Raw genomic sequence first — 58,697 nt, forward strand, 5'->3', positions numbered from 1 at the left:
TTTTTTTAAACTAAAAATATATGATTGCAATATCGTTTCATTTTTAGAAAGAGGAGGTTATCATCGCCTTTTGCTGCACTAGTTATTAAAAACACATTCAATGAATGAAACCTTTCTGCTCTGTCAGTTTTCATGAGTCTTTTAAAATTATCAGACAATCTGTTGAATGTATATATTTTTTTAACACTCATGTCAAAATCCATAAACATATGTCAGTTGCTTAGTTGTAGTGTTGTTTGAAATGCTGCATTAATGGAATAAAGATGAATCTTACTGTAGACTCAAGAGTTTGATGCCCACAGCTCCTGTTGCTTTCTCCTTTTCTCTGTCATCAAGTGAACCATCAGAATAGAAATGCTCAAGACTACACCTACAGAGCCACAACAGATCAGAGTCCTGCCTCAGAAGATGATGACAGGCACGTTCAGTCAGTCCTGCAGTAACCCTTGATATGCTGGGAGCTGAAGTAGTACTTCAGACCATTAATTTTATAAACGTTAAATAAAGGCTCAATCTTTACTTTTTTTTTTTTTTTTAATGGATAATTGTAGTGGCTGTTTGACTATGAGATTCAGCTGAAACAGAAAACAGAGCAGTAACTTTTTGGAAGGGATTAAAATCACTTTCAAAGGAAATTTTCATTTCACCGTACCTATTTTTCAGAGTGTGGATTTCATCAGAAACCATGCAAGTGCCACTCTTTTCTGAGTATATTGATTGTTAAAATAAATCTGCCATATAATCCTCAAGTCCTAAGATTTCAAACTCATCATCACATTACAACTGAAAGACTAAATCTAATTTCAATATACATAGCTATACATAAAATTTAATAAATAATGGAAAATGAGTTATTTCATAGGATGTTTGAGGCTGGAAGGACCCTGTGGAGGCCATCTGCTTCAACCCCCAGCTCAAGCAGGGACACCCAGAGCAGGATGCCCAGGACCACGTCCAGGTGGCTTTGGAAGATCTCCAAGGAGGGAGGCTCCACAGCCTCTCTGGGCAACCTGTGCCAGTGCTCTGTCACCTTCACAGTAAAGTGCTGCCTGGTGTTCAGAGGGAACCTCCTGTGTTCCAGTTTGTGCCCTACAGAAAAGAGCTTGGCTCCATCTTCACTGCACTCTCCCTTCAGGTACTAATATACATGATGAGATGCTTCCTGAGCCTCCTCTTCTCTAGGCTGAAACATCCCAGCTCTCTCAGCCTTTCCTCACAGGAGAGGCACTCCGGTCCCTTCGTCATCTTCACTGGTCCTTTACTGACTCTCTCCAGCATGCCCATGTCTCTCTTGCACATAGGAGCCCAGCACTGTGCCCACTGGTGTGTCCTCACCAGTGCTGGGTAGAGGGGAGGGCTCTCCTCCCTCCACCTGCCGGCAATACTTTGCCTAATGCAGCCCAGGTCACCCTTGGCCTTCCTTGCAGCAAGGCCACACTGCGGGCTCATGTTCAACTTGTTGTCCACCTCAGTCCCCAGGTCCTCTTCTGCCAGGCTGCTAAGTTTTAGCGATTTCAACCATGAGCAGTCTTTGCAACTATTGAACTGAAACACTTCACTTCAACAAGTGCAACAGGGCGCTTCTACATCTCTTGGAGAAACGAACGAGGTGTTCAGGGCAGCTTGCAGGTGCCTGGTCAGCTCATAGACCACATGTAACTGACAATGACAGCTGTACCTATAAACATGGAACAAACTGGCAAGTAGGGTCACTAAAAAAAGCTAACAGCGCCCATCTCTTGTATCGAATGGTTCGTTGAATTTAGTGAGAATAGGAAGGGAGAGGCCGAACCATGGGTGAGGTTGACGTGGCTAACTCCAAGACGCGGAAGGGTCTATAGATGGGTACCTAGGTCCGTGGATGGAGCTGCTCTGATGCTGCTGCCCCCGATCTCCCGTGGGACATGTAACCCCAGGCTGCCTCAAAATGGGCGAAACGGGCACGGGGAGGGCAGGAGGCAGCTGCAGCCGCCTCCACGGCCAGGCCGGGCAGCCCCACGGCAACCTCCCCCTCGCCACCACCTCCCGGCGCCCTCCCGGGGCCTCTCTCCCTCCTCCACCACCACACCGCCACGCCACACCGCCACCACCGGGCAGCCCCGGGGCACGGCCCCGAGCCGCTGCCGCGGCGGGGCAGCGGGGGCTGGCGGGCGGGGCGGGGCCGGGCCGCGGCTCATAACGGCGGCGGGGCGGGCGGCGGGCAGAGCGGCGGCGGCATGCCGGGCGGCGGGGGGACGGCGGCCGTGGCGGCGGCGGGGGGCTCCGGGCAGGGCAACGGGGAGACGGTGGCCATGGTGGCGGCGGCGGGCAACGGGCGGAGGGAGGGCCCCGCAGGGACGGGGGCGGCCGACGGCGAGCTGCGGGCCGCGGCAGTGCCCATGCTGCCCGCTATGGAGGTGGCCGAGGAGCCGGAGAAGGCAGCGGGAGGCAGGAGCAAGGACCCCAACACCTACAAAGTGCTGTCCCTGGTGAGTGGTGGCGGGAGGGCAGGGGGCCTGCGGGGCGCGGAGCGGTGGGGAAGTCTGCCTAGGAAGGCTTAAAAGCCTTGGGGAGCCGAAGGGACGGAGGAGGGAGTGAGAGCTGGCGGTGTGCTGCTCCAAGTGCTCCTGCAGCCGCTCTCAGCCCGAGTCCGGTGGACCTGCGTGCAAAGCCGCTGTTAGCAGGTAGGTCAGCTTCCAGTTTTAGCCACGCTGCTATATTATAATTATCCTTCCTGTAGGGCTGTGGAAATAAGACTGTCCAGACTGCCTGGTGTGATCGTTGCGAGGCTAAAGTCATTGTCAAGGTTAAACCGGGGCACTTGTGGAAGGAAGCTTCTCTGCAGCCGCAGCAGCCTTTATTTCTTTATATATATAAAACATACACCTGTAAGCAGCTCTCCTTCAGTGCGTTTACAGCATAAGGATTAAGGTGCCTTTCCAACTTTAGGGGTAGTGTTTATAAGCTGGTTACTGTGTCAAATGAACTGGCCTCCACACTGTAGCAACTATATACAGGTCATACTTCCTGACCTTTTAGTATTGTGGTTACTATTCCAAATGAGCTGGTCACCACACCATCGCAGCTACAGTTATGTCATACTTTCTGACATAACAGGCTGTACCTTGCATTTGCAAGCTTGTCAGAACCTTATCTTAAGAAAAATACCAAATTTCACTGAAGGTCCTATTATAGTTTCCATGCAGAGGTCTTTTTGGCAACTATGCTGATGAAAAGCCTTTTTAAATGAAAGTAAAGGGCTGTAGTTTGTTTCATAACTTTGCTCTCTTCTGGGAGGGACAGGCTGTTCCAATAAATGCCATGATGATGAAAACAGCCCATCATTTCCCAGTCCTCAAAACAGGTAGTGATAGTGAAAAATCATACGTTGTTCAAACCCAATGCAGTTGCTCTAGCCTTTTTAGACTCTCATACAACAAAATAATTAGATACAAACAGTCACTTCAAGACTGGAGTTGAGCACAAATTTAAACTTTGGGCATACTTAATGTACGCTTCTGAGTCAAGTCCTTATTTTCCAGACCAGTTGGCAAAACATTCATCCTGTGCTGACTAAAGTTTTCAAGTGATGTATACATCGTCTGTACAGAAATAATTTGAAAGCTCTAAATATAAACCACTATGAACCACGTAGTATTGTTTTCAGCTCCGTTGCAGGCACTGACAATTAAGAGTATTCAGAGAGAACTTGAAAAAACTTCCTAAATCTTGTAGGTTATATTGGCCTGAGCAAAACAAGAGTATATTTGGCTTAAACATCATGTTAGGAACTCAGAATGGTGGAAAACTGGAGTTGGAAATGCAGGTTCTTTTTGTTACCAGCCACTACATTTTACAATGTATTAATAGTGTCATTCCAGTGTAGAGGTAAGAAAGAAGTTAGCTTACCTGCTTGGTGTTCTGGGTCATGTAGTGGAAAACAATAAAAGTGATGTTGTTCAAAGTAGGCATAGATAGACTTCCTTTGCCTGCATTTACCTGAGTTGCATGCACCACTGCTGCTCCTGTTATTTGGGTATAGATGGTTTCAGGTAAGTGTCTGGGTAATGCTTTTTTTTCTTCCTCATTTTTTTTATTTAAAAACAACAACAACAAATCTTTCTGGAAAGCAGAGACTTGCTCATATTACCTTCTTCCTGTACGTGTGCCTGCCACCCACAGATGTCTGCAGGTTGGGAGCACGCCCTCTGTGTTACTGGCTTCTGCCCATGGGGTGACCATTCCGTGCTACAAAGGATCTGCAGGGTTCCCTTGCAGAAATGGTTGTGCCACACAGAGCCAACCTGTGGGCTCTGGTTCTGGTTCCAGAAGCCTCTTGATGCTACATGGTGGTGCTCAGCTATTGTTACCAGAGCGTACGATGGTTGAGGGAGGATGTGGGTAGTTGAGGATGTGGTATAGAATCACCTCCACTTTTAGCAGTTAGTGCTGTGGCAGGTGTAATTTTAGCTCAGCTGTAGGTTTTCACACGGCACTGGTCATTCTTCTGGCGCTGTGTGCAGAGAGGATCCCCTGGCTGGTGGGACACGCCTGCAGGATTTACTAACCCATCGTGCTTCCCTAAAGGCAACAGTGAAAATATCCAGCTTGAGCAGCCATGAGAGATGATGATCCTTTTATCCAGTTCTGAAATCTCCAAGCACACCTTTGTCTTGCCCATTTTCTGAGCTCTTTCATGCCTCAAAGCCTGACATGCTGTTCGTGGCCCCTCCAGGTATACCTGCTGCCTTTGTAGGACTGAGCAGCTTGCTGCCCACACGTGAGCAATGTAATTCTTCTTTAGGTTTAGTGTTTTCAATTCAAACTTGCCAGTGATTCTCAAGCATTGCATTTTGGTCTGGTTCACTCATTTCACTGAAATAATTTTTCCATTTGTTTAAAACAGCTGGAGTGTCATGGGGGGGTGGGAATATAACAAAACAGATGACTTTTCTTGTTGACAGCCTTAGGCTTTTCTTTGTCAGAGCTGGAAAACTCATTTTAATGACACTTTCATTAGAAAGTTTCTTTAGAGTTTTTTTTTTTACAGCTTGAGAATTCGTGTTTAGAAAAAATTATCGGAAAAATTCAGGTAAACTCTGGGCTGAGACCTTGAAAGTATGATTGTTTCTTTTAAAGATTCCCTGAAGCATTTCAGGGAGCATAAAGAGTAAAATAATTTTGGAAGTCTGGGATCACTTTTTCCTTTTACTTTTTTTTCAAAAATGTCAGCTCAGTTTTTAAAGATTAGTGTTTTAGGCATGTGCCAAACACAAAACAGAGTTCTGAAATTTTCTTCAGTTGCTTTCTGCAGTTCACTGGGAGGGTGGATAGAGCTTGTGTAATACCCTGTGAATTTAAACAGCTGTACGTGCCAAGTTAAGACAGTGTGACTCTTGGTATGTGCTCCCAGAAGCCACTCTGTTTTACAGCTGGGTACAGACCAATGCAGATGCCATGAGGACCAATACAGGATAAGTGATTGCACACCTGTAGGCATGGTTGCTTTTTATTTTGGATAGTTAGCGAGCTCCTTATCAGCTTCAGGGTTAGGCAAAATTATTGGGTGGGATAAAATGTTGTAAACATCTGCAGATGGAAGCCCATGAGGGATACCATGCTAGAGATGGGTGGTGTGGCACGGGAACAGGTTGCCCAGAGAAGCTGCAGATGCCCCATCCCTGGAGGTGTTCAAGGCCAGGCTGGATGGGGCTTTGAGCAACCTGGTCTGGTGGGAGGTGTCCCTGCCCATGCCAGGGGGTTGGAACTGGGTGGTCTTTAAGGTCCCTTCCAATCCAAACCATTCTGTGATTCTATGACATCCTTGGAAGTCCCTGTGCCATTCTCAGCTGGCTTTTTGTCAAGCAGTGAAAGTTAAGTGTGGTGGGCTATCTACAGACTGATAAATCAGGGGAAGTTTTTTCTTTCCCTGTACTCATCACCAGTTAGATCCCGTCTGGAATACTGTGCCCAGGTTTGACCCCTCCAGTACAGGAAAGATCAGTGAAACTGGAGTGAGTTCAGTAGAGGACCACGTAGGTGGTCAGGGCTGGAGCTCTTCTCCTGTGATGAGAGGCCAAGGGAGCTAGATGGATTCAGCCTAAGGAGGAGATGTCTTGGATGGGGATTAGGTTACACCCATAACAGCAGCCATCCCACAGTTCCAGGGATGTCATCAAGAAGATGAACCTAGGCTACGTGGTCATGAGACAATGGTCATAAATTGAGCAAAAGAGATTCTTACTGGGTGTAAGGGGGAACCATCCTAGTGAGGATAATTGTTTGAACAGGCTGCCCAGAGGTGCTGTGTAGGCTCTATCCTTGGAGGTTTTCAGGACTCAGCTGTTTGAAGCCCTGACCCTTCAAAAGGGCATTCTGTGTGCAGACTTTCAGCTCCTGCCGTGGGTGTGGTGGCTGGATGAACTCCTCTGCCTTCTGCAGTTGCTGCGATGGGGCCTTTGTTCAGAGGGGAGCGCTGCACAGAAAGCTCTTCCACACCCATGGATTTTTCCCTGTGTGTTTATTGTACAGGCTCAAGCATTAATGTAACTGATGAGAGGAAAGTCAGTGCCAGGAAAATGCTCGAGCCCTAACTTTGTGATTATTGACTTAACAAACTTTAGCACAGGTGTTTTGTGGGTTCCAGTTCCTTAGCAGTGGATCCAGCTGACTCGAGGGTACCGTACTTCATGCCTGAGTTTGGGAGGCGTGGGTTCCACATGAAGTGTTTTCTCTTTTTTGGCACTCAGCAAACTATTGCATTTCAGCCTTTTTGTACAGTCTTGCATTGGACTTTTCCTTACTCAAAAAGGAGAAAAAAAAGTGGCACTTGCTGAAATTACTTGCTCCTGTGAGAGTGTTGGACTAGGCTCAAAATGGGCCCAAGAAACTCCCTGTAGCTTAACAGTAATATTAATAATAATCGCTTAGCGAGCGATCACTTTATTATTTTTTATGGTGCCAAATGTCCTTTGGTGATATAAAAAGTAAAAATGACAGTGACAGGGTGGCCACAATATATGTAGCCTTTGAAGTGCTATTTGCTTAGAAAATATTAAGGTAGTTCTTGGCCAGTCTCCAATATGGTAATATTTAGTAGGAAACTCCATTTCAGTGTTTGGAAACAGGCTCTTTTACAGTAAATGTCTTGCCTGTGTTCCGTCAGTAGAGCAACCATTAGAGCTGGAGAGTTGTATATGTTTTGAATTCTGAAGATGCAATAAAAAATAATGTTTGTCAGAAGTTTTCTTATTGCATTTGCCGTTGATATTGTGTAAATGGATCTGATTACAAGTACATATTATACTTGTTAGCCATTAATATATAAACAATACATTAATTGTTGCCTGATTTAATCCATTTAAACAAAATGTCAGATTTTGGCCAAACTTAAGATCATAATCTTTTTAGTGGCGTTCTGCAGTCATCTCATTTTTCAAGGAAGGCTTTGCAAATAGTTCTCATTGTGCATGTGGAGTAGTAAACCCATAATTTCCTTACTTTTCTTCATGTGGCTACCTTTATGCTGGGTATTGAAGAGAGAAACCATCATCTCGCTCTCATCCTGTAAAAAGCTAAGAAATATTCAGCCATTCCAACTGTGAAGGCATTTTTTCCAGGGTTAACTTGTATTAATGCTTAACTTGTGCTTTGCTTCACAGTGCTTGCCAGTGTATCCTGTCCCAGATGACAGAAGCTGATACAAAATAAAAACACGATCCAAAGAAGCCCTTGCAGGAATTAAGGTTTAGTCTGTATTTAAACAACAAACAAAACCCTCCAAACCAAAAGTTTATATAAAAAATCTTCACTGGGGAGAACAGGGACTCCCTGTGTAGTAATTGTATTCGGGACTCATTTGAACTTTACTGCAGGCTAGGCTGATCCTTGCAGTGCCTCAGAGTTGCTGTCTGATCTGAGACAAGGTGACTTTGCGTCTGGCTAGGCCATAGCCAGGTGTGACTGCAGCTTTCATAGCATACTTGAGCTCATTTTGAGCTTGGCAGGTTACGCAGTGCTACCAGCATGGACAGAACGGGGTGGCGTTTAGGACAGGCCATGAGATACTATTATGTATCTGAGCTGGAGGCTGAAAACCATCTTGCAGGCTTCAGTCGCACCTCTGAGTGCAGCATGTGAGTGCTTCTGGTTTCGTTGGCTACAGCTGCAGCACAAAGCTGGGGATCGACCTAAGTGCATCCAGCTGTGGGATGTGCGTGCTTCTGTCAACATCCCTGGCTGTTTGTGTGGCTGAAAACATCCATGTTGTGCCTGGGAATTTTAGTTTAGACTATTTGCTGATGGATTAGACTGTAGTGTGCTAGGATCAGCCATTTGGTCTGCTCAGACCACACAAATGAGTGACGGGGGCTGTGATTAGGGCCATGTGTGCTCAGAGGTCCTGCTTGAGCATTTCTTTAATTTTGCAGTAATCGCCTACCTGTCAGGGACCAGCCAAGCGCATGTTGTGCTGGAGGAGAAAGTAAACCTGTAGGTAGGATGACAAGGCCAACGCAGGCAGTGGCCTTGCTGGTGAGGGACATGGTGAGCAAAGCAGACTTGGGAACACAAACCATATTTGGCCAGTAGTCTAGACTGCCAGATGAGTCTGTAGTGATGAAGCAGGTCCAAGGTCAGGGAATAAAGTCAAGTATGTGAGTTAGGGTCAGGGCCTGGATCAACAGGGTGCTTGGCCAAGATGGACAAGGCTGCAGGGTGGCCATAATCCAGCTGAGGCAGGGGGCAAAGGAAATACTGCCTAAATGCAGCTCCCAAAAGAAGTTTGGGAGAGACCCTGCTGAGGCTTCTGCTGGCTTTTTGTCAAATAGCTGTCTTTAGGGCTGGTTGGGATTTCCCAAACAGTGCTCTCAGCAGCTGCACCAATATCACAGAGCTGGACCCCAGCACAGGCAGCCAAACTCCTGGGAGCAGGGAGAGGGCTCTTGGTCCTGGCACCACCTCCTCTCAGATGCTAAAGCAATAAGGGACCAATTAAGAGTTTAAAGTTTAACCTTCTGTAGTCGTGGCTATTAACTTGAAATCGGAACAACTGTCTGTGTTGCTGTGTTAAAGCTCTTAGATTTCAGGTGAGGTCAAAGATAGAAAGTTATGCAAGGCTTCCTTCCAGCTTCAACTCTTCAACATTTTCCCTTGGTGTTCTTTCAGTGATATCAGTAGAATTACACAATGGCTGAATTGTTCTGTTTCGACTTACCGTGGAAGGTACACTTTTATTGATTTCAGCTGAAAGGAGGAATGGAGCACATTAAAGGTTCTGAAAACATGGAAGGCTTGCAGAGTTTCTCGCTGTGGAGCCATTATTATAGAAATTAATATACCAGTAAACATCACTGTGACCATACTCAGTGGAAACTGGCTAAATACTTGTGTTAAAGAATGCCGTAACAGAATTTGTCATTGTGGTGCATCACAGTGGTGTCCTAGTTGAATGAAACATTAGTACATGCTATTTTCAGAGAAGCTATTTTATAATGATCAGTATTGGAATTTTGAAAATAACACAGGAAATATATCAAAACAAAGTAAAAATATGCTTTCTGCACTGAAAAAAATAAACTTTTTTTCCTCACAGATGTTGCCCAGGTCAGTTACATAAGAAGTTTCCATAAGGGTTCTTATAAGGCAGGAGTGGATCTTGTTGTAAATGCAGTGTGGTGAAGGGCACATTCCAACAAGTAGAGTAAGTAAGGGCTTTTGGCTATTGCTTAACTCTTCAACACTGAGTGAATAAGATAGCTAAGGAGAAAAGAGAATTAATGGGAAAAGACATAATATTTCCAGAACTGGAAAAAACTCAGATGTACCTTTTTGCAGTTCTCCTGTGCAAAGGTTTATAGGCAAATTGATCTAAATAGATGCTTTTTAATATGCAGTAGTATTTGGGCATAAATTTGATTAAGATACATATTATTTTTGGATTATTCTTAGAATCATAAAATGTATAACTTTTGATTTTGTGTAAGCAGCTATAGCAATAACCAAAATCTGTTGTTTATCTTCCATGGTGCTCTTTCTGTTTGACAGGATACAATGGTCTAGTTCTCAAGTGCTCTTCTGGCCAAAATACAAAGTTTCCGTGTTGTGAAGTAACAAAGGTTTGATAGTTTGCCTTTTTTTTTTTTTGAAGGACTACATTCAAGGGATGCAGAGGTAAATAACGGCCTCTCTGTCAGCCTTTCACTTTGGAAAATGTCCAAAGGAGCCAGGGCTAAAGGTGTGCCTGTGACTGGGTATCAGTGAGCTTAGTGAAGGGTCATAGTGAATCACTCTGATACCTTATTTGTCCTGTCTTCTTCCTGTACCCCTTTGTGAATCTGTAATTTTTTTCCACTCCCTATGGTTTTACAGCATCTTACAGGATTTCTTCACTTGTTCTGTAATGTCATCGTGTCTTCCCGTTCAGCCTAAAGTTGCTGCCATGGCAGTAGCTCCAACATCTGCAGCAGAAAAAATGGAGGTGACTGTGGGCTTACTTGGTATGTTCGGTAGCATTATCAGTACTCAGTTGATGTAGCGCCCTCTGTACACTTTTCTTGTTACAAATCTTATGACAGTACTCTATATATAAAAGCAGCTTTAGATTTATTCTTGAAAATAGATTTTCGGAAGAGGAGGAGTATGAAGATGGCTCAAGGCCCTATTTTCTTCTCCACTTTTGCTTTTATTCATTGGTCAAGTGCAGCTTGCTTGGACTATAATTTTGAGGTGACAGTGCTGACAATTTCTTCTTTTTCTATGTAACCATGCTCTCATGTGTCACTATCAATAAAGTAGATGGCGGTCTCTGTCTACTGTGCTAAGTAAAATAATTGTTTTTGAAAGTATGGTACTATTTTTTTTAAGTATCAAGATCACTTTTCAATCCTGTTTATCCTTAAGTCTTTATTAAAAAAAAAAAAATCTACCTGCTGATTAAATAGCAGAGTCAGCTGCTTTCTGGTAATTTAATTTCTTTAAAGGTAAGTTAAATTTCCTGTTTTTTTTTAAACTAGCATGTGCTTGTAATTTTGTCTCCCTCTAAATTCTCACATGGCAAGTAAAATGCTTTAAAAACAAAAAACAGGGGTAAAATGCATGTACTTTGATACGAGCTTGTGTATTAATACTTTCCCAGAGAACATACTGTACCTATACAGTTGGATAAGCAACAAATAAGAAAAATATTTTAGAACTGAGCTGAAAGCTGCTGTTTTATTTTTGTCTTGTCAAAACTAGACACTTTAAGTACCTTCCAAAACTATTTGAGAGCTGTAGTATGATAATGTTTTCTGCTGATATTTCCCCCACCAAGTCAAGTCACAGCTCTTTGATAAGCTCCTTGAAGGCTTTTTATGATACCTTACAGTGGCGTGAACTGCCTTTAAAACTTTCCTGTCCGTTGAATGACCTTAGGCTGCAAAAGTACGTAATAACAGTCTGAGATCATTCCATAGAAACAGCATGGGTAGATCTTCTGCATGCCTGTTTGAGAAGAAAAACAGTTTTGTTTTTTTTTAAGAGTAAATTCTCTGTTTAGTTCTGAAGAGGTTTTGGGTGCAAACCCTAACTTTTGCCTCCACTGACTTCAGGATAATTCAGTCACTTTCAGTGTTTCAGGACAACCAGCATCTGCGAGCCTCTGCTGCTCCCCTTCCCCTGTGGGCTCCAGGCACAGAATGTGGATCAACAGAAGAAAGTCTTTAGAGAACATAAAAATATTTACTAACGTGGAAAAATGGAGATGAAGGAAGGAAGAAGGATGTGTGTGATGCACTTGTTTCAGTGTTGATTACTTCGTTTTGGCCACCTATTTAGCTACGTGGCTGTGCTGGTGTGGGTAAAATATCCGCTTCATTTCAGTTTAGTAGAAAGTCTTAAATATCCTCCTGTTTGTGAGTAAAGCTGAGTTGGTGAGGGCTATCCCTGTTTAAAAATAGCTTTTATAAGGATGAGCAAATGTTCTGCTGCCTCTGGCAAGTGTAGATAAGTATTTTTTTTAATCTGTACAATGTTTTCTGCACTTTTAACAGTGCTCTTTATAAAGACAGAAGGTGCCTCTGTTCTTACTTGAAATTCATTATATGTTACTATGTTCTTTACACTTTTGCAAATTAAATTATTTCTCAAAGATCTTTCAGTGCTAAAGTCCAGGTCTTCAGTCATTTATTTTAGGCGCACAAAATGGTGAAAAAAATAGTAAGCCCTTCACAGATCCCAGTGGTTTCGGAAAATTCCATGGGTTTTGTAATACTGGCATTACCAACCCGGTCTAGACGTGCTCACTTCATAGACAGACATGACACAACTGCTAGAGTCAGTCATGGAGGTTAGAATGAAAATCCACTATTTGCACAGCTTCTTTATTAATTACATAGTGGTTAGTTAATGGATGTGTCTTCAATCTTGGAGTGACATAGAATGCCAGCAATTAAAAAAAGGAAGATGGAAAGCAGCTGAGTACATGGTAGGCAAAGAGTAAGGAAGGTCAGTCAACACAGGAAGAAAGGTAATCCACAATGATTATTCCTTAAAAGAAATATCCATGTGTTCTTTGCCTTAGAAAATACAAAATAGAAGAGTGGAGGGAGTGTAGGAGTGATGGATGAGACTAGGGAAAAGTGAAGAGAAGTGGACCAAGGCAGAAGAACTTTGTTCTTTTACAAAGGACAGGTGACAGCAACTAAGGTGGGTGAGAGGTTTCCCTGTGTATCACTAAGACCTGCTGTGCAGCTGATCAGTCTCTTTGGTATCTGGTACCTGCAGCCTGCATGTGTGCTGGCTTTGTGGCCCTTCTACCAGCTCACTGAATCGCCTGGTGAAATTTGCTTTGACTTCAGCTCTACAGAGAAGAGTGTCGGAAACGATCTGCTCTCTAACCATGTTATCATATTGCCATTTGCTCAGCTCAAAATAAAAGGCTTCTGAAATGTTTTCGGGATTGCAGTCTTCCAGACACACAACCACCTATTCCCAACCACCATAATGTTTACAAGGCAAAGCTTTTATTGCGTCCTCCCACATAAAGGAAGCAGTGATGGGACAGAGATTCATCCCTAGATGACAATGTTTCTGATTCCAAAACAAACTTTCTCAGAAAATATTTTTAAAACAGGACATTTTCTTCTCTGCAGTTGTTAGTGTGTTGGTTTAGAAGCTTTTCCCAAATATTTGTATTAAAACCAAATCTGACATTTTGTCCTAACACTCTCTTAAGTTACAGAGCATAAAAAGTTCATGTGCTACTTTTGTCTGTAATGAGGTCTGGTTCTTTAATTTTATTTGCCTTCCTGTTATGTTTTGGATTCCCATACTCTTTCTTTATTGCACATTTTTCTTCTCAATTCTCGCTTTTTTGCGGGGTGGAGGGGATGGCGGGGAATGAGGGAGAGAACAGGAGAGGTGTGGTGGATGGCTGAGTCTGGTGCTTGCAGCATGATGCTCTGGGTTTCAAACAAGGTTCCTGATAGGAAACCTTAAGCAATATGTGCAGCTACTTGTCTCTATATAGCAACGATAATAAGTAAATAAAATAATAATAATAAAAAAAACTTTACACAGCACATTGCAGCATCCCAAACTTGAGCTCGTCATATGCAAAATAGTTCAGGTAATATTAGTAACCTATCTGCTGCAGTGAGGTCCCGTATAGCAAAGTAAATTAGTGCACCTTTGGGCTATAGTAGTGCAATGACTCTGTAGCTGGGCAGTCTTCTTTAAGAGATGTCTTCTGTTGTCATCTACAGAGCTGATGATCTTGGAGCATTTTCACTGACAAGGTGTCAACTATTAGTGTAACAACTCCTGCAGGACCTTTTACTGCTGTTGGCTGGGTTTAGTTGTTCCAGCAGAACATTTTTGTCATGTGTGGGGAATATCCAGATGACTAAAATCATTTAGGTTCAAGGTAAAGCTTTAGTTCAAAGCAAGTACGCAGTTTAGTGTATGAAGTTACAGTTGACTGTCCCAGAACATTGTCAAATGCTTTGGCTCTAAGCTACCATCCTTGTGAAGCCTCTTTATTAAGCTCTGAAGAAAAAAGAGCTTTAGAATTCTACAGTAAAATATTTTTAAGATTAAAATTTAAAGTAGTAGGGCTAGTGTTAAGAAAGCAAAGGCCAGAATATCCAATGTAATGATTCAATACAAGTTTTCAGCTCTTCTTTTATTATAGGTGGACACAGTATACCAGGTAAGGACCTGGACCATGTTTGTTTTTCTTGTTTATACAAAAAATTTGAGAACAGAACTGGTTTATAGTAGACACGCAGAGCACTGGCAGTGTGCTGTGATTTATGATGCACCATGGTTTCCAGAGTATTGCTTGCAGGAAACATGAGTTGAACTATTTCATCAAAAGCATTAGCATTTTCAAACCCAAAAGAGATTCATATGCCACAGTAAACATAATCCTTTCGTGCCTTTGCTAATTGAAATTAAGCATGTTCAGGAAAGTGTAAAACTGAAAATCTGAAACACAATACAAAAATAGGTCTTTGTAACACTTGGTCCCAAAATCTCAGGATTAGAGTTACACTCAGGATAGAGTGTTTTTTGTTTAAGGCCTGTTTGTGGTTACATATCAGAGGATATTCTACTCTTTGAGCTTGGTAGCACTGCACGTTAGGAGTAGAGAAATCAATACGTCATCAGCCTGAAATAAAATATTTTCAAGATGTCTTTTTATAACCAAATGAAGGAGTTTCTACATTCTGAATAATAATATATAAATAAAAAGAACAGTAACAAGTTTTGCTCTTTACAATGACTTTTCTGGGCTTTGAAGTCTAGCATCTGATGTGCTACCTACCTCACTGTGCACATACTTATGTACATGGTATTTCAGATGGAAGATTTCAAAGGTCCAGAACAATTTCCATGGAAGATAATACTTTTGATACTGACTTAAAAAAAAAAAATCTTCTTGTTACTGCACGTTATTTTGCTAGGGAAAAAAATGGAAGGGAAAAATAACAGTGTAGAGTTTTGCAGTTTATCATTCCTGACAACTGGATTATTGGATACTTGTTACTTTTCATCAGTTGTAGTGTATCTGGCAGGTGTGTTGATAACGCGAATGTTCTTATCCTCTTGTTATTTTCCTTCTGTCAATTCAAAGACAGATTTGAACTGAAAAAGTAATTATTTTCTCCTCTGGACATTATATGAAATAATTTAAGAAGACAGACTTGCCTGGTGCAGAATTCTAGGAAAGAGTTTGATCAGATCCAGGCAATAATTCCTGTGGTTTTTGTGTTTTTTTTTTTTTTTTTTAATGCTATATTCGTAGTCTTTAGTGAATAAAACTGTGTTATGAACTGTGTATTTGTTTTAAAAAAACAACAAAGTCTTTAGTTACTCAAGTGCTCATTGTCTTAAAAGGTACATTTGAGAAATGGGTGCATTTTAAAATGTGGTGAGTTAAAATGTGTTGAGGTAGTGGGCACAAACTGGAACACAGGAGGTTCAGTCTGAGCACCAGGCAGCACTTTTGTACCGTGTGGGTGACAGAGCACTGACACAGGTTGCCCAGAGAGGTTATGGAGTCTCCCTCTTTGGAGATCTTCAAAAGCCACCTGGATATGGTCCTGGTCAACAAGCTCTTTCTGGCCCTGCTTAAGCAGGGAGGCTTGGACCAGATGGCCTCCAGAGGTCCCTTCCAGCCCAACCATTCCTGATTCTGTGATTTTTGCTGCATCACACTCAAAAGGCTGATTGGATGCGGCTTTTGCTGATGGAGGAGTAGAAAAAATATAAAGACTTTGTGTAGGCATGTACGTGAAGTTTATTAAAGTCTGTCTGAAAATATTGAACTGTTGTTTAAAAGTGATTTTTCTCAGAAGATCCTCTTCCTGACCAGAAAGGTGATGTACATCCTTTGCTGTCTTTACCTCACCAAATACTTCTGAATAAGAAAGTCTTGTGCATTATTTTTCTTAAGGTAGTTTACAAAAAGTCCTAAAAGACAAAGCACTTTATTACATTTTACATTTGAACAGAATAGCAGTCTTGAGTGCATTGCTGGCTTTCCTAGATTCTCTTTAATTACTGTAGATGTAGTGATAATATATACACTATGCCTAAAGTTCATGGACCGAAATCCAATGCTTAATGAGGTTAGAAGCAATCTTGCCCTATATTTGAGTAGGCATTAGATCTTGTGTTAAAATACTGGGCATGAACAATATGGTGCTTGTTTGATAACTTTAATATATTGAGAATCCAAAATAAGCATGGTGATAGTTTCTGGTCAGTGTAAGACACTGTGGTCGGTCTAATGTGACATCCCACAGTTGCTTACCATAGTATAGACCAACACTGAGCTACATACTAGGAAGTGGGAAAAGGTTTTCCTGCCTAAGAAAATTATAGGTATCACTTAAGGGCCAAGGCTTTTGTTTGTAGTCTGTGGTCAATGGCATAACTCGCTTCACTTTCTTAGAACAGCCTGGGAGGAAGGAAGAAGTGGAAGAAATAAAGTTTTGTAGAAAATGTATACGTGTCTAAACATATCCTTCCCTTCCCTTCCCTTCCCTTCCCTTCCCTTCCCTTCCCTTCCCTTCCCTTCCCTTCCCTTCCCTTCCCTTCCCTTCCCTTCCCTTCCCTTCCCTTCCCTTCCCTTCCCTCCCTTCCCTTCCCTTCCCTTCCCTTCCCTTCCCTTCCCTTCCCTTCCCTTCCCTTCCCTTCCCTTCCCTTCCCATACTTACTTTAAGTTAAGAAATTAAATGCACAGGCCTAGTCTAGAGAACCTTCATGCATGGGTAATTAATTGCAAACAACATTACTGCTTCTGCAAGTGAAAACTGCGTGTGAGAGTGGTGAAATCAGCCTCCTAATCTGCATGTTTATCAATTTCAGTACAACTGTGTAGCATTATAGAGGAAATGAATGCTATCAGAACCATTCAGTGGTCACTTAAGATTGTTTTCTTTTGCTTTCTGTCCCACAGGTACTCTGTGTCTGCATGTTAACGACAATCCTAGGATGTATATTTGGCCTGAAGCCGAGCTGTTCAAAAGATGGTAATTGACATGCCTTTTATCAGTAATATTTCTAAGCAATTCCTTTTTTTCTTCTTCTGTAAATTACTTCTAATATTATCAGAATGTCACCCTTTCTTGTTACATGAAGAGGATTGGATGCATTGGTTGAAATAGCTTCACTTAGAGTGGCATGAAAATACTGGGAAACAAACCTCAGGTGTACTCAGTACCTGTGTACTTAACTGAAAGGTAAACTGATCCTGGCAGTCAGTGACTGGTCTGGCAGCTTCCTTGTATCTCAGCTGTCACTGTGGTGATGTCACGTGGCTGACTTTTCTCAGTTCACTATTTAAAAAAACAAAAAAACAACACACAACAATTTATATTCCATGTTGTCCTGGAACATTTATTTTTTCATCTTTTCCAGTCAACTATGAAAAAAAAGTTGTTTTTTTTTCCGGTTAGAATTCTAGTCTGAAAATGTTCCTTGTGGAATTCCCTTGGCTGTTTTCTGTCCTGAAAAATACAATTTTTTTTGCTGTTGAAATTTCTTCAGGTAGAAGGTTAAGAAACATATTTTAAGAAATTAAGCTTCACTTTGGGAACAACTTTATTCATGATGCAGATCTAGAGTAATTTCAAAGTTAATCTGTTTAACACACAGTCCTGCAATAATTTTTAGTGGAAGAAGGCTATGCCTTTCTCACATTAAAACTGAACAAAAAATAAACCAGCGAGCAGTACTCTCAAGTTCGTATCTCTGTGTCTGATTTGGAACAACTCTTCCTGTGTCTCAGGGTAGTACCTCAAACATAATAAAGTGCCATGTGGAGCTGGGCTTCTTCAATTCCTTGTGCTGAAGTGGCAGTGTCTTACATGAAAACAGTAATGCCAAGAAGGTATGAGCATAGGAGAGGTGTAGGTGCAGTCTGGATTCCAATTAACGTTTAATTAGTTACAGAAAGTGGAACATTGTCGGCCTCCAAAATGGAGATCTTGGAGGCTTTTGCAAAAGCATTTCACTGTTAGGGCGCGCTAACTGGAGACACGGGTTCGGATTTTCTCTGATGGAGATATTCCGTATGCTGAACGACTGTACCAACATCTTCTGGTGATGCAGAAAGGCAATTTCACTCACAACTAGAATTGTAATCCTTTGTTCCACTGCCTTCTGCCACAAATGAAATGCCACATTCCTACTAAAACAGAACCTTTTGTTCAACGTGATGAAAAATACTTTCCACTCAATAAGAGAAAATGAATGTATTTAGTTGGATCAAGACTCTTGGTTGTCTTCAGCTGCTGCTATTTTTGCAGCCACCTTGTAAGTTGTGGAATGACCAGCTGTGTCACTCCATATGCTGATCATACTTGTTCCCTTTGCATATTAATTGATAACACTATCCAATATTACAGTGAAAACCTGCAAAGGCCGTTGCTTTGAAAGGTCTTTTGGAAGCTGCCGTTGTGACAGAGATTGCGTCAAGCATGGAAACTGCTGCTTAGATTACCAGGAAGCGTGCATAGAACCAGGTAAGGATAGAAAAAATTACGGAGGCAAACTCTCATACTGCGTGACATGGGAGGGCCTTGCACTCACTGTGAGCTCTGCTGTGGTCAGATGGCTGTAATGCTGACTTTAAATGGGCCGCAAGGACAAGAGAGGGGAGGCTGAGCAGCACGGTGGCTGTGCTGCCGGTGGTCTCCCCCTCTTCCTGCCCGCTCTGTTGCAACTGCAGGCGGAGGTGCAGTGGTGAAAGCAGTCCTGGGGACCCCTGTGGAAACTTCAGGGCTGTGTGTAGCTGTTGTTACACACCAGCAAAGCTTGTAAAAGCCCTGTGCGGGGGAGAGGCTGTGAAGGACCGTGTTGCTGCACTCCCCCTTAAAAAGTGCAGGAAGAACCGTGACTGGAGGTCTCAGCTAGGTTTTTGTTTTCTGTGCTCGGGAGTGAGAGAACAGTGACATCCATTGTATTGTCCCTTGCATCAAATACACAGCTAGCATGTTCTGGGGCAGGCCGGGAACAGGAGTGGATTCTGCATGTTGTGTATTTCTGTCTGTCATCACCCACGTGAGAAAGGGGAAGGACAGAGCAGCTCTGTGAATGCACCCTCCCTACACAGTACCGTACTACTCAAGCCTTCTGCCCAGCTTGGGCATGACACAAGGGCAGTGTGCCAGCCTCTGGGACACGGCATGACAACAAACCAGACTGCAGTGGTGGAGAACAGTTGCAAAGTAAGAAGTTGTCATGAGTTACCAGGAAGCTGGAAGGCAGATGGGCAAGGGTGTGACAAATACTGTGGAGAAATTTTATGATGAAAGATGTTAAGTATGGGTAGTAACACTAAGGACAGAACTCGACTGTATTCTCTAATGTAGTTTTGTCTTAGTGCTTGATGCATGGTGCTCTTATCAGTTAACTATTTTTCTTCTTACCCATCTTTATAAGTATTTGTAAAAATTATGAACATAGTTTCAGAAATAAAAAAGATCAATGCTTACTTTTTAGAACCAAATGATTAAATTGAGCTCAGATGCCTTCTTCAGCTAACTATTTTTCAAAGGTCCTCAACATTGCATAAAGCTTTTTGCATATTATAGTATTTACATGGGATTTACCCTCCACTTTGTTTCATTATAGCAGTTTAAAGAATTCTTCACAAACAGGAGTGTATGTCTTACTACTCACTTACTATCATATGTGTTGAATGATGTTTTTTAATTCAGTAGTCTTAATGTCAGTGGAGAATGAACTTATGATTTCCAAATAATACCGCATAACCAGAACCATAACAGATTCTGCTCTCTCTCAGAACTGTTAAGATTACTGACATTGGTAGAGTTACTCAAGCTCAGTATTCCTGGAAGTGAGATTACGTACATATGTTTGTTAACCAGATGAGAATACTTTTAGAGTTTTCTAATCATTAGTCTTGTATGAAGATTGAATAATGATTGTCCTCTACTCAAGCTTCTGGATTTGGCTTCCACATCTCAATTAAAACCATCACTTAGGTATTCAGTTCGTAAATTCACTCAGTAAATCACTCAGGTTTATCCTCACTGACAGTGAAGGATCTGCTTGTGTTTACAACTGATAACAAAATTTGTATCTTGAAATGATAAGATGTATTGGGATATTCTGTTCAGAAAAATAAATATGATTCACTAAAAAAAATTGCTACTGAAAACAGCAATGAAGTTGAAGTCAGCAGGTCCTTCTGTCAGTTTACACAGTAGTCTTGTATGATAACGGAGTTATATCTGTGCGTAAGAGATGCTGAAAAAAGCTGTAATGCGTGATGGTGATTGGTAAAATTCATTGTGTCTTCAGTGCAAGTCAGAGTAAGTTACTGCTTTTCAACGTGTTCCAGGTATTCCAAATTCAGACTTAAATTGGGGGTTTTCTTGGTGCAGTTGTTGTGGAGCTTGTTTATAGTATGCCAGATTAAATCCACAAAAATTACCATATTTAAAGAGGTCTGTAAAAAGATTCATCCTGTTGACCTTTTATGATCTGTGGTATTTATAAGCATATGCTGAATAGTTGTCTTCAGTCGGCTGTGCATTTGAATTGTTTAGCCACGGCTGTTTCTGTCTTCCAAAGCTTGCACCATTATGCATGCATGAAATACCTCAGGACTGATTTTCTGTGAGTACGCATTTGAGACAAAGCTTACCATTCAGTTTGTTACTTCTGCACTTACACTGGTGTTAACCATTGTACTGTCCCCCTCTCTCATCTATTTGTAGCTCATATATGGACCTGTAATAAATTCAGGTGTGGAGAGAAGAGGCAACCAGAATATCATTGTTCCTGTGCAGATGATTGTGTGGAAAAAAAACGATTGCTGTGTCAATTATAATGCTGTTTGTAAAGGTAAGTGCCCTCGACAAATTCCTGCAGTCTCTCTTGTGTGTACCTGTGTTTATTTGAAAGGAGCAAGGATGTGGTATAATTTTAAAAACACCTAATGAAGTGAAAAACTTGCATTGATCAACAAAGGAATTTACTGTCTTGAAAAATAAATTGCACTCATTTGTTTTAAGGAGAGGCAAGCTGGGTTGAAGAAGAGTGTGAGGACATTACTGAACCTCAGTGTCCAAAAGGGTGAGGATATTGTATATTTGCATAGCTCTGTTCTTTGCTTACGTTTCATTTTTGAGATTATTTTCCCTTGTGTGCCTTCATGGGAGTTGCTTGCCTTTCTTACCCACAGCAGGAGTGGCTGCCAGCCAGACGAGCACACCTGTTTGGCCAGTATTTGGTCGCGCGTACTAACAGATCAGATTGCTCTAGCCCAGCAGCACTCACGTATCCCAGCACTTGCTTGACTTGCAAGACATGCCTGTTCCCTGCCATCTCTCACAGCTGTGTTTACGGTCGGGAGAGCTCTCCCTTGTGCCAGCCTCACTATTGTCCTACATATGCTCCAACACATGCTGTCACCTAGCAATCTCAGACTCCTGACTGCTTGTCTTCGTAGTCACTTCTAAAGACCTTTGTCCTTCTGTGCCTATTCCAACACCAGAGCTACAAAAAGTGGGCAGATCACTGTCCCAGTGTCATTGGGACTGGGACAGAATTGTTTGCAAAGTGAACTACTTTCTTTAGAAGGTGTAAAACATTGCACGTGGGATCCTTGTACTTCTGTGGGTGAGCTCTATGTCAGGCCTGCTCCTTCAAGCTGCATGTGCCCTGTCTGAGGAGTTGATCATCTAGTTTATGGCTGTGGCGCTTGGACTCAAGTAGTTCCCAGCCAGAAAATCAGCCTGCACTTCATGTAATGTTATTGCTGTGGGATCTTCAAATTAACATTAAAGCTTAAGTTGACTGCACACTGTACTTGAATGAATCAGGCATTAATAGAAGTGACTTAACCATTCTTGACTGAAAAGTGTTCCACTGGAAAAAAAACGTTTGAAAACATGCTGTGGGGTTGAGTTAAGTTACATTCTTGTCTGAAAAGTGTCAAACATCCCCCCCCCCCAAATTATTTTGCTGATTTTGAAATGGAATATTTTTAGTAAAGTAAAAACACTTCATTTTTTTCTTACATCATTACTTTTTTTACTTATGCTAAGATATGTAAATCATACTATATTTATTCGAGTTACAATATTGTCAAACAAGGCGTATTTCCTTTTGGAATATTTTTATACCAAATGAGCACTTTTCATTCTGATTTGGAACAATAACAAACACTGACACTTCAGAACCTGCTTCAAGACAGACATTGGAGCTTCCTTCTAGCATTGAGCCCAAGTCCCTCATAAACTTCCACATAGGAGGTTTGTAGCCAGCCAGTTCTTAAACCTTTTATTATTAATTCCTTTTCTGAGGAATTAATTCAGGGCTGTGTGCTAGGAACTGACTAGGATGCTGGTTTCCTGAATGCATGATTAGGGAGTGATACCCCAAAGAGCAGATAAACAAGAGTGTTGTCCAGAACCACTGTCAATAGTATAAATGTCAAATGGCAACTCCTGCTAGTTAACTTGGTTGTATTTTTTTTTTTGTTCCTGTTCAGTGCATGAAAGGAATGCATAGTTACTTGACTAAAATTGTTTTAATCCTGGCAAAACCATAAATGTTGCAATAAAACCCAGCCCAGGAAAGGGTGATGTGTGGTCAAAGTTGAATTGAATGGTATTTACTGAAGGCTCATCTCAGACTGTTAGCACACAGACTTCTCCCAGAACTGACAAGTCTGTAAACAATTCACTTCTTCCTGTGGCGGAGTAGGTAGGAGTGCAGGTGACTTTAGCTCAGTGCTCATTTTGAGGCCTCAGGATATTGATTCTGATTCTGTGCATATTAATACAACGTGTTGTTGTTAAAATTTTAGTTGCGACTGCTTATATGCGACAGAGGAGACAAAAACTGCAGTGTTCGATGATGTACTTAATCTGAGAAATCCCACTGATTTCAGTAAGATGGCTCAAATGCTTAAAATGAAGTACACATTAAATCTTTCCAATACTGGATTCTATGTTATGTAATAGGATTATAAGGGGCTATAAGATTTCAAGAGTCATCTAGTCCTTCCCACTGTCTCAGGAGTGAAATACTACTTTGAGATTTCAAACCTTCTTAAGCACTTTATCCTACTGCTTAACTAGATGTTTTTCCTGGTGTTTAGTGTCTTTTGCTGTAATTTAAGCCTATTAATACATGTGCTGTCTTCAGTGAGCTGGAAGAAATAGCTTTGCAGTTCTCTCCTATGTATTTGAAGGTTATTATTTATTTTCTCCTTAATAATTGTGTATTTGTGCTTCCTGTTGAGGCCTTACATACATTTAATGGAAAAGAACATTTTACTTCCTATGCTTTATGGCTGTGCGTAGGCAGCACTGTATGCCTGGGGGCAGTAGGCAGTAGGAAATTCTCTGTGTAGTATGTTTAGCTTTTTGAGGAGACTTTTTTCTTTTTCTTTTTCTTTTCCTTTTTTTTTTTTTTTTTTTTTTTTTAAATTGTGGTCTAACCAGCCTTCTGGGAAGCAGGTCAGCTTGGCAGCATGGTCCACAGTTCTGGTCTGTCGATCATCCAGGCTGGTGAACCTGCTAGACCACAGCAAGCTTGTGTTGCCTGCGTTATGTTTCCATAGAAGCCAGTTTATAGGAGTGGATAATTACCACTGCATTTCCTTCAGTTTGGAGTCAGGATGTGACTGTGGCATACATATTTATCCAAGAGCTGTGAAACAGCCTTGTCATACGGCTTGGACACAGCCAGCATGAATCACTGGCAGGGCCAAAGCTTGGGCCTCTGTACTCTCATGTCTGCTTGCTCATGATAACACATTTTTGACGGAGCAAAAGCTAAGCTACAAACAGAAAAAGTCACAGAAATCACTGATTTGTCTCAGAACTGAGCTCAGATCAGTTTGTCTTGTGAAATAGAGCTTTACTCAAAGGGGATTGCACTGGAGTTCTTCCAAAGAATGCAGTTTAACATGGGCTCTCAAGGTTCATTTCCCTGACTATGGGACAGGTCATTGACTTTTTGAGTTACGTATTTGGGAGTATACAAAGACCAAAAGTGCCGATATCTCTAGCTGTGGCAATGGTCTATCTTGCCAAATATAATTTATGTGCATGAGGTGATAGTAGATGGATTTGCAGACAACTAAAACATGTATTCAGTAGTTGGTTAACTCAAAAATGTTAAGCCAGGCACAACTGCATAAAGTCCCTTTCTAAGGAGTTATTTTAAATTTGTTTTTAGGTTAGACTTATAGGTAGGTAATATTGAACAGTCTTTGCCTCGAAGTTCGTATTTTATTGCAAGGAACTTTGCAGTGAAATTTTTTAGACCTCTGCATTGGAGAGAATCAATTTGTTTGAAAAAAGTTAAGTATTTGTAGAAGTTGCAGAAATCAAAATCTGTGGTGCAAAAAATATCTGTAATATGGGCAAAGGTAGTACATGAAGTTTCCCTGCTCTTTTCTGCTAAAGACTTCAATATTGGCCTGAAGGTCATTCATTTCTTGTTCCTCTCTTACTGTCTCTACTAAGCTTTCCAAAAGACGGTATTAAATATACCATATAGATGAAAACCAGGCCACAAACATCTCTGCTTTTGTGAGACCCCACCTGGAGTAGAGTTCAGCTCTGGGACCCCAACATAAGAAAGATATGGACCTGTTAGAATGAGTCCACAGGAGGCCTACAAGGATGATCTGAGGGCTGGAGCACCTCTCCTACGAAGACAGGCTGAGGGAGTTGGGGTTGTTCAGCCTGGAGAAGAGAAGGCTCCAAAGAGACCTCATTGCGGCCTTCCAGTACCCCCTATAGGGGGCCTACAGGGAAACTGGTGAGGGACTCTTTGTTGGCGAGTACAGTGACAAGACAAGGAGAAATGTCTTTAAACTAAAAGAGGGTAGGAACTGGATGGTCTTTAAGGTCCCTTCCAACCCAAATCATTCTGTGATTCTATGTTACAAATGCATCTTAATATTTTATTCTGTCTGGGGTAGGGTAGGCTATGTTCTGACTAATGAAGTCATTTTAGCTGAACTTCTTCCAAAAGCTTCCGACTGTTCATCCAAAAAAAAAGGATAGACATGTTCTGGTTGCCTGACTAATCTTCAGTTTAATGTGGTCACGTTTGTTTTAGACTAAAATAAGGCTTATGAATGTTTTACTTGTCAGGGTAAATTGTTGTTTGGATTTTTTCATGCAGTACCTCAATAAAGAAATTGTCAACACTTTATAAATAATATTTGGCTTCTGTCATCACTGTTTTATTTTGGGAAACTAAAGTCCAATAAAAATTTAAAAAGCCATTTTCATTTTACAATTTGTAAACAGAAAGGAAAAATGAGCTTCTAATTGGCATGTAAAATATATTAATTTCTTTTAGACAAACTTATTTTTTCAGTGGTTGTTGCTGCACTGCAGTGCTTTTGCAGCCTCGCATGTCCTCATTTATAGGTTCAACATAGGATATTTTTTCTTCAAGGAAGAAGTTACTGATGACTATTCCATCAGTGATGCAATGTTTTAAGAACTTACAGTTGGAGAGAAATTGTTTGAACAGGGCTGAAGTTGGGAAAACATAGGTCCTGTGGAGACTGGAAGGAGAGAATTTATTTTTGCTTGTTCCAGTGAAATCAGTTTCTGGATTTATCTGCCAAGTCCAGGCTGAAATATTATTATAGTGCTCCAGTTATAGGACCACATTTTTCAGTTTGGAGATTGGTAGTACTTCTGGTACAGAAGGAGTGGAGATTCAGTTCTTATTTGGTTAAACAATCTTTATAAGATGAAAGGAAAAAATATGTATTATAGTTGCTGATTAAGGAAAATCTAGTGCACAAGTTATGTTCAGAGTTTTGTGCAGAAGATAAGTTCTTCTAAATAAAGGAAAGCCATGGATTAGCATTGCCTTTTCTCTTTCCGTTTTCATACCTTGAGATGGAAAGGATTGGGTGAGGCTCCAGTGGAACTGATTTCAAGATAGAGTACCAAAAAACCCCAGGCAGATTATGTGAGCATCTTGGCTTATGTTTTATTGTGTGTGTTTGTGAAAATAGGCCTTGTCAGGATGTGTGTATGTGTGTGTATGCCTTACCTCTTCTAGCAGGATACTTATGCCAGCCTGCAAAGAAAGAGGACACAATGGCTGTCTTGCTTGCTGCTGTGCCAGCCTGCAAACCTTCCTGCTTCAGAGAACTAATTTCCTCAGCCTGGTTTACAGTCCCCTAAGGAACATCTTCAAGATTCTTGGGAAAGCTTTCTTGAAATAAGTGATAGGAATTTATTTCTCAGTCTCTCTTTTAATACTTGAATTTCTGTTTGTTTAGATTTACCAAATCTCCGGTGTTACTGTTTTCATTGGATGGCTTCAGAGCAGAATATTTGCAGACGTGGGGTAGACTCCTACCTGTTATTAGCAAATTACGTGAGTAGTTCCCTTGTCTAAGCAATATCATGCTGTTTTACCTCAAAAATCTGTGGGGTTTGTTTTTCTGTGTATGCTGCTATTACTACTCTTTTAAATCCTCACTGTTCTGTGGAAATTCATATTTTTGCACTGTAGAACAGCTGTGCAGACAGAACTGGAGGTGTGTGGGGGTGGAAGGGCAAGGAGAGGGAGGGTATGGAGGAATGGGCTGGCTAGGCTTTGGATTTTCAGAAATACCTTAAAAAAACAGTTAAGCAACAATTGCTGTATTTCAGAGATGGACACTTCCTGTTGTGTGCTTACTTTATTTATGTGGGGGGAATTAGAAGTAGGAATGCTTTTTGCTCTATATTGCATATTGTCTCATATTTAGATGGAATGGCTTTGGAGAAAACAGAAAGTGAGATAGAAAGCACTTCATTCTACTTGAAAAAGAAGGTAGAGAAGGAAGATGATATGGAAGGGCTGGTATGTAGCATAGAAATGTGATGAATCTGAGAAAACCTTCATATAACAAACATTTTCAGAAGAAATGAGAACTTCATTTCTCATATGTATGTTTTTTTCTCTGGATTTGGTCGTGCCACTACTTTGTAGTGTCTAAGTAACTTTAGTTACTTTTCCTGTCTCCATTTTCCTGTGGTCTGTAAAGAACCGATGACATTTCGTGTCTGAAAAATATGCCAATCTTGCTGTCATTCATAAATTACTACCTGGTATGACTGGTTTCAGTTTGACTAAAAATAAATCAGTAAAAATACTTGTTTTTTTGTACAGTGGTTGTTACAACTTGATCTGTTCCAGAGGATAACAATTCACAGATGTATTTGAGGTTTTAGCTTTTTTTTTTTTTTTTTAATTGAGGCTTTGAAACAATTTCATAAGCTGCAGTTATTGAAATTTTCAACATCTTGAGCATTGAGAAGAGAGGTTGGCTATTACAAATGTTTATAGCTCTGGCTGAGATACAAGATAGTGGTGTCACAAAGCATCTGTAGGACTTCCAGGCTGCGATGTCCACTGCCGCATGCAAAGTTTCTGCATTCTTTAGTGTGGATACGCTGCAGTGCAACGTTTTGTGGTGACTTCTGTAATAAACTTGTATTTCTGTTTCCACTGAATCCATGATAAATTTTGACCACTAAGAAATTGAGTTGCCTCAACCAAATCCTTCAGTATCTTTATCAAAGGCAATTCACCTCTTCAGAATCATTGAGGTTTTTAGTGGTCAAAACTTAACTTTTTGAAGATTTTAAAGCCAGAATGTCTAATAATGTTTTAGAATAAAATAAAGAACAATCTGGGGAAAAAATATTATTCTGTATCATCATTCTCCATTACTCTGGAGAGACTAAACTAGTAAGTGTCCAGAAAGACTTACAATTTATGAATGACAGGATTTATGAAACCATGAACAGTTATTCACATTACCTAATGTGACTACTTACTATTTTCTTAAATTAGGACATTGCTAAATCTCTGGATTTTATTCTTTAAAACACTTGATGGCAAGTGCAGCATTCTATTATATTCCTCATTTATTTCCTGATACTGACATATGAGAGAAAATAATGGTAATATTTTTAATTCTGTCACTAGGGTATAACTCTGATGTCTCCATGGAGATTTTTGTTAGAGTAAACGCCTATGAGGCAATATCACAATTTCACTTTTAGCAACTTTTATTATACACACACACAGAGTTATGTGTTGAAGGTGGGGAATTCAGAATGGTGCTGAGGCTTCTAAGGGAACCTAGATAGAGCCATTATGTGTATTATGGGGTTTGGAGAAGACATGTTCACATTCTTCTAGACTGTGATATAATAATTTTAAAATAAATCCTCCTTTTGTCTTCAGTTGTCTTTAACTAAGACAACAAACCAAAAATAGGAATGATACCCCCTACAATTTTGGACAAAATATGTTTTAAGTGTATCTTTCTCTAAAACAAAACAAAAACAACCAAACAAAACCCAACCCACACAACAGCAAAAAAACCCCTACTATTTAGGAAAATAGCCTCAACAACAGATTTGGAAATGGTTGAAATGCATCAAGTGTGTTGCCATACCAAAAAGGGTGGAACCGATGATTTGTTACTTAAGAGCATAAAACTGGAGAGAATGCCCATGTAATTTGAGAGGTTTTTTTTGGCTGGCTTGGCTTCTTCTTAATTAGCTGAAATGGGTTATTTCAACTGAGACCTAACCCAAAGCCCCAGCCAATGAGTTCTAAGTGCCTTGGCATGACACTTCTGTTGTTAAACCTTTCATTCTATTTTATTTATATATGTATATAGGTAACCCAGAAGGCCAGTGAAGATTGGTTTTCTTTCTATAGGGATCTTTAGGATCTGTTGAAAAGTTTTTGGTTATCACGTTGTATTTTTAATGTTGATAATGAAGGCGCTTTTTTTTTTTTTTTTTTTTTTTTTTTCTGAAAATCAGGTCCTGCACATTTGCCTTTGGAAGTCTAACTTGAGTAAACTTTGCTTAAGTGTTTTGGCCTGGCTAGTGACTTCATACTAACAAATACTACTATGCACAAATTTTCTCCTTAAGAACCTTTTTTTTTTTTGTCAAGATAAAGAAAACTTTGAGATTCATTCTATAATAAGAGCTTATTTTTATTAATATACTTTATGTGTATGCGTGTGTATATATATAAAGAAGAGAGAGTGCCAAAAAAAGTGATTCGATGGGTGATTGAGAAAGCCAGGGCACCACTGTCGTGGCAGCTGTGCTGTCTCACCTCTGAGAGCTCCCATGGTGAAGTAGCTAGTTGGTCTCAAGCTGCTCATTTTACATACTGCTCACCAGGGCAACTTTGGAGGGTGTGATTTCTTTTATTATCCATTTTTACCTATGCATGTGCCTAAGGACTGTAGGTCTTGCTCGTATGACTATTGGAGTCAGTCATTATGAATATCAAAATTTTGTATTCCTAACATTCAGTCAGCTTGTAAATGAATGTGGGAAGAAAAATGAGGTATTAACACCAGAAGTCTGAAAAATGAAAACTTTTTAGAAGCATGATTTAGAAAAAAAATAATAAAAAGTATGTCTGCATAATAGAAACTTGCAGAAATTTTGTCTGTAAATTTGCTGTTTTTCCTTCTAGAGAAATGTGGAACATACACTTCCAGTATGAGACCAGTGTATCCTTCAAAAACCTTTCCCAATCATTACTCCGTTGTCACAGTAAGAATTCATGTATATTATGTTTGCACTACCGAAGAGACTGTTCATTATCAAGTTGTCTCCAAGGCAACAGTGTTTTTTTCTTTTTTTTTTTCCTTCCTGTGTGGATTACTAAAACTACAGGATTTTCCCTCCAGAATATGGAAATGTATTTATTATGCTCGTTGCATAATTTAGATTGTCATTGTATAACACTATAGTTAACTGCTCAGATCTGATCTCTTTAAGTAATCCAGTTCTTCTGAGACCAGTTGCAGGAATTCCCATATAAATGTAAATCATGCCACTTTACAAAACCTCATTTGTAAAACCTCATTCCAATAAACTGCAGATCTATCTGTTCTTAAAGTCAGGAGTGAGAGCAGCCTGACTTTAAATTGTCAGCCTTGTTCCGCTTCTTCAAGGCATCTTGGCATAGCCCAAAGACATACATGAAATGAAAGGAAAGATCTGAGTATCATATTAGTGTCGGCTCCATGGTTGACTGTACCCAAACCTGGATAGAATTATCCCAAACCTGACCTTGTGAATATCTTCACCTCCTGTGTATAAAGGAAAAAGAAAAAAGGAGGTTGTCAGCACTGAATACAGGGCTGGAATCCCGCAGAGCCTTCTTAATTTCATGATGTGAGAAGTAAAATTGAATTAAATACTTGACGGTCTGCATCTTCTTTCTTATCTTCCCAGTTTTTCAGGACTGGCTTTTGGTAAATCAGCAGGAGTGCAGGAATGAGATTTTTAATTGTGTAATCCTGCCAAGTATCCGTGTTTCAATATACAGCTAGAGGTGTTAACCGTGCTCTATGGCCACTTTAGAGTATCTCTAAACACCATGTAGAGCTTTGTCTCAGCTCCCCATTCTTGTGAAAATTAGCAGGCAGTTGTGTTCATGAAAGCCCCAATGGTGTTATTATCCCCTTTAATCTAAAAAGAAGTCAGTCTGTGTGAAAGAAGAGCACTCAGACTGTTAAAGCTACCTAGCAGCTGGTGACTCGGAACTTCTTTAACTGTTTATAGAATGGTTTTCCCCAGCTGGAGCTTTCATCCATTGATATACAATTCTCCTTTGAAATGCTTTTAATTATTTTTTTTAATCTCACTGCAAAGCATTTAAAAATTGTAAGGTAGGTTTTGGTAGCAATAACAGGTGATGCTGTTAAATTTGCAATTTGAGGTACTGGTGTAGTCTTGAGCTTGGAGTAGGGTCACATACAGATTATTCATTGAACATGTTTGTCTAACAAACATATATTTGTGTAGCCAGAAGGTTCATAACATTGCAACAAGGTGTCCTCTCAATTACAGGGACTGTATCCTGAATCTCATGGTATAATTGATAACAAGATGTATGACCTCAAAAGAAATGCATCCTTCACCCTTAGAAGTGAAGAGAAGTTTAATCCACAGTGGTACCAAGGACAGCCTGTAAGTATTATTGCACAGCTGAGAGCATTACAGCAGTATTTTGTCATATTATTTAACATCACTTGACTGCGTAGTGATGTTAAAAAAGTTACAGAGGGTACTTCTAAGTCAACCAAGGAGCGTTACTTACTCATCATGATTCAAAATTGCTATACTAGAGCTGCAGAATTAGGAACAAAGCAGTGTAATATATTTTGATGAACTTAAATGAAATTTTCCGTAAAGAGAAAACTAGCTCAAAATAACTAGTAAAGATAGCAGATTTTCTTCTGTTCTCAATATCACGTGAGCTTGCAGTTAACTTCTCTAAGGAAATTTTCAGACCAATTACAGTAATAAGCAGTAGTAAAGGTTTGCATTCTGCCCAAATTACTACTGAGTCTAAAGATACGGTTTTAAAAGAAAAGCTCTTAGTTTAATCATACTGCTATGGCAAATGTGCTGAGACTGCCATCAAAACGAACTGGCATGGGAAAGTTTGGGTGAGAGCTGACGTGAAGAACAGTGAAGGAGCAGGTGCAACCTTTTAGTAATGTGTGGAGGACTGATATTTGAGGAGGAAAGAACACAAATGTAGGCTTTGCAGGCCACAGAGAAGAAAGTGGTGCAGGAGTCTGGCAGGAAACCACGCTGAAAACAGAAAAATCTGTAAATCATGGGATCTGCCTTAAAATCAGAAACATTGACCTAACTGTTGCTCCTATATTTCAGAGTATGCAGGAACATTCCTGCTCTTTCTTGCTTACTCCGTTGTTCTTGAGAAATTTCTGCTTCGTAGTACTCAGCTGTGGTTCTGCTATTGCATTATTGCTCCTAGCTGCGGAAGCTGGTAGATCCTGCTTCTGTCCTGGCTCCCCGCAGTGTAGCAGTGGAAGGGGTATGGGTGTTTGCAATAAGGAATCAGGCTGGATGGTATATCGGGACTGCAGATAGCAGAGAGATGCAAAATTGACTGTCCTGAGTGCTCTGCTTAACGTTTTTAGTTTTTGATCTTTCTGAAAGGTGCAGAGATGGTGGGAGTGGTTCACAACTGGGTGAACTCCACTAATGACAATGATTATTCTTGTCCTGCAGATCTGGCTAACAGCTATGTACCAAGGTCTGAAAGCTGCTACGTTCTTCTGGCCTGGATCAGATGTAGCAATTGATGGGACCTTTCCAAATCTGTATGAAAAATACAATAGGTGTGTGAAATCTTGTGTCTTGGATGAATATTTTACATTAACTATTGTGATGGGACAGATCCCAGAGAAAGTATAAAACCTTTTATGCGTTTCTAAATAGTTCTATACCATATGAAAGAAAAGTAGGATCAAATTAACTTCCTTTCACTGCAGTGTAGATTCTTTGTCTAATGGTTTTGCCACTCTTCAGCAAACGTTTTACAGGAAATATGTGGAAAAAACAGCTTTAAGAGCACCCAGCTTTGACGCTTTAGTGCTTTTCCATTTATATTTATACAAGTCATCTATGGGTGTGTTTAGAGTCATTCAATCCAAATCTCTCACAAGGTGAATGTATCAGGTCTTGACATAGTATTATCCCTGAAAACTAACATCTTACTCTTAAATCATTACTTGTAAATTGTTCCAGTGTCAAATTATTTTCATTGTAAATTTTCATAATATTTCACATTAAGGCAGTGATATTTTAGTCAGTCATTGGTCTTCATTGCATTTAAGCATTTTTTGTCTAATGAAAATGCCACATAAATGTATTTATCACTATTTATTTAATAATTTCAAATCTCTTACAAGAAACAAGGCTTTTCATTTCTGTCTTCCTTGAATCAGTCTGTCTCCCTACACCTTAATATAGAATGGAAATCCTGATTCTTGACTTACTATCTATGCTGTTCTTTAGGGATTCATACATGTTCAGTTAAACTTGTGATAGGTAGCTGAATTACTAACTTTGTGGATGCCTCAAAATGTTACAGGTCAACATGCTTATTGTTGGTCTGCTTCAGATTGATGAGGATCTCCTTTGTGACATAGTATGAGAATTTGTATTCAAACTGTATAAACATAAACCCCCAAACCAAGACATTTTCAAAACTTAATACAGGAAAGAAAACCTACACATGCATTTGTACCTTAAAATCAATTATTCTGTTTGTAAAATAAACACAAGAAATACTGAGAACTGTATTATAATTTCATTGCAGTCAATGGGGAGAATATTGATGTAAGCTTTAGAATAAGGACATCAACTCCTCAAGAATCACAGAAAATTAGCACAGAGAAACTTGTATTCTGTTAAATATCCATTAATAGCATTCAGTTGAATTCAAATTTCTCTGCTAATAAACACTGATTTTGTAATATGTGTGACTAAAGTTTTGTAGCTCTTGGAAATATTTAGTTGATCTAGTATTGTTTTGATACAGCTCAGTCCCTTTTGAAGAAAGGGTGGTAACTATTCTTCGCTGGCTGCAGTTACCTGAAGATGAAAGGTAGGTATACAATTGCAAGCATGAGTTCTTGTTCCAGTGGTATTGCAATGAAATGTTTTGTAAATATGATTTCTATTTTAAACTATATTATATATTACTCTAGAAATGTTAAAATACTATTAGATGCAAGCTTGTTTTTATGACTGAAAACTATTTTTACTGTTATGTTTCTCTATTTCCCTCTAATGTGCCCTGCTTCTGAATTATAGAGTTGTTTCCAATATTCCGTATCCATTGTTGAAATATAATCTCTTCAAACTGTCTCAACGTATATGTAAAATATTACATTTTTGGTACTGTTTGATATAGACCACACTTTTACACTCTGTATTTAGAAGAACCAGATTCCTCAGGCCATAAGTTTGGACCAGTAAGCAGTGGAGTAAGTAATTTATTTTTTTTCTTCTTTTAATTTGAACTTTAGCTCTGATTCTATAATAAACCTTTTATAAATCGCATTAGATGAACCAAGACTGTGTTCAGTATACTTATTAGAAAAAGATTTTTTTAATAGACAGCGTGTCCATAATTAACATCAATACAAAGCATGCAGTAAACAGCCTATTCAGTAACTCTAATTTTTATTTTGCTTCAGTAACTTTAAAATTGCCATCTCTTGTATGTTGTTTTACCTGACCCATACAAACTTTTTATGCTGATTTTAGAACAAAACAAAAACAGCAAAAACACACCACCAAAACTTTGTACAGTTTCATCTTGTCAAGAACATAGATTTTACCCATGATAGTCCAAATTTTGGTGGATAAGCATTCATGTTATGATTTTCATTCATTTTCCCCAGTCCCTGTGCAAAGTTCAGATGAATATTGGTCTTATCTCCCTGCAGTTAGATTTTATGTCTTCTTGGAAAGAGAGTGATAAAAGGGAAGCTCACCCTATCACACAGTTGTATAAGCCATTGTATAAGTTTTTGGGACTGGTCGGTGTTGTTGTTTACAAGAGCACTAAGTAGCTTTATATTTTTACAGGTAGAAGTGAAACATGCAAAGGAAAAAGCTCTCAGGAACTTTAAAAAAATCCTCCTGTCTTGACTGGTCAGAAAGTTTGAGCATCAGCTAGGTATTTAACCGCAGTGGTGACAACAAGAAAAAGCTCTTGCTTTTTCAAAGGTGCTTTCAAGGACAGTTTGCTCCAGGGCCACTCACAATGGTAATTTGGAGGAAGATTGCCGCAGGCTTGGCTTCCTTTGTTCTCTTGAGTCCTCTGGTGTTTTGCCACCAGCACTCTTGCCCTAAGGCATTCCATATTGTCCTCGGTTATGCTCCTGGTAAAGTGACAAACATCCTCAATATCATACTTTAAAACCAGTCTTACTGTCTGTAATCTGATTTGTTCAAATGTTTTAAACTGAGAAAACACATAAAAATGTGTAGTTCTGTCTTAGTACAGGTTGTGGCACAGAAAAAAAGTAGGACCAAGAGCTGTATAGTGTAGATACATCCAGTCTTCTGTAGATGGAGGTAGCTCTGAGCTATGCAGGTGCTAGCCAGTCTCCAGGCTCTCTTTTCATTTAGCCTTAGAGGTGCACCTCTTGAGTCTGTTCTCAGTAGATGCAAAAAATATGTATCTGAAGGGTGCAGAACTGAGAGAAGTGGGAATAAAGGAAAAGCAGGTTTAATGTGGTATTGAGAATGTTGTATTCTCCTGTCCTCACAGTTCCTCCTCTCATGTGAACTCTGTGTGCTCCCTGTTGTGCGTTTGGGGGTTGCTGCACAGTTGGTTAGTTCCCCTGTGTCCTTTACCTATGCCTGGACTGCATCTAACCTTGAATGGTCTATAAGAAGAAATCCTTATTTATTACTAGCACGTACTGTTGCAGTTTAAACTTATTCACTCTCTCTAGCAGTATTTTTTAATTTATTTTTAATTAAAGTGATCAGTAGGCACTTTACATGCCTGCTTTTGTCCTTGCAGGTCATTTTGGCACTACAGAGAGTGGACAACATAGTTGGGATGCTGATGGATGGTCTCAAACAGATGAACTTGCATAAGTGCCTGAACATTATTTTTATATCAGATCATGGTAAATTTGATTTTGTAAAATGTATCAAAATTTTGAAGGGCTGTTTTTATAAAGTAATATTCTGAGTTTATACTTGCATGTTTGTGGCAATGTTAAGGAACCTGCTAATATATATAAACTTCTGTATTATGGGCATGGCATAAGAGATAATCAGTGTGGGTGAGAATTAGACTATGAGTGTGGGGAAAAGAAGTGGAGAACATCGAGAAGGATTAAATCATTTTCATATTTTATTCCAAATTTCTCCTGTAATCATTACCAAATGATAAAAGAAATCAAAAGGAGAATTGAAAAAAAAAAAATCATTTTATTCTTTTAACTACACTACACAACAAGTCTATGAATTGCTGAATTGAAAACCAAAGCCACATCTTCCTTTCAGTTATTAATTCTCTTATCCATTACTAAAAGGCTGTAAATGTGAAACTTCGGTTTATTTCTTTAATAGCTTTTCTATATTTTTATAATTATTTCTGTAATAAGTGAAAAGTTGTATCTTTTACCAATCTTTTTTTTTTTTTCTTTTTTTCTGCTTTTGGAAGGTATTGGGCTAAGTGAATCTTTGGTCTGACCATGTCTTGGTGTTGCTGATAAAAAGACCTGAGAAATTGTATTTCTGATTTTTACAATTAACTTATGTGTCTCATCAGCAAGGATACTCCACACTGATACTCACATATTTAAATAAATTTTATTTTCTTGTGCAGGAATGGAAGCAGGGAGCTGCAGGAAAACAGCATATCTGAGCACCTACCTGGATAATGTTCAAGATTTCATATTAGTACCTGGTCCTGCAGCTCGCCTTCGACCTAATAATGTTCCAGATGAGTATTTCTCTTGTATGTAGTTGCTAAACTAATTTCTGTTACTTTGTTGTACCGTTTTGTGCTTTCTGAGTACAAACTTAGGATATACATATTCCGGGTCAGCTAGGGACAAGCTGGGTAATAATTAAGGGGAAATACTGAGTGGTACACCCATGCTTTTAAAGACCATTCGCCTTTGCAGGTCTGAAAGTGTACATAAATTCTACAAATTGCTTATGTGGGATGCCTCAGAGTGACAACACACAAATGCTTTGCTTTGTGAAGGGCAGTCCTTTGAATGTATCTTCAGTACTCAAGATAGACCCCAAAATCTCCCCTCATGTCTCACATTATTTCCTGATTTACCAGTTTATATAGAGAGTTGCTGTATTTCAGACTTAAAGAAATGTAAAAATTTTACCATCTTTTACATATCATTTTGAGTATTATATTTCATTGTTATTTAAAATAAAAGTTTTTTCTCCTAATGGTATGACAACAAACCAGTTGAGTGAACTGCAAATAATCATAAAAGAAGTTTATCAACCTGAGTAAAGATCAATGAATGCTTACAGATCTTAAATTTCAATTTATTAAGCAGTCTCATTGCAGCAGAACACTTAATGCTGGCAGTTTTTAATTTATTTTAATGTTGAATACAAGTGCTTCCTTCACACTTAATTGCTTTTTCTGTCTAGATAATTGTTTTCCAAGCCCATTAAAACTTGTATGCCTCAACCCCACTGACTTTAAGTTTTGTTTACTTGGTGCTATTCTAAACAATTTTAATGTTTCCTTTGGAAAGTGTGGGTTCCAGGTTCTCTTTGGACAAACACGTTCAGGGAGAAGAAAAGCAGAGTATCTCCTGTTTTTGTCACATGCACTATTTTCATGAAATATTGTATCTGTCTTTGTAGCACTGAGTATATCTGTGCAGGAATTATTAATGGTTCCCTTGCAAGCGTAATCCTTTATGTACTTCAGTCAGGCACTGAATATCAGACTCAGGGCAGAGTAACTGTGTGAAATGTAATGGGCCTGTGTTATACAAAACGTCAAGTTAAATGATGTGATGTCCCCTTTTGGCTTGAGTCTAAGAATCTGAATCTTGGCTCGCTTGTTCTTGGCTTTTCTTTCTAAGGACGCTTGCCAGATAAAGCTGCCGTCCTGATTGTTCTATTTGTTTCTTTTTTCCTTAGAGTTTTATTAGTAAGTAGGAAAAATCCAGCTTCATTAGCACAGCATTTAGCTGCCTCTTTTGTGAAAGCGTACTTCTCAGATTATTTTTCTAACTGTAGCTAAAGTACTTGAAAAATTTAAAGCTGTCATTAAGCAAGGAAGGAGTGTCTCTGAACTAAAAGTTCATAGAAACAATAACTTGACAGCTTAGTGAATGTTTTGCTCCGCAGAGCTTTCATTCTGGAAAAATGATTTCTGTGTCAGAAATATTTTGAAGTTAAATATATTACATAATGGGAATGCTTTCATTTTATATCTGATCTTTTTTAACTTAGGTGACTAATTCTTACATATGATTCTTCCAGTTAACTATGAAGGCATTGTCAGAAACCTCACAGTAAGTGTCATCTTACCTGTTCTAGCTTAACTTCTGCTTGGTATTTTATAGCATCAGCTATTTTCTAAGCTACTGAAATGCATCTAGACTTTGAATCAGTGGCCTTCCATATGCTGTAAAGTTAACAACAAAAAAAAAGTAGTTCCTTGTAGGGAAAGGGAAGGGAAGGTCAAAGTTCGGTAAGGTGTCATTTGACTGTCTCTGGTTGTGCATTAACTAAGGTTTTGTTTTCATTTCTTTTCACTACCTCTTACATAATGCTGTATCATGTTGCTCTTCAAACTGGAGAACTTGTGTATCTGGACCATGCTGACTGAGGGCCAAATCAGTGTAAAGCTTAGCTCCATTTCCTGGACAAGCATAAGATTAGCTTGCTCACACCCTTTTGATAAACAGCTTTGAGCTGGGATAGTGATACATTTTTGTCAATTCCAACTTAAGGAATTTGCTTTTCTGCTCTATACTTCTAGACTTCTGTTCACATCCCTGCACCACTGAAAAATCTGTTTGTTCCTGTGTGACCAATCTAAAAAAGCCTAGAGTGTCTGTGACTTCCAGTATTACAGAAATGTACAATTATTGCGCTGGATAGTCTCCTACCACTTGAAAATATCATAATGTTCATGTCTCTGTAGTTTTTATGAATTATAGGCAATACAGTTTGGTTCTGTACAACTGTAGCCCATAAGGAAAAAAATAAGAAGAGTAAATGGTTTCTATAATCTCATATAAATATTCTTTTAATAATTATTGAATGCAAAACCAGTTAGTTTTTGCTTTAAGTATTAATATTTATGTGCCAGACCATATGACTCCAAACTTAAAGGAGTCCCATTGTCCTTAATAGAAGCTGTTGCAGATGCTTTGTAAGTGAAGTGCTTTGTAAGAACTGTGCATGAAATAAAGACAATTGTGATGAAATTTACAATTTATATTTTAATTTGAAATATTTCAGTGCAGAGAACCAAATCAACCTTTCAAAGCTTATATGAAACACCTTCTACCCAAGCGTTTCCATTATGCCAACAATGACCGGATTGAACCATTGCACTTTTATTTAAACTCCCAGTGGCAACTTGCTAGGTAAGTTGCAGTTTTCAGTACTTGGTTATACAGCAAAGAATTCATAGTTTTCTCATAGCCTTTGTCTTCCAGATGCTTAGAGTCCAATGATAGCTATTGGAGCCTGGAATTTTTGTTCTTGTTCTTGAATTTCTTGTTGCAAGGGATACAGAAACCATGCTCTTCTCTGCAGTTTGTGCAGACCTGAGAAGGCTCAATTCTAAACTCACAGCTATGGATACTCCCTTGTTGAATATGCAGGTAGCAGCAGGCTTTGTGACACAAATGTTAGAAACTAAGGTCTCCTTTTTCTCAAGCACATCGTGCCATACTTTAGGAATTTCTGAAGTGAGTCATGAATGTTAAGCATATGTATAACTGTTGTTGAATCAGTCTTGTGAGTGATCCACATTGAATTTACAGAACATGCTGTTGTTAGTAATTAGCTTACATGTTCTGACCAATGAAATTACAACCCCCAGAATAAGGGCACCTGCTGTAATAATGTAATTTTGAACACCTCTGTGATATTCCAGGGCTTTCATCACCAAAGAGGTTTTCAGCTCATGTATTCAATAAGTCCTGTTCTGTAAAACTGAAAACGTGCAGGTTTTGCAAATCAGGTTTGGGTTACTGAAAATGAATGCATTTAAGTGATGTATGTGGACCTGACATATGTTGGAGATTTGTTTTTACTAGACTGTAAGATGCCCAGCTGAATGCTCTGAATTACATTACAATGTTTATTAAAAAAATCTTATGAAAATACTTATATAGTATACTGTAAAGTTCTGTTTCTTAAATGCCAGTGAAGTGATAATCTCTTACCCTAAGAACAAATATTTTGTTCATGTGTCTTCTGATACTTGACTTTAAATAGACACTTGAGAATTCCAGAGGAATAAGATTTATGGAGAAAACTATCGTTCTAATTTAAAGGCATTCTTCTCCAGAGCTTGAAGAATTTCTATTCCCTATGGATAAGCCTCTGAAATCTTTAAATAGACAAGTAAACAACGCACCATGGAATGTATTCTAAGCTGATATGGTTTGTAAAGTATGAGTTATATAAATTGTGATTTTTTTTTTTTTAATAGGAAACCATTTGAGATTAAAAGTTGCACAGGTGGATTCCATGGCTCTGATAATCGCTTCCCCAGTATGCAGGTGAGACTTGAAAACTTATGTTAGCTCTTACTTTTAGCACCTTCAGTTTACGAATGTTGTGGCTGCTAGGTGTTGGGATTATTATTATTTTACGACCTATGGTCATCTGCAATTAAAGAAATCAAACGTTTCTTTGATTACTATTATGATGTGCTGGGTAACCCGCACAAGGTGGGATTCTATTGTTGTAAGTGTCGGGCAAAAATGCAACAGGACTTGCCCCAGAGATTTGACTGTGCTGGTGAGAATATAAAGATGTTCCAAGTTTTATTGTTTTAACATTAAATGCAGGAAAAGAGAAAACTTATCTTTCCAAATCCTCAAATATAGGAATCATAGAGCACGAGATTTCAGATTGGATGGGACCTCAGGAGGTCTCTAGTCCTATCTCCAACTCAAAGCAGAGTCAGCTGTGAGATCAGACCAGATTACTCAGGACTTTATGCAACTGCATCTTGAAAACTGCCAAGGACAGAGAATGCACAACCTCTCTGGGCAGCTCCTTGGCCTCATGGTTTAAAAAAATAAATAAAAGGAAGAGGGTGGGGGGTTACTGTTGTCTCCCTGCCTCCTACCACGTACCACTGGAGAGCATGGTGCTGCCAGTATCCCTTAGCCAGTCAGTTCCTCTGGTCTCTAAGGCTGGTCCATTCTCCATTTTCCACAGTAACTACCACCAGAAGTAACAGTCTTAAACTACAGTAAAGAAGAATGGATTTGATTATTAGAAAACTCCTTTTAAATCATTATAGAGTAGAATAGTTTGACCTGGAAGTCTATGGAGGTCCTACCACAGGAATACTCTAAGAACTGTTCAGACACACATCTTGCAGAAATAATTATATTATTTTTGATTCAGTTTATTGCATAAGTTGACCAAGTGGTCTCCCAACTCTATAATTCTGTTTTTTCATGATAGCCTAGGTAACACTGTTCTGAGGTAGCCCTGCTGTTAAGCATGTCAGTCATGTTTAAATTGAGGACAGAGTCCCTAACATCTTCTCTTTAATAAGGAATGGAAAGGAAATATAGGGTATTAAACTTGAGAAACATGAAATCATATTCTCATTCAGCTCCCTCTGATTTGGGCAAGTCACTTAACCTATTCTCTGCTTTGGTCTCTATCAACAAAATGAAAGGCGATAGTCTTTATTTCAAAAAAGTTATTTTCAGGATAAAATCTACTAACAGTTGTGAGTTAAACAGTGTTGTAAAAAGACCTATGTAGTCCCTGTAAAACATAGATTTTACTCTTAAAAGACTTATTTTACATTATGATAAATAGAAATATTTAGTGTTGACATCAACTTATTTTGTTAACTGTTAATCAAACCTGTATTAATTGTGTATCAGTTTATCCTTCCAGGCTTACTTTTCTTCCCTGATTTGACAACAGAAAATCTGTTGATTTTTCTATACCTAACCATGGGTTAAACCAACAGGGCCATGTGATGCCAAATGACAGCGTACTGTAGTCTCTCTGCTACAGTTCAACTGCATAAATTTTCTTAAGCAGTTTAACAATAAAGTCAAACTTCTTGCCAGACTTGGGATTGTCAGTTTATAGCATCCCTAATTGGTCTTTCTCATCCTGTTGTAGCTTACATCATACCAGCATAGATTTCATACTGTGTAATTGCCCAGGTCAACAGAAAGGAGGTAGCATATTCCTGCCTCATGTAGTTGCGATTAGGCCTCTTGAGTACATTGTTAGGCCACAGATTTTGGTAGCAACAATTGCAGAATAACAGCTTGCATTATGCTAACATCTTAAAAAAGAAGTTAGAATTTTTAGCCTCTATTTTTGCCACACAGCTATGAAATGAGACAATTGCATTGTTTGCAAAGAGCTTTGAGATCTGCAGAATGCAAAGCATCCATTGCTCATTCAGTATATTTACATGGCAGATGTGCACAAGCTACTTTACTTAAAAACAAACAAACAAACAAACAACCCTACCTGAATATCTCAGGGTAAGTTTAAAAACAATTGTCTTGACAACAGTTGAATTCAAGCATTTGCTGCCTATGCTACCTTGCTCTTAGTCCTGCAGTGAACCCTGCTCTATCCTAGCGTAAGCTTTGCGTGGCTGCAGAGCTAAGTAGGTCTGGGAACTGAACCAGATGAAAAAGAGCCAATAGAAAAAAAATGTTTTGAACTGACCGAGTTTCTGGTTCAGGTTTGCTGTATGGCTATACAATTGCTTGTGCCAGCACAGCTCAGGAAGTGGTGCAAGAAGAAGAATAAACAGCTGCAAATATGAGGTAGAAGTCTAGGATCTCACAATTCCTTCATCTATTTAGAACATCGTTTCTAACAGATGTTTTTACAGACTTAAATTAAAAGTTTCCAAATTGTCTGCAGGTGTCCTGGTTTCGGCTAGAGTAGAGTTAATGGTGTTTAGCTGCCTGCTGGCTTAAACCACAACAGGGCATGAACAGCAATGGTTATTTTGGCTCAACATTTTCATTAAATCACTTAAATCATTTAGGAGAATGAGCTTAACTTCTTGAAAAGCAGAGGAGAGCAAAGAACTTCATAAATGGATGAAGGAATCTTTTTAAAGGCAACGAGACAGAATTGGTTTTCCTATGACTCCTTTGCTATTTTTTAAAATTATTCCTATATCTTTTCAAATATCTGATTACATGCATTTTACTGGAATTCTTTTTAAAGAAAAGGATGTTTTAACTTGATCCATACTATGTTGCTAAAGTAAAGATAAGTTTTTGGAAGAAAATGCTGATGTGAAGATATTTTCAGTTTCAAACTGTCTGAAAGAGAATTCCACTTTTCTCTGTGAACCCTAGGCTATCTTCATTGGTTTTGGACCAGGATTCAAGTTTCAAACTCAGGTTGATCCATTTGAAAACATTGAAGTATATAATTTAATGTGTGGTAAGTACAATCAATGGGGGTCTCCTTTGTTCATTAAAAACGTAATAGCTTTTGGGTGTCAGAAATCTTCTTTTAATAATGAACTTTTAAAAGCCCTTAGAAAACTGTCCTTAAGATTTCATGCTGATTTTCATTAATTAAAAGCTGTTTGTTTTTCTGAGAAAGATTCAGCTTCTAAATGACTGAGAACTATTCAGGCTGTGCAAGTTAGGCTGCTTATATCTATATTTTCCACTAGTCCCTGTGCGTGCCACTGGCTCACCAGTACTAAAACTGCCTACTTTACAATCTCCCTCTCGTCAAGAAGGCACCCTCCCTTTCTCTCTCCTATTTAATTAGAAGCTTAATTCAATATTAATCCCTCAGGTGACCTTACTCAGGCAGTGTAGTAATAGCAATCACAGTAACGGTTATGAGGATATGGGTTCAGCTGCCACGCAGCTCATTTCCAGAAAGCCTGAGTCATGTCCCCCCTGCCCCATCCAATTTTTCATGCACTTGAGCAATTTCTTGTGAGGTCTGTCATGTGTGTTCTTATTTGTTGTTTTCCTTTCCTATGTTTTCAATTTTAATTATCTGATTTAGATGTTTTTAATTCAGTTAATTGAATTTGAGATTTTCTTTTTGAAATTGACATACCTTCCTGAGTCATGTAACAAACTTTCCCCCTGATTCACCCATGTCTGTGTCACTTGTTCAATGTATGTATTGTATCTTTTAATACTTGAATTTGGATGTTTCCCTGTCCATTCTCATTGTTTAATATCACAGCTATTTCAAATGCACCTTTTTTTGTCTTTTAATGGTCTGCAGCTATATTGTTAGCTTGCAGTTCCATGGCTTTGGAGTCTTGCTCTAAACTTCAGTCTCTTCATTTGCATAGCTGCAGTACTCAGGTTCCCCGTTTCTTATACCTCCATGGTCTTCAGTGCACCAGAGAAGTGGGTTTTATTTCAGAAAATCAGACCTGGCTGCCCTCCTGTTTTTCCCCTTTCAAATACAATGTGACCGTTATTTCCTGCTCTTGTGTCCGTTCTCCTTCGTTCTGTATTTCATGGTTTCTCCCAATGCCCACTGCTAGTTTTTCTGCTTTCACAGTTAATTTATTCCCTTTGAGGTCTTCACCTGTTTTCCATTATCTCCTGCCTCCTTCTCTTTCTTGCCAGGATCCATGCTTGCTCTAACACATGCTTCTGTGAGAGACAATATGTTGCCAAAGGGTTTGATCCAGAAAGCACTTAACGGGAACACTGCACATGCTTGAGATCAGTGGCAATATTCAGGTATACCATATTTAAACCACATGTTTAAATTCTTTGCTGGAATAGGAAACAGAGGCCATTAGGAAGTGTGTATTGCATACCTTTGTGTGTTTTGATGTCTTGTCATGTAGTGGTTGATTTCCTTGAACCTGCTTATACTCCCCCATTCCGTTCTGTATATGCCTCAGGGGAGGGGTAGAGTCCTTACTGGCATCTCATGGAAGCAAGTTCAGTGACAGATGAGACATCTTGTGTGTATTCACTGAGATACAGATTTCTTCTATCCTGTACAGAAAGAGTTAGAAGCCAGCAACTTAACTTTCAGGTAGAAAATGATGAAATGAGACAACTTCCTAAACCTTTTCCTTGCTAAGGGCTTTAGGTGTGGTTCTGGATGGCAGAAAGGCATCTTCTTTCCCTTGTCATTTGGGTTCCTAGGGTGTACCTTCTTCAAAGGGCAGCTAGAGAAAGAACGGTTCCAATTTATGCAGCACATCAGAGCTCAAATCATGAACACCAGATATGCGCAACTGATTGTGTTGTCTGAATGAGGGAATTTCATCTCATGTTTTCCAAAGCGTTCGAACTGCTAGAGTTGGGGGTTTCTCAGATATTGTGAGTTCCTGGATGCTCCAATTAAAATGATAAGAAGATAAGAGTGTAATTTAGCTGTTGAACTGGGGATGTGAGTTCCAGGATTGATTCTGTGGTGTGGTTTATTATTATTATTGTTGTTTTATTATTATTATTATTTATATATTGTTTTGTTTGAGATGTTCATTGGAGCAGGGACTGCTTTAGAAACCTTGATTTATTCTTCCCAAAGCAAAGCAGCTTATTCTGGAGGGAATGAGGTCATAACATGAATGGCACAGTGCAGGGAGAAATGTATTCAATTTCCACATGTAGGAAGGAAAGTTGAGCTCTGAACTCCTGTGCTCTAGGTGAGTGATCTAACTCCCGAGCTTTTGGATACAAGGCTGTCTCGTCACCTGCTGTACTTTGAAAACATACTAAACCTATGAAATAATATGAAGTAGATGGAGGAACAACAAATCTACAAATCCTAGTGAGGATTAAACATGAAATGGGGCTTGGTCTTTTCAGCTTTGCAAAATTGCCTGATGCATCTCTGAGCATTGGTGTTAGGCAGCTTTTAGTTGCTTGAGTTTCTTTAACTGCAGAGGTGGTTTTGGAATACAGATGTTTTTTATGGTTAGAACTCTGCTTTGGTTGGAATTTTGAAGCTTAACATTTTAGAGTTCAGTGCTAAGCAGAACCCATGTTCTATGCTGGTTCTTCTACAGTTTTACACTTTAACGATGTTTAACTGAAGTGTATGTACTTAATTTCCAGATAATTAAAAAAAAAAACAAACAAAAAAACCCACCACCACCACCAAAAAAAAACCCAAAACTTAAATGTGTAGCCACATGTTATGTGTTTGAGATTTCCATTCTGTCTTCTACTGCATGTTTAGATGCTGCAAGTTCACTTCCCTTTGGAAGTAATCCTCTGTCATTTTTTGTGCTTGTTCTGTCCTTGCAAGCAGACTAATACTGTCCTGAACCCTAGCTGAGAATATATGTGCTTCCTTTTAAAGGGGTCATTACTTTCCCTTTCAGTTGTTCTGAATAGCAAGCAGTGCAGGATTATTGACTCACCCATACTTTTAATCACCCATAACTGTAATCACAATACAAGCAGCAGTGTGTTACAGTCTTTTTTTTTTTTTTTTTTTCATCCTGTTATTTGAATTCTTTTGTAGACTTGCTTGATGTGAAACCAGCCCCAAACAACGGAACCCATGGACAGCTAAATCATCTTTTAAGGAATCCCGTTTACATCCCTCAGCATCCCAAAGAAACAATCCATCCTTCTGAATGCTCTGTTGTGGGACAAAGAACCTTTCCAGTGAGCCTTGGCTGTTCCTGCAGGACAGTGGTATGTGCTGAAATGGTTGAAGTTGTGGAGGCAGATGTCTGTGTTGTATTCAGAGCGAGACTCTGGATTATGTATTTACCCTGTAGTTTTTCAGCTTGGGTTTTTTATCTGTTTTTTGGTCTAGTCTCAGATCAAAATGAAATCTTGCCTGGGGCTAGTGGGTACTAGCCTGTATTTGCATGTTCATTTTTGCAGTTTTCTTATGTAAAGACACATTCAGCTATGAAGAGCCTGGAAAACACTGCAGAAGCAAGCTTTGATGGGGAAAGCATTCAGTTCTTGCTTCACTAAATTGTGTTGAAACTTTCTTTCTGTGACTATGTTGTGTCCTTGGGCTGTGTATTTCATTTTGCCTGTGGCAAAAGCATGTTTCTGAATATTCTCCATGGCTCCTTTCCCGTAGATGTCAGTGAGTTCTGTACAGGGATAACTTGCAAGACAGAAGTGTTAACTTTTGTTATTTTAAGCGTAGCAGTACCTCATAATTTGCTTTGTGGAACACATAGGAGAATCTCAGTGTTTTTGCTTTATACTTACAGGGTTTGCCAGTAAGGGATTTTCAACAGCGTTTAAATCTCACTGAAACAGAAGGTAAGAACTTTAGCTAGTAGAATAGAATGATAACAAAAATGTAAGAATGATTAAAAACATGAAATATTTGATGTCTAAAGTTCTGAGCAAATCTCAAATATGTGGGATAAAAATTCTTTGAACTACTCTGGGGTTATAGTGATGTTGTGTATATATTTGGGATTCAGATGCAGTCCTGCTGAACCATTTGTTCTTAAATAAATGCTTATTCTTGTATGTGTGTCTCTATGGCACATGTATTATTATCTGAATTTTCCAGCACTGAAGTAATGATCACTCCAGAAGGTAAAGCAAAGGTGTTGTATAGGGAAGTATTTGACAAGAAAGTGATGCCAGCACACTTATAATGAAGCATGGAGTATTCATGTGATCTGGTTGTTACATGGGGTTAAGTCATTGCTTATTGTGATTCTGCTGTGTTTCAAAACTATGAACACACATGCCATGTTTGAGCTGCAGTTTGCAAGGTGGTAAATGTGCTCATGACTCATAAAACAAAATAGACTAGTTTGAGCATGAAGCAAGTAAGACAATAAGTAAATAATGAAAATCAAGTTGAAACGGAATATACTAATGCTTTAAAAAGTGAAATCAAGATGATTAGGTTGTCAGAAGGAGAAATAAGCTGATAGAGACCTTTGCCATGTGTTTGCTAATTAAACCTTGTTTCTTAAGCAAATAAACTCTGTATTTGGTGGCGCCCCACTGTACCTCACTATTAACTACTGGCTTTGTATGCCAGCTACAGGCAGGCATACAGCAATACTTGCTGCTTATTCAGGACTAATTTAAGCCTTCTGTTGACTTGTGTAGTTTGCCCTGGCACAAAAAGTGGGCAGAGTTTTCTTGAGTCTTTTCCACTAACAATAGGGCATCTTTTTAAAATGTGTCCCAGAGCCCTTTAAAAATCTTTCAGTGTTGTAACACCCATGAGAGCACACAGTGACATACAGTTAGTAAGATGCAGAAGTATGTGCTTTTCCTGTAGCAGGTAAGCAGTTTCACTAAAACAAGCTGTTAATGTGTAGGTAGAAGCCTGAGTGCTCTGCTGAATCTGGCTTTGAAGAAATATGCCAGGCGCATAATCCATTTTAGTCCCATTTTGTTAAAATATGAACCTAAGGTGCTCAATCTACATTTCTGAAACAGTGGGGTCTGGGCTTGGATTATGAGTGAGACCTATGTTAGCACTCATCTTAATAGCAGTAATTTGCTTTTAAGCTGTATGAATTGTGCACTTATTAGTTATAAAAGGCATTATCACAGATAATGAAAATTTAGTAGCCAGACTAGGTGCTCCTTAAGATTATTTAGAGTTTATTAATTACCTTTGCATATTCTGGCTTTGATCGCTATAACTTGACAGCCTGTGAGAACAATGAGGTATTAACTGCATATTCAGTTTTATGAAAAAAAAATTAAAATGTTTGCCTTTTCCTTCATGGACAGAGAAGTAAATGTCATAATCTTGACATTCTTTGTGATGTGGAATTACAGTGAGAAAGAAAACTGCAGCATTAATTGAACGTTTTTTTTTCCTCATTTAAAACAATTGCCTTGAAGTTGTAGATTTGTGGATGGCAGTGAACTACTTAACAGAAAATATCCTTTGAACCTTGATACCCTTCCTTATAATTCCAGACCTGTAACAATTGAAAATACTTCAATTTTCAGCAGCAAAGTAATATTTTTATTATTTAAGATAATTTCATAATATTCTAGCTTTGCTTAGTTTTTTATTTCACGTCAGAGAACTAGAAACTTGAAAAACTTAATTTTTGTTTGTTTCCAGTCAGCAAAATAGTCTTCAATGTTTTGATGAAATTTAAACCTATCTTAGGAGGGTGGGTGGGGAGAAGGACCTGAAAGTTTTTGCTGACGTCTTTTGACAGCAGCAGATGATTACAAGAGCATGTGTTTCTTATGACTTTCTTTAGTTACCTTTTTTTCTTTTTAAGTTGAATTATATTGACTCTAAATAATTCTGTTGCTAACTCTGCTTTACCCTTCAGCTTATGTTTAATAACTTCTCCTCTTCTGATCCCACGTACCATATCAGAAAGATACGGTTGTAAAGGAAAGTCTTCACTCATCTGTTGGATGAGGTGGTTGGCCAATCAATATAAACAGGCAGTGTCTTAGGCAAGGATTTGTGCAATATCTTGCATAAAGCACTTGGAGATATTTATTTCCGTATACAAACTTTCTAAAGAGGTGTGGTCCATGAGAGAGAGAGAGAAGAAAGCTTTTGTGGCTATCACCGTCATTATAAAGCAAGTCCACATGCATCTGAAGATCTAACCAGTATTTCATTTAGATCTCTATATTTCATAGCCCTTTAAGTGTCACTTTTAATATGACTTTGTGGGTTATGCTAAAGTAGTCCCTTTAGCAGCTTAGAAATCATGACAGTTGGTTTGTGTCCCATTTAAATGTTAAGTAAAAGCAGATCCCACGTTATATATTTGTATCAAAACACAAAGTCAACTAAGACTTAATAGATGAATCTGATGCAAATTTATTTTAAATGGCAAAATGTTTTAACTATACTGTAAAACTGAACTTGGTATGTTTGAATTATGGATATTGGTATTTTACTTTATACTGGCATTGTCAGTTTACTTATTGCGTTGTCACAGAAACTATACCTTTGATACAAGAATTAGTTTCTTTTACTCCATTACTGTGACTTCTCTGTTTGGTAATTAGAAACTAGTGTGAGTGTAGGTGTATAAGAGAGGAGGGTTCTCAAAAAACAGTATTGACTGAAATGTAACAAGCACTATTTCTGTTCTAGTTAAGAAGACAGAGAAACTTACTTTGCCCTATGGACGGCCCAGAGTTCTGCAGAAGAGACATAATTACTGCCTACTTTACCATTACCGCTATGTAAATGCATACAGCAAGGACTACAGGATGTCTTTGTGGAATGCGTATACCATTAACAAAGATGTAAGTAACTGAATAAAGGTTAGAAGCAACTTTGAAAAGTAAAAAGCTTGAACATAAGTTTTTCCTGAATACCTCTCATTTAGGTTGGAAGAGACTCTAAGATCATCTTATCCAACAGTTAACCTAGCACTGCCAAGTCTACCCTTAAACCATGTCATGAAGCACGACATCTACACATTTTTTGAAGGCTTCTAGGGATGGTGACTCAACTACTTCCCTAGGCAGCCTGTTCCAGCAATTCACAACCCTTTCAGTGAATAAATTTTTCCTAATATCCTACCTAAACCTGCTCTGGTGCAACTTAAGGCCATTTCCTCTTGTCTTATCACTTGGTGCTTGGAAGAAGAGACTGATTCCTCACTTTGCTATTGCCTCCTTTAATGTAAATGTAAAAAGTACAATACGGTCTCCTCTGAGCCTCCTTTCCTCTAGGCTAAACAAATCCAGCTCCCTCACCTGCTCCTCATAAGACTTGTTCTCCAGACCCTTCACTAGCTTTTCGTGTCCATTGTTAGACACGCTCCAGCACCTCGATTGTCCTTCTTGTAGTGAGGGGCCCAAAACTGAACACAGTACTCGAGGTGCAGCCCCACCAGAGCCAAGTACAGAGGGACAATTATTTCCCTAGTCCTGGCCACGCTATTTCTGATACAGGCCAGGATGCTGTTGGCCTTCTTGGCCACCTGAGCACACTGCTGGCTCATATTCAGTGGACTATCAACCAATACTCTGAGGTCCTTCTCTGCCAGGCGGCTTTCCAACCACTCATCTCCCAGCCTGTAGCTCTGCTTGGGGTTGTTGTGCCCCAGGTGCAGGACCCGGCACTTGGCCTTGTTGAACCTCATACAGTTGACCTCAGCCCATCGGTCCAGCCTATCCAGATTCTCCTGCAGAGCCTTCCTACCCTCAAGCAGATCAACACACACACCTAACTTGGTGTCGTCTGCAAACTTACTGAGGGTGCATTTGATCCCCTCATCCAGATCATTGATAAAGATATTGAAGAGAAGTGGCCTCAGTATTGAGTCCAAATATATATGAGATATAAAAAGGCATTTTGTATGATCTTCTCTTTACTTACCTATATTAGTAAGGATTGGCTTTGATTCCTTCCTGTTCCTCAGCATGAGCTGCGGTTTTTGCCTTGTGGAGAGAGCAGATCCACCAGGAAGCGTGGAGACCATTGCCAGTGGTACTGAGGCCCTATGAGTCTACGGCTTGGCAACATAGGTCCACTATAGCAGTTTGACAGGGCTATCCTTTAAGTCTTTAAGTGGTGCTCATAGTGCTGTAGGAGCCTTTTGAAAAGGTAATCTTTGGACTATCTACAACCATTCATGCCATGATCCAATCTTTCCATCAGAAGGTCATCCTGACTGGGGCGGGGGGGGGGGGAAGTCAGTGGAGATAAATCTGGCCTTTGATGTCCTGGGCCCTATGCTAAAATGTTCATATACATGCAGATCACTGATCTCAAGAACGAAAGTTTTTCAGGTTGGTTTTCCAAGTTGGAGAAGATGTAGAAGCCAAGTCATTCTTGAATTAGGACTGTAGAAGATGCTTTTTGGTTCGATTATCTGGGCCTCATAGATTTTAAATAATGACTACTACAAGTAAATCAAACTAAGCTCTGTCAAGGTTGGCTTGATCTTCAATTTATTGAGAGTTTGGTGGCCTGAAGCAACCATTTACTGTAGCAAGTGGCCATGTGGGGAGAGATGACTAACAGCACATCTGGCTGCCTCTGATTCTTAGCCTGAATGGGCAAATACATTCACACCAGATCAGGTTATCTTTATGGGGACCTCTGACTTTTCGTTTGGAAAAAGTTACTGTCAACTAGAAATCTGCACTTCTGTTCAATCTATTTACAAAATATATGCAGCAGATGGGAGGGCTTGTTTTTCACTGGTGAAACAGGGATACCAGTTGAATCTTAAGTCTCTTCACTACCACTGAAGGCAACTATTGCTAAGTATTTAGAGTTCTTTAATCCCCCACCCGGTGAGATTATTGCAAGTCAGCTGTCCATTTTACCAGTGATATTTTCTTCTTGTTCAACAGGACAAATGGCTTTCTGCTACAGAAGATATCTCCAGCTGTTTACACAAGGATGTTCGTATTCCTTTTAATCATAACCAGACATGTTCGTTTTACAACAATCATCCTCGGCTATCTTATGGATTCCTTTCTCCTCCAAGTAAATACATTGCCTTCATTGTTTACAGTATATGTGATTTAAATAATTTGTAATGCAGTAGCTATATTCTTTTATAAATGTTACTGATTGATTAATCAGAGTTTGAAGCAGTGGTTGCTGAATTATTGCAGTTCTTTTTAGCATATGAGAAAGAAAAACATTGCAGGTGCTTCAGCAGTTGGTGGGTTGTCCAAGGTCATTTACTACTTCCTGAAAGCTTCTGAGCTTGTCAAGTTTCTAACATGGCATCTCACGGAAGAAACTGGAAGGAACGTGTAAAACATGAGTCAAGTCTGGCAAACTAAAAAACTGCAAATTCACTTTGTGTGACAGGAATTAGTTGGAACTACCCAAAGTAAAATTGAGGCATTTGTCCTTAAGTGAAAAACTGCCATGCTAAGTTTATTTTATACTTGAAATTTACTCTTACATGCCCTATGTGGTCTTTAGTAAAGGGATTCAGTATTTGGTCTGAAAAGTTATGCTCTTGCTCTCGATGCATATTACAAAAATATTCGGCTGTTTACAAATGGTTACGTTGTATGTGAACTGTTGTTGATGTGATCTGGAAGTATTCTACATCCATTTTACTGCATGAAGTATTGAGTAGTGGGTTATTTTAACATCCACATCAAGTGTAACTTGCAAAGTCAAACAGAGCTCCTATTTTTGTGCCTAAATTCTGTAGGCAGAACAAGTTGGTCTGACATTCATGGAGTGAATTTTATACCCTTCCCCTCAGTTCAAAAATCAAAAACCTGTTCTGATATTCTAAAATGTTAAAATATGTGTCCACTGTGACAAGTGCAAATAGTATTGCTGCTAAGATTATTTTATTTTTGGAACTGGAAACTTCAGCATATACTGAAGTTACCACTGACACCCACATCAACTTTGAGAAGTGAAGTTAGGTCAGCACCACATTAACATCATTACATTAATCTTTAAAGTTGTGTTTTCGTGCTTTTAAAGTAACAAATCCAAGTAATTAATTCGTTTTTGATTTTAGATTTGATGACAGATGCAGGGAAGCCTCACTATGATGCCTTGCTTACCAGCAACATTGTGCCAATGTATCCTGCATTTAAAGGTATATATTTGTGCATTTGAATGCAAGAGTGCTGATATCTTGCTTGCTTCCAAACCATGAAAAAGATCCCTGATACAGCTGTCTCTGTGAAATAAGAGCTCCCCAGACTGTGGACTTCTTATATTGGTGAAAATTTCCTTGAAGTAGGCTTGTCAGCTGTGGGACAAAAACCTACCGTTGTGAGCTTATGATTCCTAATCAACTGGCTAGTTGCACAGGATTGTAGTATAGATGTCTCTATTTAATGCCTGATATTTTTGCTTGCATTTCCCTACCTATCTAAACGAGGTTTTATACAGTGTCTTCTAGAGAACCTAGATGCCAGTTATATAGTTATGTTAGTTAAATTCACTTCTATTTTAGGAACATCTCCTAATCTCAGATGACTTTCCTGGCAGAAATTTAGGGTCTCAATCACTAAGGAAACAGGAAAATAATCAAATCTCTAGCAGAAAAGATATGAAAACCTGGGTTTTCCTAGGTGAGAGTGGACACGAGGCAGTCAGCTAAGGGAGGTTAAGCACATTCCTGGTGAAAAGAAGAATAAGTATGGCACTTCCTTTGGACAAAAGAGGTGTCCTTTTTTTGTAATGGAGCAGTAGTTCTCTCTTAAATTGAATTAAAAATGTAGAAGTAAGGAGACGTTGCATGTACATCTAAACTGAAAACATGCACATGAAATAGAGATGTGGGTCTGCATGCTAGCCATGATAGATGTAGCCTTTGAAAACTGTGAACACCTGTATAATTTACTATTTTCCTAGCTTACCATGCCTGCCTGTACTCTACTGAAAACTCTGCACAGTTATATTAACATCTCCTACCTTGGAGATGATGCTTACCACTTCAACTGCTGTGTTTCAGTGTTATGGAACTACTTCCATCAATACCTGCTGCCTGAATATGCTGCAGCCAGAAATGGTGTCAATGTAGTCAGTGGTCCTGTGTTTGATTATGACTTTGATGGACTGTATGATACCCCAGAAAAGGTGAAAAGGTGAGAATCTTTTGCATTGTAATCCTTTGCTTCTCTACTCCATTAGAAGTTACAAAGTAATTATGATCCTTGTTAGCCAGGAAGGCATCTTGCTGAGATGGACCCTTGTCAGGTTATGACAGTTCAGAGAGAGGCAGTAAAATGGCTCTAAACAGAGCTGTGTAAAGCTCAGAAGTAAACAACAAGCACATAGAAAATGCATGCTAGAAATGTGTCATCCTAAAACCTGACAGTGAAGTGTAAGAGAAGCTGTTGCATGTGGAATAATGTCTGTTAGCCTGAAAACTTATGACATTGCGTCTAGGAGTGGATGAGGCAGGGTCTTATCCCTAGTATTGTGGTTGATATTCCTGAGTCCATGTATCTGGCAGTATTCCAGTACTAAGTTGTCAGCACAAATGTAGTAGTTGGTCCCAGCTAGCAAAATTGGTTTAAGATAGCGGACAGATGGTAAATTCCTGCACCTTTTATGATAAATCAGTTCTTAGTTGTTATACCTCATCAAACTCATTATTTGGATCAGCCTACAAGCCAAACTTGATATCTGGAATGTTAATCTGGAATATACTGTCAACTTTGATTACAGATGAATTTTCCTTCCAGGACTAGGCTTTCTTTCAATTAAACACGTGGATTGGTAAAGTCAATATGCCAGAATATAGCTGATTATTGCCATTTGTTCTTTGCACAAGTATGATTTGGTAGATTTACTGACAGATCTTATGCATTTCAGACACCGTGGTAACTCAGAAGTTCCTGTTCCAAGTCATTTCTTCATTATGCTGACTAGTTGTAAAAATACTTCTGAAACTCCTCTGGAATGTGAAGGGTCTCTAGATGCCTTGTCTTTCATTGTGCCTCACAGAGAAGACAACAGTGAAAGCTGCGCAGTAAGTAGGCTGTTTAGTCCCCATACACATCAGAAGCCAGGCTTGAACTTGTTTTGCTTGAATATCAGTGATTAGCTAATTAAAGACTGTAAAAACCCTGCGGTCTATCATGGTCATCCCAGGAGGGAAGACATTTTTGTAAACAGAATTATGTTAAAATGTGTATATATGCTTAAACGTGAAAATAGGCATTTTCTGTTCAAACACCAAGACTTTTAGCTAGTGGAGTAGTGAGAATGTGTTGAGAGAATCAGTGTGATGAACACATAACTTTCTGTAGCAGTAGTATCTAGTCATAACATCTGAGAATGCTGAAGAGCTTCTAGGAGAAGGTTTCATCCGCCAAGAAGGTTCAGTTGTAGATCAAATGCATACCCAAAAGGAGAAGACATGGATAGTCTTGAACAGCATTGGCTGCTTCTAGTTCAGGTGCCCTGGCATTATGATGGGAATCCACATAGCTATTCTCCATATAAACCAGAACAAAGCATGTGAAGCGTGCTGACCTGTCCTACAGAGATTTACACAAGTCACTCCCCAAGTCAAATACAGTTCTCAGCAGCAGCTTTATGATAGAGATGGTGGATAGATGTTGGACTTCACCAGACACTCCTCACTATCACCAGCTTTCAGCTGGTGCAGATTCTCGTTCTGCGTACTTGAGGATGTTAACAGCAAGTACTAAATTCAGTCAAGCTTACTATAACTATTTGTAGAAGCCAGTGCTTTCTATTTGTTAGATGCTTGCCACCAGTGACTGCGTTTTGCCCTTATAAAACATTAAAATGTCTTTTTTATTCCCTGACATATGTTTAGTCAATTAGTAAATTACATTTTACAAACCCTGTTTTTCTTCCTCTTTCCCAATAGGATGGCAAGTCTGAGTCTTTGTGGGTTGAAGAGAGAATGAAGTTTCACACAGCTCGGGTCAGAGATATAGAATTACTTACAGGACTCAGCTTCTATCAAGACAGAAAACAGCCAGTATCTGAGATTTTACAGTTAAAAACATATTTACCAACTTTTGAAACAGTCTGATTTTTCCTATGGAATGTTGTTGTCCATTTCACAACTGATTTGTAAATAGACTGTTTTTAATTAATGAAAAGTTTTTTTTAAATAAGCTGGAACATTTATTGAGATCTCTTGACCAAAATGCCAGTAGGGAGGAGAGTGTGTGCCATATTTGTATCTCAGGGACTCCTGATGGACTATGTATATAACACAGGACGGCAGCTCCTGTCATTCCCACTTGAATGTGGTAAACCATGTCCATTATTAAATGTTATTGGCATTTGATCATCATAGTCTGAGAAACAAACAAACAAAAATATCTTCTACATGCACTGGAGAAGGAGAAATTTATGAGGTATGGGTTATAATCAATATTCTACTTTAAAAATAGAGATAATTAGCAAATATCTTACAGTTTGGGGGAAATAACTATGTTCTTGACCATTGAAATACAAACAGCAGCACCTTTCTACTCCAGTTTTCCTTGAAGCATGAATTGCATTCTGAGCGTTGGGTCTCATAAAATAATGCAGCATTATGGTGGAAGAACCTATATTGAGGTTAGCAGTAAGACTGATACGTTAAACTTCATCAGCAAGGAATAGGCTCCTAGGTAAAGTTTTGATAGCAGTGAAGTGTTGGTATGTTGCTGCCCTCTAGTGTCTCCAACACTGAGGGAGAGTTTGATGCATATTTTGCATGTTGTATATGCGTCCTCAGAATTATTTTGAATATGATGCATCAAGTCACCTACAAATTAGAAAAAAAAAATGATCAGAAAGATGCCTGACCTCTCAGAAATAATTTTTCACCAGATATAAGTTTAATTTGAAGTAAAATATATTTTTTCTTAAAGCAAAGATGCCTTTTTAGATTTGGTGCATGATTATGTCAGTTGTGGTTTTGAAATTCTTTTTTTTTTTCCTCCAAGAAAAGATAATTTTGCACTAAGATTGTTGCCTTAAAATGGTAATATGATCTTCTTTAATGGCACAGGTTTTACTTCTCATCACTACAGTAAATGCCCACAGGCAGTTCAGTTGTCCATTGGCAGCAAACAGTCAGATCTTAGCTACATTTTTAGCTGTCTCTTTAGTGCTACATCATCCAGCTCACATAAGTTACCTATCTTGAACGCAGACACTGCTAGATGCAAATCCTGAAGAAGCATGTCATGAGCTTTCTTGGAAGCTCTCAGGTCACACACACAGCTGCTACAGGCACTCAGGAGTGTAGAAACTCCCTCCTTTTCTAGACTCTCGCCTTTGTAATTCTCCCACTCTCTCTAAAACTGACGAGTCAAAATTGCCTCTGTTATGTATAAAGTTTGGCATAGTCAATTACACATTTGTTCTTCTCATTTTAAAAGAAATAAAATACATCACGCACAAGTATTTTAGAAGACTGAAGAGTGTGCGACTGAGCAGAGAGAGGCATTTGACCTTACAGTTTGGTCAGGGCATGGTGGAGGCTGGATTCAAAGCTTGCTGAAGTCAATAGAAGTTTTCCCATTAACTTCAGTTTGAGTGGGCTGACGTCCTGGGACTTTTTTTTCCTTTACCTAAATGTATTTTCTTGACCTTCTGTTACAAGCATGTTTTGTTTTTTTTATCTAAAGTAGTTTCACTGTGTGAAATTTAAATGTGTTGTAGCAACCTCACATGACGACATGACTGTGACAGCATTATTCAGTGTAACTGCTTTGTAACGTTGCCTGTGACCAATAAAAACATTGGATGATGTATGCTGTTCTTGACCCTTTTTTGTACCAAATGCTACTGACTAGTTGAATACTAGTACACATACATAGCACTCTCTAACTCTTCTAAGCTGTAGTAGTTATTGACCGATGCCTGATTTCAGGCAAGAGGTGGTGAGAAGTTCCATATAAATCTCATTTATCAAGGTTGGTTTTGATTCAGATTGGCATGGAATAAAGCTCCAATATAAGATAATCTCAATGAAATACACCAATGAATCAGTAAATTTGGGAGATAAACCTATTTCCTCTTGGGACAAAATATTCTTACATCTGGTAGAATGGGTATCATCTCCTGAATGCAAATGACAGGGATGTTAACGCCTTCAGAAAGTGAAGCAATGCCAATTTCAATTGAGAGGCAGCACGGCCAGCCTAGCTCCTGGGTAAGATAGAACAGGATGGACTTTAGGGAGCAGCTGACTTCTGGTTTGATCTAGGGAAGATTTTGGATGGGAGAGTGGCTGTGAAAGCTGATGTGGTCATCAAGACGGGTTGGTTGCTGAGAAGAGTGTGCGATGTGGCCTTGCCAGAAATTTCCAAGTTAACTTGACAGAGCAGAGAACTATCTTAGTGTCATCCTAGTGTAAATAGTTTTGCTTCTTTTATTTCTTCATATTTGCTTTTTAAAAATGCGCAATTGTGTCATCTCAGTGTTGTGAATAAACACTTTTATTTTTTCCCATAACTTGACTTGTTTATTTACTAAATTTTTTAGGATGGTGGGGCAGGAATGAGCAGTGGGGGAGAGGACATCTCAGGGTGGTTTTGCTGCTGACAAAATGCCCTTGGAGTTGTATTCGCTTGACTAACATGATAGATTTCTTGCTCTCACTTATCCCAGGCTGTCCAAAGTGTTTTAAAAATAAAATGAGGCAAAATCTGTCTGCCTGTATTTGAGAGAGGCCTGTTCTGGCACGTGTGCTCTCAACACACCCATCACACACTGGAACCACTGCATCCACCCAGCGCACAAGAGGCATTTGCCATC

At 39.2% G+C, this 58,697-nt stretch overlaps 1 protein-coding gene across 1 annotated transcript; it reads left to right on the plus strand.

Moving 5' to 3' along the window:
- Window positions 1–2,258: 2,258 nt before the first annotated feature.
- On the plus strand, window positions 2,259–56,248 carry ENPP1 (ectonucleotide pyrophosphatase/phosphodiesterase 1). Its single transcript, XM_040552132.1, is given in 26 exon segments — window positions 2,259–2,468; window positions 16,925–16,997; window positions 18,375–18,491; window positions 20,715–20,800; window positions 20,802–20,841; window positions 21,012–21,072; window positions 26,270–26,367; window positions 29,494–29,573; window positions 30,879–30,998; window positions 32,073–32,182; window positions 33,388–33,453; window positions 33,763–33,835; window positions 35,389–35,497; window positions 36,205–36,336; window positions 37,848–37,879; window positions 38,835–38,962; window positions 40,039–40,108; window positions 42,920–43,007; window positions 46,038–46,213; window positions 46,753–46,804; window positions 49,602–49,756; window positions 51,821–51,956; window positions 52,966–53,046; window positions 53,911–54,043; window positions 54,777–54,933; window positions 55,804–56,248. Coding segments are annotated over 26 exon segments (2,718 nt in total). The 5' UTR covers window positions 2,259–2,291; the 3' UTR covers window positions 55,972–56,248.
- The last annotated feature ends 2,449 nt before the right edge of the window (window positions 56,249–58,697 follow it).

Source organism: Cygnus olor, chromosome 3, assembly GCF_009769625.2.
Source record: "Cygnus olor isolate bCygOlo1 chromosome 3, bCygOlo1.pri.v2, whole genome shotgun sequence".
NCBI classification, from domain to species: Eukaryota; Metazoa; Chordata; class Aves; order Anseriformes; family Anatidae; genus Cygnus; species Cygnus olor.